The 72089-nt window shown below is 33.9% G+C and overlaps 1 protein-coding gene and 1 long non-coding RNA gene across 3 annotated transcripts in view; both read right to left on the bottom strand.

Moving 5' to 3' along the window:
* Nucleotides 1–7062, bottom strand: part of LOC146995816 (uncharacterized) — an 11056-nt gene extending 3994 nt beyond the window's left edge. Inside the window, exon 1 of one of the 2 annotated variants that reach the window (XR_015042840.1) lies at nucleotides 6969–7062. This is a non-coding gene — a long non-coding RNA (uncharacterized LOC146995816). Of the gene's footprint in view, nucleotides 1–495; nucleotides 653–6968 lie in introns of those variants that run through there. The other variant, XR_015042839.1, reaches the window with a different exon arrangement.
* Nucleotides 7063–23482: 16420 nt separating this feature from the next.
* On the bottom strand, nucleotides 23483–58145 carry LOC118197877 (uncharacterized). The gene is made up of 3 exons (XM_085822933.1): nucleotides 58128–58145; nucleotides 26548–26918; nucleotides 23483–23816 (listed from the first exon to the last, which is right to left on the bottom strand). Exons 2-3 carry the CDS (start codon nucleotides 26825–26827, stop codon nucleotides 23764–23766), a joined length of 333 nt encoding a protein of 110 aa, XP_085679059.1. The 5' UTR covers nucleotides 26828–26918; nucleotides 58128–58145; the 3' UTR covers nucleotides 23483–23763.
* Between the last annotated feature and the right edge of the window lie 13944 nt (nucleotides 58146–72089).

The following is a 72089-nucleotide window of genomic DNA, read 5'->3' on the forward strand; positions in this document are numbered from 1 at the left end:
TTCATGATGTCCATTTTCAGCGCCGTGATAAGTAGAAAAATTTCCAACTGTTTTTAAGGATCTGTGAATTTTTTCATGACCGAAATTTTGGACTGCGCTCGATAACGAATTATAATTATCTCCATTCCAACTTAATGCAAAAGAAGAAGCTTGCCACTTAATAAACGCCGTTTTGGAATTATAATATGTTCGTTATGCGAGACACCACTGAGAGTTTTCATTGTCTATGTTGTTAATAAATGCTGTGCAATTATAGACAGTAATGGTTATTTAGAATTTACACGAAAAGTAATGCAATTACTTTAAATAACACAGAGGAAAGGAAAAATAAAAATAAAATATTTGTTTTTAGAAAAAATTTATCGGTTTTCGGGGTGGTAATTTTGGCCGAAACAGTCTTGGTTCTTGTCATCTCCTTTATTACACCACATTCCTTAGGCTTATCATAAATTTTAGTTTTCGTCGTCTCCTTTACAGTATGACGAACTTGCATACTTTCATTTCCCTTCGTCGTTGACACACTTTTCAGCAAAGATCCTGGAGTTTTGCAAATCTCTCTAGTATAGCTTTTGGAACCTTGTACCGTACTTCTGTGAGTTTCTTTTGCATAACTTTGGCATGATTTTTGCCCCTTCTTGTCCATATTGTATGCCTGCTGAATATAATCGAAAATCAATAAAACTAGTGAAGGAGCTGAAGATAAGAACGAATCTTTTTTTGCTACTAAAATGGAAAAAGAAATTATAATGTATGGAAAAGAAATTAATGCAGCATGGTAGTATTCAAGGTATATATTAAAATGGTATAAATTTAATATCCTCAAAAGGAACCTAGGAAAATTACCTTTCACTACTCCCCCTGTCAGTTACTGCTGTTACTGTTCTTCTGTCTATTACGCTAGTTAGTTTCTTTGTTCAGAGCCGTTCGTACGTTCAGAGCCGTTTGACACCCTGTATAATAAGCTAGAACGAAAGCTGTCGAGCGAAACATATATGGATTTAGGACCAATAAATGAATAATCTAATTTAACAGCCAATCACACTTTTACGTTTTTCGTAATTTTCATAAAATTGATTTCTTTAAATTTAAAAAATCCAAAATATAAATATTTGCATTATTTAAAACAGTTTTGTACCTGGAAGTAACGTTTCCGCCACCAACTATTGCAAAAATAAAAGCCGGGTAAGAACTTTTTATGCTGTATACTCGCCATTGTACATCGAGTTTTCGATAAAATTAACCTGTGAGAATACAAGCATCTACAGGCTTTTACAGATTAACGGCCTAACGCTAAAAAAGGTTTCCGACGAATGCATTCCCACTTGAGCAGATAGTTCTCGCGAGCTTTGCCATAATCAAATAAACAAAGCCAGTAATTTCAAAATGCTTCGCTCCATGGCTCCCCACCTATGCCAGCAACTGAACAAATTCTTAAAGTTTTCGTTCTTCGGTGCATATATCTTATAAGCGTTCACCTAAGAGCGGTATTACTTTCAGCAATTAACAAAAGATAATTTCATTCCAGTTGTCGATCCAGTTTCCCATCCTAACTCAGTATCATTCCCACTGTTTAAAAAACATTTTGGCGTGAGGTATTATTTTCGTGCGTTTTTCATAGGCATGCTTCTATTTATTATATCAATCAAATATCAAAAGAAATTGATTTATATCAAACAATCGGCAACAGAAATAAGACACTGTTGTTCAAAACAGAATAAATTAACAACAACACAGTTACATCCTCATTATTTTTTTTACATAGTCACTTGTTGAAAGATGTCGGTCATTTTCTTCTTAAGGAAAGTAACTTCACTAAACTTGGGAAGAAATTAATAATATGATCCATAATCTTAATGTTAGCTACATCTGATACATTGAAACTTTCAGCTGCATTGGAAACGTCATTTATAACATTTGACTATAAGAATGATCAAATGCGGACTTGTTACTTTTTCTGAATGGTTCTTTTTTGCCAATAACTAAAGCAGATGAATTGGCTGATATTTGAGAACTTGTAGAAGCAATATCGAATACAGTAACTTTTCCGGGAGATATTTATTAGTTCTCATAGATTTCTTTCTCATTTTAGATAGCTTTTCTTTTTTATCCTTTCTTTCGCAGTTCTCAGACCTATTTTATTATTCTAGTACTTTCCGCCATTAGAAAGTATGTGCCAAAGACTAAAACAGAAACATGCTTTAAAAATTAACGAATGAGTTGTTTGAAATTCACTTTTATTTTACTTATGGACATATGGATATGGATGTGGTGAAGTGTGGTGGACACCCATTGTTTAACCATTTAACTTATGGACATAGTATAAAATAAATAAAAAAAAGATTAAAAAAAATTTAACCTGACTAACTCCAACGTAACCAAACTGTGTTATTATTGTTACGTGCGTGCGATGATAGCTTGATTAAATTTATTTTTCCAAAAGAAACACTTTACAGTTCTGGAACTTTCCATAAAAGTACTCGTACTACTTTTATCAGTACAATAGAGCACAATCAGTAGTTACCACTTTACACTACTAATAATATTAAACACAATACAGTGCAAAGCGCATTCAAACAACGAAGCTTGCACAATCTCTCACTGCTCCGAAATCAGCTCTGAACTGAAAACCGGGAACCGATCCTCTCTCCGGTTTTATACAGTTTCCTCGGCTGGCGGGAAATCTCTAGTACCTTCCATTTCTCGAACGTATACAATTGTAGTTACATAAAATGGCCGGATACGGTTACAGTTAATATATAGGGATCAATTACAGTAAAAATTACACCAGGGACAGGACCCAAATGGCTGCCGAGTTTATGTATTTTAAGCAAATGCTCACCAAATTTGGCGACAGAAATTAATCGCCCAAACAATCGCCAGCTTGGCAATATCTCCCCAATTTTTCGAAATAGCCATTTACCTCAATGTTAAATACGCTTGCCCCAATAGGCTTACTTTTCTGAGAAAGCTTCGCTTTCTTAAGGCATTTTGTGTTACAATATACAAGAGATACCACAGTATCTTATATATATGCGTCTCTAGTGTGTGTTGCTTGCGTAACTGTAAATTGTTTTATTCCCCGTGCAGTGCAGCGCGTGACGAATAGTATGAGAAAGCTAAGTCGGAAAAATTAAAAATGAAAGAGCATGTGCATTTAACATAAAATAAATTTAACATTTTTTCTTTATATATATAAGCGCCTTAAGTGTTTGTCGCCGATAGTTTATTATTGCCACTCGGAAAAAATGAACCCGGAAATTAACGTTTCCGCAGTTTTTAATTAATATCTCGACCGATTAAAGTCGCTTGTTGAAAGATGTCGGTTGAAAGATGAGAAGGGTATCGATGGATTCGGAGAATTTTTTGGAACCCACGCGTCTCGAATACGCGTTTCCCATACGCGTCTCGAATTTCAACTCGGCGCCGTTGCGTAAATATTTGAAAAAAAATAATTTGGTACATAGCCAAATCCCACTAATATGAAAAACCCAAGAAAGAAAGTGGAAAATGTTAGGGAAAATTAGTTTTAATTAATATCTTGGCTAATTAAAGCCCCACGAAGACGCGAATGGTCAAAATGACGTGCCAAGGACCTGCGGAATCCAACGGTGTGCTTCGCTAAGCCCGGGAGCCAGCCGTTTCGGAGGAGATAATGTTACTTCACCCCATATACATATATATGCGGCTTAAGTGTCTGTTTGTCGCCGATAGTTTATTGGTTGCTTGCTTAACTGTACTAGCCAATGGGGTGAAGTTGCCACGTCACAGGGTTGCCGTTTCAATTGAGACGTAGACAATTTCCTGTAAAATTTGCCTTTTGCTATGATCATCAATAAGTCTTAGGGGCCAAACACTTAAGCGTGTTGGCATTTTTTTACATGAGCCTGCATTTGGACACGGTCAACTTTATGTTTCCTGTTCAAGACTTCGTGAATGGACGTAAAATTAAAAATAATTGATGGTCCTCTGCAAGGCAAGCAAAAATGATGAAAAGATCTACACAAGAAATGCTGTGTACAAAGAGATCTTTGACATGTGAATTAACATTTTATTATTTAAATCACCTTTATTTAATGAGCTAGCGGTGGCTCTTAAGAAATGCACCGCCAGTGGTTTCCTTTATTGCACTCTACTTTAAGCAATTAAGCAAGTAGAAGGGGGAAACCCCGTGGGGCAGTAAGCAAAGAGGCGTCTTCGCCGCCTGCCCTGGGTTTGAATTAGCAGACACCTTTGCACAAATAATTTTAATTACAATTTATAATATCTAGAACAGCGGTCATTTCGTATGACCGCCGGGCTTTCTAGTTAAATATAATCTCGCTAAAATTATTCACATATATTGAAAATCGTAATAACATTTTTTTGGACTTTAAAAAATGGAAAAAAGCACACTGACTTTTCAGTCATCATTCCTATAAGCAATTAGAAATTTTTACTGAAATGAACACCTATCGATCATTCAATCAGCGTTCATAGTAGTAAGAAATTACTTTTTGGTCACTTTATTACACTTTTTTAGTAAAGTTGAGTACGGTATATGAATTAACAAAGTCGAACAAACAAAAATAACTAACTATGCTCCAAAAATTATTTCGCATCCAGGGAGAATATTACCAATTTACTTCGACAATAAACTGCAAAAAAGTTCTACATCCTGAGTAACTGAGCAAAGCTTGCATATATTGAAAATGCATTAATAATGTATATGTTTAGAAACAAATAATTCAAAATCTAAGACCAGTTTTTAATATCAGTGATCAAAGTTTTAAATGACATTGAGAAGAATAACGGATTTTCTAGCACCCAAGTATCACTTGTCTATGGCAAGGGAAAATGGTGCGACAGTTATGTCACCGAAGATTATACATAGAAACTATGTTGGTACGATTATTCAGCCTAAAAAATAACTAAATACATATCTATATAAGATATAAAATATAAAAAAATTACCAACTTTAGCAATTGTCCTTTTAAATCCTGTTTTTTAATTTGGTCGAGTCTCCTTTCTGTCCTAGAATCTAAAGTGCGTCATCTGAAAATCGATCCTTTTATGTAATCATGCCTGAAATGCGATGAAATATCAGCCAATCTGATTAAATAAATTTTTATTATAAATACTATTGTTACGAACTGCGCATTTCGTTTTTTCCTGCTTACTCAAAATTTCGAAAACAGAAATTTTTCTCTTCATAAGCAACCTAAACCCAAACCTTTTCTTGTTAAGACTTCATATTGGATAGCTGCGCACTTTAGCTTCTACCTCTCTTCCTGTTAACAGGTTATTTCGCTCTGCTCTCTTCCTATCGCAAAGTATCAAAAATGTAATTGTTCTCGAGCAGGCATGATTAGAGTGCCAAATAAATGTGCCCACAAATGTAAGTTGAAATAAAAATGAATATTTAATCTTACTGGGCTGCCATGTTTCTTCTTCAATATGGATCTACGTCCTACGCCATCAAAATTACTACTTTTTTCATTATATAAATAAGCTAAGATCTTCAATAATTTTCAACGTCGTGACTTTTCCCAAAAATTATGCTCAGGCTTTAAATAACAAGAAAATGAAAAGAATGTCCCATGAAGAAAATAACATTACTTGCGACTCTACACACAACTAACTGCAACTTAAAATACGTTTTTCCAACCTTTCATTAAATTTACGGGATTAAAATGCTATAAAATACCATGCTTTCGCAATGTTCATAAACTGAATCTTCCGCCGTTAGAACACAACGAGAAAAAGTTAGTTTTAATTCAACACTTTTTGGCATAAGAGAAGAAAAAAAATTTCTTCAGTCTTCCCTGAGAAACAATTAAAGAATATGCAAAATTTTCATAAAAAAGGAAGATTTCTAGAAAAATTTAGAAACAAATAAAATTGTTCCTAGTATCTAATTATTCAGATTCCAGCTAGATACTTGTGAAGTGTCCCATACGACAGTCAGAAATAAGTTAAAAAAATAGTCACTTGCGCATATCCATGAGATTTAAGTTGAAATAATCGAAAGAGAATGAAATATTCATCATATGAAACATCATATGAAATATTTATTCATATAGAAGCGGTGTGACGAAGCTATACAGATTCCATAGTCCACTCGATCCGTATTTAAATAAGATATACACCGAGAGAAAACATTTAAATATAATTTTATATAAAAATAATGCTCACTCTCGATACTGAATTAAACTAAGTTTTAACCAATAAAATAAAAACTGTATAACAAATATACGACGATTTCTACCTACATGTTCTTTCCCGAATTTGTGTCATTTATCATTAATTTTACATCTAAAGATGATGTTTGCGTACATTTATTAAAAGAGAGTTAAAGAGAATTATACAATCGAAGCGTGTAATTTTTTTATATTAATACACAATATATTATTATTATTATTTGTAAGCTGAAACAATATTTCACACCATGTAAAACATATTTTGTTTTTATCCATGAATGCATTAAAGGCAGGAAAAAAGCGAATAAAGATAAATCTCCATATTTAGAAAATAGCAAGAATAGAAAACAATAATTTTCCGATCCAACTCCGATGAAACAAAATTCATAACGAAATCTGATATATAATCGTTACGAATAGATCAAGAAATACCACTATAAATTTGGGATGAGATAAACTTTGCAATCATTCCATGGAATGATTGCAAAGTTTGTTGCAACAAAAATGAACAATTCGACCAATTGCGATAAAACTAGTGATTTGTTGGTTGGTGAACTGAAATTAGGATTAACATAATTTGGTTTCATGAAATTAGTGCATTTAATAGCAGGTGGTTTTATATTACTTTCTTAATATTGTAAAACAAATGACGCATAATCATAACAAATGTTTATTATATGTTTCCTATTTAAAAAATCTGTTTAATATGCCGAAAAGAAGAGAAAATATGTACGTAAAAGGGAAATTAAATTTTAGCATCCTTTAGATCAATACATAGTGAAATTACTTACCTGGAAACAATTCTGCGTTTCCAATAGGTTCTAATATTGCGAGTTATGGGAAAGTCAAACCTAGTTTCTTTCAGGATCACTATCTTATCTTTAGACACTGATAATGCTAAGGCATTTCTGTGAAATAAATTTGAGATAAACTTCTAGGATACGGAGAAATGAAGATAAAAATAAACTTCTGCGCTTGGTTTAATTTAAGTACAAACAAATAGTTGTGGTATAGTAAACATCATAAAGAAAGTAATGCTCATTTATGATAATGCAAGTCAGTGTAAATGTTTGTTTCGTGGCTCGTGCTATTATACATTTGTGTTATAGTTTTCCTCTGAACTATGCGAGAACTAGTTAACATTGTTGGGGAAAATTCCGCATCTAATACAAAATTTGGCTATCAGATATGAAATTTATTAACAATCTGATTTTAACCGAATATCTCAGCAATAAAGGCAATTGTTAATTTTACACAAGATTTTTAAAAAAAGCTCGCTATTAATAGAAAATCATAAAGAAAAGATACCAAACGGAGGAATGATTACGTGGTCAACTTTCTGGGAAAACCTGACTCGTACTATCGTTACACACGGTGAAAAACAATTAAACCAACAATGCAGCCAGCCCGCTCTCCTGTGTTCGAACTCTAACCACGTCGAATTGCGTATTGGCTATCTTAACCACTCGACCACTAGCGGCGTTCTAAGACGTTGTTTATTTTAGTATTCTGTAAATCAGGGAATTATTGTATACGGATCTGTATATGGAACAGGGAATTATTGTATATGCAGTGTATATGGATCAGGGAATTATTGTATTGTATATGGTACATCAGGGAATTATTGTATATGGAAATCTTGAAGAATTCATTCTTAAGCATCAAAATGCACAATTTGCTATGCCTTTCAATAATATAAACTCCGCGGATATAAAAATCAAATCTGGACCACCAAAATGTAGTGATAGAAAAAAAGAGCTTCTCTCCAACTTGTTTTGTTCCGTAGAATGTATAAAAATCTAAGAACTTTGATTATTTAAAAATGTCTACAGCCACTGTGCTTAAAACGATTTTTAAAAATACCGCTTTCCGTTAATAGGAAATATTTATTTTTAATTTTAAAATCAACTAAAATCAGTCCCAAATCATCATTAATTACGTAATTCACCATTCTAAATTTTAATATAGTCTGTTCCACATCAAAAACTATGTTATAATTTGTAACTCGAATTCTGCATTTGTCTTTAAATCAAATCTAATAATGTTGGGTCCTTTAAAGTAGGGTCGCCGCGTAACGCAAAAAACTTGCAATTCTTCGTAGTTTAAAGTTGGCAGCTCTTCTAACAATTATAAGTAATATAATCTTTAACAGCTCTTCTAACAGTTATAAGCCTCAGCACTTTTAGAAAGAACCCATCTACCACTTTGCAGTCTTAAGTGTCTCTCACGTTAACAAGAAAAGCAACTAAAATTTTATCAGTGGCTAAGTTCTTGAAGAGCATTATTGTTGTTTATAGCTTGTAGCACTACTATTTGTTAAGACAGTGTTTAATTAAAGAAAACATTCACTTAAATAAATAATTTACTATTCCTGTTACCTTATTTCTACATTTATTTTAAATTTTATTCTCAGTGCCTGAGTATCTTCTACAACTGTAAAATTAAGGAACAGTTAGAAAAATTAAAAAAGGATATGATTTAGTGCAATGTCTAGGACATCAAAAATAGGTCCCTAAAAACTGGACGTATACAGTCGAGTGTACAACAGTGTCTGAATACTGCGATGGCAGGAACAAAGGTATTTACTGGCTACAACTACCACTCAAAGCTGGAAGAATGGATGCAGCTTACTGGTAGGGATGAATACAACTGTTAACCAGGAAATCTGCCTTGACATGTTTGACAATTAGGCTTTTCAAGCTTTATGGTAATTCTGTAATGATGAGACCTACAGCCACAAAGCAGTAACAGTTGTGTGATGGCTTGAAGATGACCATTTAGCGGATTTTGTTTGGCATATTCAAGCTCCTGGCTTTAATCCCACAGAACACCACATGATCGAACTGTGTGCGAGCAGTTCGAATTATGAAAGTTAAAATGAAGGTATAGAAATTCCCTTTGTCAGGACTGCTATTCCTTCTAATTGTCTTGAGGGACATTTAGAAATCCTCAATGGGAGCAGGGAGCGTACTCAAGCTATGCTCGTGTGTGTGTGTAGGACAAACAACACAAATAAGAAGGTTTAACTTTACCCTTTATTTCTCACAGCGTATAGCCGCTTCCGCACTTCGGGATACAGAGACCAGCACATTTGGTCTAAAACGTGAGAAATAAGAAAAAAAACTAACTTAACTAACTAAGAACTTTGCTTTCCAGAGACTATTAACGCGAAGATTGACCTTTTGACACTATGTATATAGTGAGCGAAATGCAAATACTAAAATACGTCTTAGTAATATCAGCAAGAACTAAGTTCTGGCCTTAAAAGCAAACATGAACTGACTGAAGAGCACGCGCGTGGCAAGGCAGCTCTCTGTTCTCTTGGCTAAAAGCCACTTCTTAAATACCATTACAGTTTGCAACTCATTAATATAAAATTCCTACTCGCGCTTATTCTGGCCGGAAATGGAAAATCAGGATAGCAAAGTTTTAAAATAAAATAAACATTAGTAAAACTTAAAATTCTTACAACTTCACCACAAAAGTTGGAGGTGCTATTACAGATATAAATGAAAAAGAATTTCTATTATTATTTTGTAAAGTTTTGCTAAAGCATTCAAGAAAGAAACAGGTATACTTCGATCAACTGATTTATATTGGGTCAAACGACATGTTTGGTTTCCACTCTAAATGTCCAGTGGCTTGGCTGCATATTATGGAAACGTTTTTTAATGGAAGAATTATTCTTAATAATTAAAAAAATATTACGATTTCTTTAAAATATTTTACACTAATTAAAGCTTTCCTGCCAAAATCTCTGGGTAAGTATAACAGATGTAATACTATTCCCAAGCTTTCAAAAATTCAGCTCCTGCCCAAACTGCTTTTATTTTAAACTAAGCAATAATACACGAGTAAATACGCTATTATTTATACCACGTATACACGCGTCCACTTTAAAATTTACGGAACCTCGCTTTCTGAATGCATTTATGAAAGGAAAAAATTAAGTCAACATTTAAAAAATATGAAGAATCTTGTGGGAGGGCGAATACACGAGTAATACGCTATCATTTACAATAGTGTATATGTGTTTTATAACAAACATAAAATATCACCATTATTTATAGTATAACTTTTTTTAAATATAGACGATATTTCATTTTTAATCATCAATGTTTAAGTTCTTGCAGACCAAAATTCTTTTTGGTACTTCTCCGTTTTGCCGGCGCAGGTAATGGTAAGTCGCCAGTAATGGTACAATTGATGCCAAACAGAATATCCTCGCTGGTAACCCTTTACGCCTCACTTTCAAAATATGTCGCAGCCATTTCTTATCAGATTGATTGTTTCTTTCAATACTGGCATATAATTACATAGAAGTTTTACCAGATAGTTCAATTTTATGCCCTAAGGCCATTCGCGGTAATTAAGTCAATTAGGATGCAATCACACCGAAAATATAGAAGAGAATGCACTAACGAAGTAAAGCACTGAGGTTTTACATAATTTCTGATTAAGCTATTCGTACGAATTGAAATAATTCTTGCATTTAAACTTATATTCCAAATTAAGATTTAACTTGAAATTAATGTAGATAATTACTGAGAGAATTAGATTTTTGTAACGTAGTTTACGTGAGATGAGATCACTTGCAGTCAAGTGATACGAGCCGGCGAATCAGGATGTTGAACCATGAAAGTATAGTAAATTCTTAAATTAACGTCTTTTTACAAATTTATTGTCTTTATTTATTAGCTTTTTACAAAGTTATAAGCAATATTAAAATGTTTATGCCTTCAAAATAAAAATTCTTAGAACTAACATTCGTTAACATTTTTTATTTGTGTATATTATATATTGTCTCCAATAAAGTCTCCTTGGCGAGATTTGCGCCGGCGAAATGGAAAAGTACCTTCCTTTTTAATACAGTTAGTCGCACTATATAGTTAAAAGTATTGTTGCGAAATACCCATCTGCGGTGAGATAGCTTCCCGGCAAAGCAGACTTAGGGTTCCAGAAAGTGGCAGTTAAGGCAAGATTGCCAGATTTGTAGCGAAATCTCCCACTTGACGATATTTGGTGACAAAATTGGAGCTATGTCACAGACGGAGCGAGAACATTCTAGAACGCATTCTTAGGGGCTTCTTCGGGAATATTCTCAAAGGTAAGTTAAAACTATATATACCCCGCCTGCCTTGGGAGAGAGTAGTGTCTTGAGATTAGCTTGAAAGCGATCGATCTTATCAGGAACTGTAATTTAGTTCTTGACATTGAAGCTGTCCTTACGGTTGTAACCTAAAGACTTTTGTTGCTGATTGTTTCAGGGTGTTTATCGTAGTTTTTCGACGATTGTAAACGTGTCTTTGGAACTCTCCTGCGTAATGCTGGCGAATACATTGTGTTTTGGTTCTTCATCAAGTGGTTTCATCAATTACTCTAAACTCGCGAACCCGTGGAACGCAACAACTGGTGTTAGAAGTCGAATTTGTGAGTGAATGCCAATTACCCACCTACAGGAAGAAGTCATGGCGGAAAAAGTGAAGGCTTTGATGGACTTGTTAGCAGCTGTAAATGGCGGAGATGAAAGCCGGACAGGAAGAGATCAAGGCAGGAAAAGAAAAGTTAGAGAGAGAAATAAAATCGGATCAGGAAGAAATAAAAACTGCATAAGAAAAGCTAGAGAAACTCCACCTGATGGAAGTTGGGCAAAACAAGATTAGAAGCGACATCGTGGAGCTTAGAGAGGAATTGGAGCCAAAATAGAAGATGTGGCAATGACAGTAGTGGCCTCTGAAGAATCAGAGGATGAAAAAATGAAGGAAGTAGCTGGTGAAGTGTCTGAGAAAGATCAAGAAATGAAGGATGAAACATCTAACTAGACTGAAGAAATGAAATGAAAAGATGAAGAAACGAAAGACGGAAAAGAAGCTTTCTCAAGTGCCTGAAGTGGAAATGGAAGAAAGTGATAATACTATTTTTAAAGATGGAAGAAATAAAAGAAGCGGCTAGTAAAGCATCTGAAAAAGGTGAAGATGTAATTCATGAAAATAAAGTTCCTGAAGTAGAGATGGAATAAAGTGAAAATGTGACTGTTAAGTTGGTAGAAACAGAAGTGAAGTTACGAAATTGCAGTTAACAAGTACTGAACCATCTGAAAATTCATTTGATGCATAGATGGGAATAACTGGTGTACACCTTAAGCAGAGAGTTCCAGTATTGCAAGAAAATACACCCACTTCACAAACTAAGTGTGTGTCTCATAACAACAGTTGTACAGACACAAATTTGATTCTAACCCAGGATACTTCTCTTCGTAAAGAATAGGATACTATTCATAACCCTAATGCAAAAATCGGAACTGGTTTTCAGGAAATGGAGGAAATTACGGCCTGAACCAACTGCTAAAAATACCGAGGTTAACTGTACACATGATATGAATAAACTACAGATTGGTGAGCACATTCTTTCAGATCTTCCTGTGGACGAAATATAGAAGAGAAAAATCTGAAAAGACTCAATTTTCAGACTGTGATATGCAAAACAGAAATACATCTGAGAACTGCAGTAAAACAGTATTTAATCAGAGTATAATTTGATGAAGGGCCTGAAATTGAAATTCATTCTAAACGTTAATTTGTATATAACTTGTAAATAGTGTAAATATTTATCTTTATTTACCTTATTTGTTTGCCTTGTATGTGGCTTCTGACCAGGGATTGTAATACTAATTTTCATTAAATTGTTTTTTGCAAAAAATTGGGACGTTCAGTCCTTGGAAAGGGGCAGTGTTGCGGAATGGCAGCTGCGATGACACAGCTGCACCGCAAAGAGGGGTTTTGACACGAAATCGCCCATTTGGCGACAAAATCGGCGATATCGCATAGACGGAGAAATACATTCTAGAATGCATTCGAAAGGGTTTTCTCGGGAATATTCTCGAAGGTAGGTTAAAGCTATATATATCCTGCCTGTCCAGGGAGCGAATAGCATCTTCAGAGATTAGCTTGAGAGCGATCAACCGAGTCAGAAGCTGTACTTCAGTGCTTTGCCGTGAAGCTCTTTTCACCGCTGTAGCCTGAAGGCTGCCTTGCTAATTGTTTCAGCTTGTTTACTTTTTTTTTTTTTTTTTTTTTTTTTTTTTTTTTGAACGACTGTAAACGTGTTCTCCTATGTAAATACTGGCAAATAAATTGTGTTTGATTCTTCATCAAGTGTTGTCATCAATTACTCCAAATCTACAAACACGTACAGTATTATTTTTAAACCGCATTATTCACAGAACAAAACTGATTAACTTATAAAAGGTAGTAAGAGGAAAAATTCCTAATACTTTTATTTATCAGAGTACTTATTCTTCAGAGGTGATAAAAAGTTTAATAGTAATAGAAAATTCGGTACTTGCGAATTATACCAACTACGCTAGTAAAAGTCGCCAAACGCTGACAACCATAAGCATAACAGTTCTTCAGGTAAGCATATCCAATGCAAGTTGCAATTCGAAAATTCCCCAAATCACATTTTCCTTTTAAAAAAATTGCCAAATTCTGCCAAGGTGATTGCGCTAATACGTAAGTACCAAAATTTAATTTTAGAATCTTCAAATTTTCTTTAATCAATCTAAAATAATAATTTAAGTACTTCTTTTTTTTAAGAATGTCATATTTATGCTATTAAGCCACACAGTTATGCTCTTTATACTATGTATTTACTCTAATGCAAAAGAAAGAATTTTACGCCTCCATTTATAATTAGTATTGTATTTCAAAAAGGATTACAAAGCTGAAAATCTACCTTAATTTCCTCAAAAGAAAATACGACGCACAAGTTTCTTGGCAAACCTAAAAGCGAAATTATTTTTTTACTTGCCTAATAACAATCAATAATGCCTAATAACAATAATCAAAGTTTTCTACTAAAAACAATTTAATGAAAAGAATAGTGTAAAATCACAGTGAACATTAGATAACAGGCCCACCACTGGCCAAGCTGTAAAAACTACTGAATACTGGTAGTTCGAGTCATTCGGGTCAATTTCTCTTAAAATGTCCTCCACGGGAACTACCTTTCCCTGTAGCGGCTAATAGAAAAATAAATACTAATTTTTTTTTTTTTTTTTTTTAAATGGATAAAATGGATATACGCTGAAAAGATGTGTAATGCGTTTGTTTTGTTCCTTTTTCAACTAAAACGTCACACGGGAGAAAAAATACCTCGGAAATGACTGCAACCTTACCAAAAAGCTTAATTTAAGGCAATAAAATCAGCTGACAATTGATTCTCCTTAGTCTAACTTTAACCTTCGCATGACAATTACGAATTTTTCCATAAAATTTGACATACTTCAACATGCTGATTCATGTCAATATATGACAACTCATTCTTGAAGGTCAGGTGATTAGACCTCACAGATAAATCTTATTTCGTGTAGTCTGCTCGATATAATTCACGTCATTATGAGACATCTTTATATGATCTATTTTATTACTGCTACTTCATCATTTGTAGAGAAAATATACAGGGTCTTTGTGAACGCACTCTGTTGATAAATATTTATGCTCCTGCTAACTAAATTTATAAATAATCGTAAATTTGTTCTTTACAACCTAGAAGCTTAAGACACAATAATTAAGACACAATAACACGCCGAATAAATACTAATTCAGAAGTCAAACAACAAAAATCAGCGTTAATTTACAAAATTTTCACAGGACTAGTTTCGATGGTTTTACCGAACCATCATCTTCAGCTGTAAAACCGCAAATGAACAAGATAGGAAATAATGTTTAGATAAGATAAGAAAGCCTGGACAAGAAGAAGACTAGAAGCTTCCCAGAGGAAAACCCTAAGTTAAGTGAACTATAGTAACTCTTATTCGGTGTTTCTTATTCAGGATAATAAGATTTTGACAACAATAATAAATCCTGTCGGTAATGGAAATTCGTAAAATGTCACAGCTAAAGAGGAATAAACAAAAAAACTTCAGAGATCCTTTCAGCAGTTATACTGTTTGATAAACTGTACTTTTCATACTACGCGGGTATTGTTTAAAATTAATGTAATAAGAACATGGAATAACGCAACATTCGACAAAATAAATAAAATCACCATAAAAGAAACTATCATTCTTAATGGCAATTAAGAACAAGAACGAAGCCACTTCGCAAAGCAACACGTTTTGATACTTGTGGATATGTTGAGGAAGGGTCTGATAAATTTCACTAAAACGAGACAATTTATTCCATTTAACCACGCAAGTATCTACGATTAGAAATAGTTCTATTACAAAAATAATATACAAAGGCCAAAAAATGGTTCAACTTTAGAAAATTATTTCGAAAAAAAAGAAAGTTACCTACGTTGAAAAAATCATTTCGAACTACATGTACATGATTTATATTGTAAATTCCCAAGCCTGAAATCCAAAACTCAAAAGTAAAACTGTTGAAACTGCGGTAATGAGGACCAAGTACAAAAGAACTGCAGAACACCTCAAAACACAGAAAATAAGACCACTCTACATCAAGGATGGAGAAGTTTGAGAAATAATGAGAAGCCCCCATTTTAAAGCGCTTCTGATTTCTGCAGTGAGTGGCGGCAGTAATGAAATTGCACTATGGTACATATCAACTGAGTTATTTGCAACATGACTATCGATACTGGAGCCAATGTTACCATCATCCGGAAAGATTCAGTTCAACAGTTCTCATCTGGGCGCCGCCCTGGCGTTACCTCCAGACTGTGTCCGGTGATAAAATCGAAATTGTTGGGGAGTTAACATCACGTTTTCTTACATAATTGTTCTTGTATTAACATAATGAAAGTAATAATTATCATTGTCGCCTCTCCCCTCAAAATTCGCAGAATTTAGTATCCTAAAGACTCAAACTGCGAATGATCCATGACCTGTCAAGAATTGTGTTAGGCTAGCACGGTGGGTCTTTATTTCTATGTTAACTTCTGGCAAAAAGAGAAATGTCCTTCGTCCTACCTCTGCCTCTGACCATCTAACCTGTCAATTTTGTAGCAAGCTCGTTAAAGCAGTTCGTTTAAATGCGATACCAAGGAAGTTCAGTTGGTCGTTCTAGTAATTCTCTGCCATTAGCTGCCTGCTTGGCCAGAAAGTCAGTGGCTTCATTGCCTTGAAACCCTATATGAGAGTGAACCAATTTTAGAGTGGGTCTTTGTGAGACAGGCATTGCCAAAAGCTGTTTTTGAATTCGTATACCTAAGGACGGCTGTTTTGACCTGCGAAAGCCGCCAAACTTTATGCCGAATCGCTAATTATGGAGAATTTCTGCTGTTGACATGCGTTAGCATACCTAATTGCAGCGCTGGATAGCTGGAAGTTCTGCTTGGTATACCGAGTTGTTCAATCCTAGTTTCTATTCCACTTATGTTATAGTACCATTTTCCAGTCTACCGAAGGCGCTGCCTCTGCCGCTACCTATTTTGGAGCCATCTGTAAAAAGGTTATAATTGTTGCTTTCAATTGGTTTGTCGTTTATGTTGATACCATCGGTGAGATTAAAAGAAGCTGGGAACTATCCTGAACGTTCAACAAGAAACAGTTATAGGTTTCTCGCGTAAACCACTTTCTCAAATTACATACAAAAATACAGCACGGATGACAGAGAGCTACTCGCTATTTCTGCAGCAGTAAAATAATTGGCACACAACCCTGAAGATCAAAACTTAAGATATCTTCAATACTGACCTTTATACTTTTAATTCAAAAGTCGCATTATTTCGGCTTCGATAATGTTACAGAATACACATTGTCAAGCATTCAAACCACCGATACAGATGTTCTAATTGATTAGACTATTATTGCCCAGTTTCAAGCAAATGATAGCCATCCGCCAAAACTTAAAAGACAGATGCTTGAGATTTCAGGCACTGCACCTCACACTTAATTTGCATATCATATGCAATACGACTAAATCAAAAATTTGTGCTTTTCGAATTTCTACAAAAAACTTTTAGTAATTTCCACAACTGTCACAGCCAAAAATTTGTGGAATGAAAAAACTGATTCAGTATAAGCTTCTGTTTACACCTCAATGCTCATGGGCATTGTGATGTTCCTGTCTCTTCCATCAAAAGTTACGCAGCATATCCACAACTCCTTGCAGAAATCTGACAACTGAATATTACCTTTCATTCCAGTGCACGCCTGGACATTAACTTTATACAGTACAAAGTTCGAAATCCGGACGTCCATTATCCGGAATGATCTAAAATCCGGACCTCAAAGCTACAAACCTTTTTTTGGGCATGCTTTACGCATGCGCATTTGATTTTTCCTTTCATAACAAAACGTGGAGATTTTCGCTTAAAAATTCCGATTCTTAATTTCACTTAGGCATTAAATAAAATAACATCGTTATGAAAAAACAATCATGTAAGCATAAATTTGTCAGATTAATAATTTGGCTCCGCAGGTTAGTGTCTGTTTGGCATTACATCTCAAACCGAAACATTCATCTATTTTATACCCCTGACGACGATCTGGCGAGTCATTTTTTTATTATATTTCGCTTTCAGCACCGCATGTTTATCAATACATGACAGCTTCAGTAAATAACTCATGCAGTGATATCTAAACTTTTTTTTTATATACTAGTAATTGAATAACAAGAGTAAGGCAACTTTTTCTCCTAACATTACGCTTGGCGATGATTATAGATTTCTTAATGCTCTAAGACAGGGATGGGCAAACTACGGCCAGCGGGCCACCTCCGGCCCACGAACAGAATTTTAATTTGCTGATCCGAGGCAAATTAAAAGAAGTATATATTTATATATTATATATCCATCTCCTTTTCTGCTTTGTTTAAATAATTTTTTTTTTCTTCCTTTTTCCTAAAGGACTGATGACATTTTTACTTTCTCTATATTTTGTTCTACAAAACATAAATCGACGGAAATTGCAAGCACGAACAGCTTTCAATCGGTAAAGTGTTAAAAAGCGGAAGTTCTTTGTTAGTTATAGCTGTAGATTGGCGCCAATAAACGTTATCGCTTTCTCTAGCAGACATATGGGAATCTAATATAGGTGAATTAGACCTCTTAGGCTGTGTTCAGACGGCGGCGTACAGAGCATAGAGGCGTAGTCATAAGGGCATAAAATACGGGAATTGCGTTCACACTTGCGAGAACGGGGTGTAAGCCGTGGCCAATGAGAGAAGCTAAATTTGTGCATGCGTGGATTTGTCTACAACTTTCCCACGCTGTTCTCCTGCTCGATTGATTTCCCGTATTCGCTTGTTTTGTGACAGCCTCTGCTTGTTTTGTGACAGCCAAATCTTCTGTACAACGCCGCTTCGTTCTAGCCTCGCTCTGATTGGTCGACGCTTATCCCAAACTCGGCGTAAAGTTGAAAACTTTGAACCTTATGCCACGAGCCCTAAACCAGATTTTGTGACGTTGCCCAGATTGGTTGTCTTGGTAACGGAGCTCGGCTTTAACCACTTATGCTCTTTACGCTCTCGTCTGAACGAACGAACGTCTTTACGCCTCCGTCTGTTATTTGGAAAAAACTTAATCTTAACTAAATTATCTTAACTTAAAACGTAATAAAACTTAATCTGTTTGCTGGGCATCTAGCTAAGAACGACTTGTCTCATTGTCCGAGGTTAAATTCAATACCCTCAATAAATGAAGAGAAGCTTAAGAATTATGAAGATGGCTTGAAAAAACTGTATTTTGAGTTCGAACGCAGATTTCAGTGCCATTCAAACAGAAGTGGATACTTTTACCATGGCTTTCAACGTAAATTGTGAAGCAGTAAGGTCATATTTGCAGCTTGAATTAATTGATTTGCAATCTAACAATCATCTCAAGCAGTTGTTTCTAAATATGCCAAAGTTTGAGTTTTACAAATCATTATCGAAAGTGAGTTTTCCAAATTCAATGTGTCACGCCCCGAAAATCAGTGCTATGCTTGCTTCATCTTATATATGTGAACAAGTGTTTTCAACTATAAACTTTAGAACGACTGACAAATGAGCATTTAGCTTCGTTCCTTAGAATCAGTACATCTCTGGCCCGCTAAACTTTTTTCTTTCGATTTTTGGCCCTCGACCGAAAAAGTTTGCCCATCCCTGCTCTAAGAAATGTTGACGAGGAAAACTTCAACAAAAATTTCTTTTCATATGCTAAAAATAGATGTTGTTAATGAAACTCATTGGCCAAAAGAATACATTTAGTGCTATTTTAATTAAGAATAACTGATATGTTATTCACCATGAACTCAGAAGCGGGAAGAATTTAGGGAAGACACAATTTTTGGAATTTGAGGAAGCAAATCTGTTCTAGATAAAGCCTTAAGTATATGTGGGAGTTTATTCAAGACTCAGATTAGTTTTAAGGATGTGCAAGAAATAAACGTAGGTATAGTAAATAACTAATACAATTCAGGCTTAATTCAGTACGCAATAAGAGCAAGACAAAATTTAGCGGAACAACTTGGCTTTTGTCGCCAATCTTGTGATACACAGCCAATAATGTTAATGGACGCTATTAAACTAGACTAAAATTATCTTAACTAATTGTAAGGCATTTCAGTTAATGTAGCAGACTTCGCTGCTCTTTAATCCAGCTTATTGTTTTTTGCAGACTGTTATTATTACAGCAATTTTATAAAAATTAAGCTTGAACTTTCGATTATATCGCAAAGAGTTTCCAGTTCTGGAGCTGCCAAAGGATCTACGAAGCGAAACCATGTTTCGATGTCCATTAAACAAAAAGTGGAATTGCTGCAAAAAATGGATAAAGGCATACCTGTTTGAAAATTATGCGAGGAGTATGGCAATGGAAAGTCAACTGTATATAACATAAGAGAAGGGAACTTTTTGATTTTTTATGGAAGCAACTTAAACAACTTAGTACATTGAAAGAAATATTTAATAAAGCAAACAAATAAATATTAAGCTTTTTTTGTAAATTAATTTTGATACCCTTTAGAACATAATTTTTCTTTATTTTATAAATTACGATTTTAATTGTATAATTTCTGCATGCCATCTTACCAGATTTAAATTGATGATCTATTATCCAGAAAAATCCCAAATCCGGAATCGCCGAAGTCCCGATGAGTCGATTTCGGACTTTGTACTGTATATACTTGCATGGATATAAACTCGCTGAATGGAAGCCTTTCCCACGCATTGACTGGAAGCACGAATATACTGAATGCGTACTTCACCATATCATAGTTCTTCAAATATCATACTTCTTCACCAAGACTCTCTAAACGATTCTACTGAAGTCTCAAACAAGCCATCAAGTGCAGTAAAATTCGTTAAACTGAGTCTGCCTATTGTACGCCTGGGTTTAGCTGATCTTCAAAGTATACCGCGCGGAAAAAGAAAAAAAAAAGGGACAGTTCCATATCTCCCGTTCTACTGAGCCGTTTGACGAAATTCAAATTGCGTTTTTCGTGTCTCGAAAGCGCGAGTTACGATATGTATTACATTTATTGTATAACATTGTTCTAATCGAGGTATTTTGGCACAAAATCGGACTTATTCTCAAATGAAATGCCAATTGTTTTCGATATTTCGACTCTACGACTCAAATTATGCCAAACTGCCAAGTTTTGTAAAAACCGCACGAGTAGTTTATGAAAATTAGCTCTCAAAATTTTAGCTTCTCAATGTTAATTGAATTTGGTGTATATTTATTAATCTCTACTTTTTTATTAAACTTATTTGATTCTTCCTTTCACATTTTGAAATTTAGGTTCATTCCAAATAAAATTCGCCCATTTTTATGATTTATTTTAAAATAATTTTTATAAATTTTTCGAAAAATATTTTGAATTATAATCTATAAAAATTTTACCTTCATCTTCAAGTAGATGTATTTCTAAGCATACCTGCAAAAAATTAATAGTTTTTTTATTCAAAATTTCCGAAGATATACGAGTGAATTTATATACTGACGCGTTTTGAAATTTGGCATATTTGTTGATGTGATAACATCAAAGGTGGTTTTTTTTTTTTTTTTTTTTTTTTTTCCCCGCAGTGTACATATGCCGAAAGGGTGCTGGCATGACACTTCGGCTTCCCTCGGAGTTTTTTAATTCCTTTCCGTCACAGATGAACCACTAACTTTTGTTCAACATCAGTCGTAAGTCTACCATTACTAAACTGGTGTGCAAAACTTAAGCAACAATGTAAAAATTTAGCAGATAGCCATGAAATTGCAGAAAAGGAGATCGGTGCAATGAACACGTAAGTCAGTAGAAACGTCATGCGTATGCAAATATCAGGAACGAAACGTCAGAGGCGACGTGAGCGTACACAAAACACGTGATGTCGGAGCGCGCAGCTCAACAGTAGAATAAAAGGAAGGACGGAGACGCAATTCAACATATTCGCTGCAAGTACCAGTGAGTCAGTTCGTGAAATATGGCTAGAAGAAATCACCTGGACGACTTCACACGTGGAAGAATGATCGGAAAGCTGGAGGAGGGGCGTACTTTCACCAGTGTAGCTGCAGATTCGGAATCAACAAGTGTCGTTTCGCGCGCTTGAAAAGCGTTCCATACCACAGGTACAGCTGTTAGAAAGGTTGGTGGTGGCCGCCCGAGGACAACTGCAGGGGATGACCGCTATATCGTCCTGCAGGCGAAAAGATGCCGACAGCAGTCAGCAAGCGCCATTGCTCAGCAACTCTTCACAGCAACGGGGCGACAACTGTCGCGGTTTACTGTGGCCAGAGGCCTTCACAAATGGGGTCTCTATTCGCCCGCCTCTCGTTGAAAGTTTTCCACCGACGCCACCGTTTACAGTGGTGCAAAGAGCACAAAAGCTGGACAACTGATCAATGGAATCGTGTCCTCTTTACGGATGAGAGTCGGTTCAGTACCAGAAGCGATTCTCAACGCATTTTGATTTGGAGAGAGGTCGGGACTCGGTTTTATCCCAGTAACATCAAGGAGACACCGTAACGGTGGTCCTGGAGTTCTTGTCTGGGGAGGCATTATGCTGAACGTGCGAACTGAGCTCCACGTTTTCGACAGAGGATCTGTAACCGAGAATGGGTATTGTGAGGAGATATTCCTTCTCCATGTGCGTCTGTTCCGAGGTGCCATTGGCCCAGACATAATTTTTATGGATGACAATGCACGGCCACATCGTACTCTTGCTGTTAAGGAGCTACTGGAAAGTGAAGATATCATTCGAATGGATTGGCCAGCGTACTCCTCAGATTTAAATCCCATCGAACATGTGTGGATACGCAAACTGACCCGCAGCTGCGTTTGATATGCATTAAAGAAATGGATCATAACGTTTTCAGAAAATTACACTAACACACGCATATCAGTAAATTTTTTTATAAAAAATTGATTATCAAATAAAAAGCAAATGATATCAGATGACGAATTTTTAAGTCCAAAGGGGCTATGTCCCTGAAGGACTAGTTTTCGTTTTGATCGATTTCGATTTCATATTTTGTAAAACGTTAACGAAATTTTGATTAACTCAAGGATTTCAAAGTGAGCGATGGCAACGTTGTACATAAAAGAAGCATTTTTATCTCCAGTACCTGAGACTGCGTATTGGAAGTTCTAAAGATATGCGAAATTTAAAATTATTTTGCGATATTGCTGTTTGATATTTAATAAATAAAGGGAACACACAAAATGTTAAAAAAAAGCCCCTTTGGTTGTAATTTAAAATCTGAATTTTTTTTTTGGTGTGCGTGCGTGCGTGCGTGTGTGAAAATAAGTTAAGCAGATTAAAAAACGTGAATTTTAGAGTAATAAAATGCCAGGAAAAATACGTTGTAAATCATGCTGATAGCAGTGCCTAGAAAATCGGGAAAATAAATATGCAGGCGGAAAATCACATTAGTCAGCCTTACCGTATGCTGGAAACAAATAACAACGGGAATTAACAGTGTTTAATGGTTTTTTCCAACCTGCGTTGATGGACTCTTAACATAATTTAATTTTAATGCTGAGTACTTGTATATGAATCTATGATTCCAGAAAAATGTGCTGAGTATTATAACCGAAACGTCTACTTTAATGTCTTTATTAAATTATGCATACAAATGTATTACTGTATTTCAAAGAAAATGGAGATGCAAAGAAATCATTCCACTTATATTCTGCATCAAATACACTTGTCCTCTTTTTCTAAAACCAGAAGTGAAGTGTACATATTTTCTCTGCATCAATGTTTTAATCCCTTTCACTCAGAGAATTTTTGCTGAAATCCCGAGATGAAATGAATATTCTGAATCTCACGATCTCAATCAATTTCCTATGGATCAACTCGAAATTGAAGTAAAACAATAGTAATCAAAAATTACTTCTAATACTTATAAAACATTGAAAGAAAATCATAACTCTAGCTACGAATATACAAATTTATTTTTCAATGTGCGCTTATTACAGGTATTTTTAAAGTTAAAACTAAATGTAAAAAAACAATATCTAACAAATAAGCGTTCAGAATTTCTCATTTCTTTAAGGCATACTACACACTAGAATGAACACAGAACGCATTCAAATGCAATTAACTAATAGCAAAACAATGAATCTTTTCTAATTTTTTAAGAATCCTTTACTGAAATCAAAATGTATTCTAATTATTCTGATAGAGAAAAATATGTTTATTGCATCACTTATCAGCGATACATTCTGCTTGAAGCACTTCTACCACCAATAGCTTTTGAAGTACCTATAAGAAAAAAAATACTATTAATGCAAATAAATATGCTTTAAAAATTTATTACATCTTTACAAAAATTGTCAAAATTCATCTTTTATTCCATTACGACTTGAAATGAAAAGTGTTACACCTTTACAGAAATAAACCATACCATCTTTAATCCCTACCACTCATCAGTTCAATTACCTTAAATTATTTTAAAAGGTAGCAGCTTCTGCTAAAAAAAGGGAGGGACAATTATTTCGAATAACTTGAATTTGAACCAAATGGATTCTTCTTGTTTATCTCTCGAAATTCACCGAGGTATTTTGCCTGAAATAAGCCTTAAAAAAAACTTTCCACAACTAACTAATGTTCCGATTTGAGTAGATCTCTCATCTATACAGTTTCGAAAAGGATTCAAACACTACGTAAATATCAAAAATAAAGCGCGAAATTTCATAGTTACCATCTTTGTTTGGAAGAAAACCAAAAAAATTAAATAGAATGACCTACAGAAGACAGTTCATTTTAAAAAGGTGCGTGTGCATACTTATACAGAGACAGATCCACTGTTACCAGACTCCGTGTGATCAGCTTTTTTTTTTTTTTTTCCCCTCTCATAAAGTATTAGAGGGAATTTTTTTTAATTTCCTCTCATAAAGCTAACTTGTGGAATTTCTGCTTTAAAGTGTTCGAATTATATTGTTCTTATGCTCCATTTCGGGTTTTTTTGTCTTTAGTTAATCTGCCTGCAATTGTAGTAGAATTACCAAAAAAGTTGCGTACCTCTCACTGCATACTCTTTTTTCTCAAAATAGGTTCAAAAATTGCGTATTTTTTTATTACATACTTCAAATCTACATACATTATACAGTTATGGTATACAAAAATTTTTTGTAAAAGAGTTTAATTAGATCATAGAAAAAGAATACTGAAATTTCAGAATACTGAAATTTAAGAATAATGATATAAAAGGAAAATTTTGAAAATTAATATTGGTTAAATTATGATTTATTTTATAAAATACAAAGGTAAAACATATGTACTGATAAAAATATTTGCGTAATGTAATATTTTGCATAACAATTTTGCACCACTGTCGAACATTTTCAATACAAACTGAATTTTCAGATGCATCACAATCTGCAGAGAAATCCGAGAAATTCTCATCAGTTTCGCTATAACTTTCTTCAATAATAATTTCTTAAAATCAGAGTCAGAACTACTATCAGTGTTGGAAATATCTTCAGAAATATAGGTCATATCACTCACGAAACGCTTCCTCGAGCTCTGAAAAGCGCGCACATAATGCTACATTACGTATTCTTATATATTTGGCAGAAATGTGGACAATTAACGCCATCTGTTAGCCCACATCTAAATAAACAATTAAACATCACAGAAAAGCCGAAAGGAAACCTTGAACGGGGAAACAGCGGGTTGCACAGTTAAATAGACGGCAAAAATTCATCCCCGCGGAAATCGGGGGTTGCGCAAATTTTGCTACTTGTACGTTGCCCGTGGAAATCGTGGGATACGCAGCGAGAGGGTTAAGTGGCCCTAAGCCTAAGGAAGCCGCTATTTGTTTAAACTCGTAATTAGAATAGTGGATTAAGTCACTTCAGTGTCCTTTTTGCCAAGTGGGACCAAACACAAGCTTTCAATTTTGTGCACTGATTCCGCCTTCCTGCCCCGCTTGGCCGAACTGCTTGTTTTAGCATAGAAACTAATTCTAAAATTTTTTTTAAAGTATTTTAAATTGTATTTCGTGTCTTCTCTTTTTCTGTACTTTATGATTAATGAAACTCCAGGAAATAAGTTTAAATGAAATGCAGCAAAATAATATGTATAATTTAATATGCCGTACAAGGAAGTCATGTGGCGTCCATACAGACTTTTAGTCTTCCTACTAGAAATGTGTTCAAGATTTCGAGAAAAGAACATTGCGGAACACTACAAAACAGAACTACCATTACTATTAATGTCATTACTATCAGAACTGTTATTACAGTTAATTACTTTAGCTATTATTTTAATCTTAATTACTTCCGGTTTTTACACTTCTCTGAATATAGAGCCACAAAAGAAAATCTTTTAATCTTTTTACATAATTCTTTTTTACAGTTCCGTATTTTATTCTATGCTACTGATGGTTTATTGTCTCCTTTCACCTTATTCTCTAAATCTGCTTTCTTGACATCATCGTTCGAATATTTGTTTCGATATGAACAATTTTTAGCACGTTAGTATTTCAATTTTCTACTACAGCATATTCTATCCGTACATGGATCGTAAAGCTCTCGAAAGATTCGGCACCTTTTATTTTCATACAGACAGTTTTACTAACATATTTTTAATATTCAGAGCAATTCAACATCTTTCTATGAGTTCAAAGCAGATATCCTTCTTTTTAACATGGAAAATGCAAAACGATGGTCAAAATCTTATGCATTCGAGAGCTGCTGCTTCAACAATGAGGTTTTTCAAGCAATCCAGGTTTCCTACTTTCTCTGCAAAACAGTGGTTCGTCACTGAATGACAAATCAAGTTCTCGAGCTGTACTTCTGGACGGAAACCCTATACATATAAAATTAAGCTTGAATTTACTTCAAGAAGTGAATGTGCACCTAATTTACTTTAACCGGGAAATGTTAATTGAACAAAATTTATTTGAAAAAGAATGGAAATGCTTTAAGAGTTCATGTAACCAAAAAAAGAGAGAAATGAAACAATGTTTCCCTAACACTAATTTACTTACCCGCTTTAGGACCTGAAATTTTGGCAGACACAGTCTCTCTGACTGTGTGCTCTCTCACTTCCGTATATTGCTTAGCAGTAACAGTTACTTTCGTTTTCATAGTCTCCTTTACACTGTGCCGAACTTGCACGTTGTCATAACCTCTAGCAGATGGTGCACTCCTCTGCACGGGTCCTGAAGTCTTATAGGACTCCTTGGTATAGTTTTGGGATCCTGTCGGTGTACTTTTGTAGGATTCCCAGGTGTAACTTTGGTTTGCATTCTGTCGTCTTTGATTCATATCGTATTGTCTTCTGAATACTGTAACACAAGCGTGAAAAATGTCAGCTCCGATAAGGACAGACGAATATCTCTTCAAATCTCTGTTCAGCCTATGAAAGAATTTACGTAAAGTTAATATCAAACAAAATTAATGACAAGCAATAAAAATACTTCTTGCACTAAAATTATATTTTGCCTTGCAAATTTTAACACATTCCCGAAATATTTATTTTCAGAAATCTGCAAAGGAAAATGATGCCAAATTTACTACCTCATGCATTATAATTACATAGCAAATTTTCGATATAATAGAAGTTCCCTTCGTAAAATTCTCGACGCATTTTAAAATGTGATTGAGTTAGGCTATTTGAATATGAAAAAGCACATGAGAGCTATCTGCTTAAGGGAGGGGATGCCTTCATGAAGGACTTCCTAAGGGGAATTGGTTTATATATCTATAACTAACCCGTTTGCCTGGGATCGAATACAAGTCGACCGGTATTATTTATCGGTTTTAACCACTCGAGCACTAGCAGAGTCATTTTTAAAACGTTGAAAAACATATCCTATTTTTAATCGTGCATTCCTCCCCTCTTTTTTTATACAATTTTATCGCTCGAAATCGGCAGAGAAAATTATGCGAATAATTTAATTTATGAAGGTTGCGGTTATAGTAAGAACATAACAAATTAACAAAGTTCATGCATGAACAAATGGTAATTTTCAACGTATTAATTATACAAAAAAAAAACTTGCATCCTAATAAGAATATACAATATATTATTATTATAGTATTTTGTGCGAAATCGTCATTTCTACTTTGCTGTATCCTGAATTTCGGTCGCTGTTAAGAGTTGTCCCTAAGCAAATCATTTAATGCAGTGGGAACTGCAGTCAGTGTTATCTGCTATGGCATCTAATTCATCGCCATCATCACCGTCTTCACTTCAGTCAGTCTTCCCATATGCAATGATCTATTAGCAGCATCCGTTTTTTTAAAGCTCTTTACCATTATCGCTTCAGCATTCAAAGTCCATGCTTCTAAAGTCCACGAGTAAATCAATTTGTAAGGCGAAAAACAAATCACTGCGTGGAGGAATCCATTTTAAAATTTAGGTAAGCTCGCCTTTTTTTAACACCTTGTGAAGGAGAAAATTAAGTGAACATTTAAAAAATTTTTAGAAGTTCGTGCTAAAACGCTAGGTGTAAAAATACGCGACTAAATGTGGTATCCATAATCATTGACGTAAATTTATTACTGTGAGCGGGCAAAACTAAGACATTCATGAAGTACTCTCTAAGAAAAAAATGCTCATATCAAACATACCACGAACAAAAGCGCAAAATTACTCAAGCAAGTATGTTCGACCGTTAGAAACACAACGCAGAATGAATTATCAGAGTTAAATGATACATTTTCGTTCATTTGTGTGTCTTCAAACATTTAATCAAACCTACATGATGTTACGCTAGTAAGTAATATACCGTATGGAAGGTCCATTCCATAATGAGCTGTCTGCCTATCTTGCTAGGATTTCCGTCACATACGTAAAAATGTTTTTCAAATATTCATAATTAAATATTCACATGAATTGCCTTAACTTTTATCCCATTTTCTCTTTTCAGTAACAAAATTATCTAATTAAATAATTTAGTTTTTATTCGATCTCTCCTCTTATGAATAAAATTCATTGTGTTATTCTTTAAGAATAATACTAACATATAATCTCATATTTTTTGCTAACAAACTAACAAGCTCTAGAAAGACAGTAGAGAAATTATCTTTTGGCTCTATGATTACAAATTTAGAAGAAGGGTGTAAATGACCCTTTTATTGGATTACAAAGAGTCCACAGACGAAAACACTTGGGTTTACATAAGCCAAAACTTTTGGCTTTATTTAAATAAATAATGTTGAACTTAAAAATATTAATGTAACTATACTAGCCTAACAGCTCACAAGATAATTTAATAGCGCAGGATGGCTCTGGCTCGTAGAAGACGGCGGAACAAGCCTAATGGCTAAAAGCACTCATCGCCACTGAATCAAATCGCTCGTAAGTCAACAATGTGGCCTTTAAGCATTCAATAACACGCTCCAAAATCAAATTCCGAATCCTTTGCTTCTTTCTCCCTTCATCTGACACTGATTTATATTATAGCAGGATAATATATATGATTTATATTATCATCACGCACACCGATTTATATTATGGCAGGAATGCGTGGGTAAAAAGGAGAGTAGCAGTAAAGTTGCTTTAACTAAAAATTAAACTATTAGTCAAAATAAATAAATTCTTACAAACAAAGGCTTTGTGTCCGAATGTACACGAATTATACACCAGAATACGTATTAAATACCATAACTCAATAATGTGCAATATAATGATAATATATTCTGAAAAAACATTGTAGATGTTACAAAATTAATGAGACAAATTTAAAAGGCGTGTATGGCCGTGTACTTTCTAGCTCTTAGAGACGTGTTGGCTCAGGCCTTATTCTTCCAGACGGTGATGGTATGGCATACTGTAACAGATTTCTTCGTAAGGTGCACGGTTGCATATAAAGAGGGATGAGCGGTTAGCCTATGGAGTACGCTTTCTATTTCCCCACGCACGTCTTTTTTTTTTTTTTTTTTTTTTTTTTTTTTCCCGCATCGCAAAGACAGACAATGATATCCTTATTGATCTCATTCGTGTATCGATTCATTTCAACTTACTAATGATAGTGAACAATAACATTGACGATTTAGCCGCTAATATCGCCCACAGAGAGCGATGTGTTAGGCTCAGCAAACATACGACATTATTGAGTCTGGAGATGACGATTCTTCAGGATGGGAATCACGGAGATTTGGTTTGGTTTATGTGATTACAGCAAAGCCTCGAGGGCCTAAGGGAAGGGATGCCTTCGTGGAGTACTTTCCATGGCAAAATGGCTCGCATAGATGTTACACATGGGGAAAACCACGAAAACGCCTATGCAGCCAGACCGTTTGCAGGATTCGAGCCTTGGACTAAACTACCAGTGTCCGGCGACTTTACCGCTCAATCGCTGTTCTGCTGAAGGAGTGAAAAAAATTGTGTGGGATAGCACTAGTGATAGCAGATTTCACAGTGTTTAGGAATTGTTCTTATCCACAACAGAGAGGAATTTAATAATGTAATTTATGGTATATAAATATTTAAATAATTCATTAAAAATAAACTGCTTAATTGTTAAAATGAATGAAGTTACAGCCACTATCTTCCGTTTCTCAGCAACTTTAACTGAAATACAAAAGTAATATAAACAAAAGCACTGCTTCTGTTTTAAAGCTTTGACTTCATGTTGTGGACCCTGACTTAATTTAAATAACCAAATGAATTTACTCTCCAAATCAAACTCCTCGAAAATACAAGTAATTTCATAATAGTTTTTTCTGCTCAATTGTGTTATAGGATACTCCTCTCTCCTTTTAGGTTAAGCGGGAGTGTATCGTGTTAGTTTGGGGGTGCCAAAATTTATATTATTCTGCTCTGCACTTTTCAAGGACAACTATATTAGTAAATTTTGTTTTCAGGAGAGGAAAAGGAATGTAGTTCAAGTAGGTCACGTAGATTGTTTTTCCACATTGATACCAAGAAAAGGTTTACTTCTTATAGCCTTTCATAAAAATATTACTGATATGCAAAATAAATTATGCTTTACAAAACTTTCAGAAAATTTTATACCATCATAAACAACATCACAAGGTTCAAAGTTCTGTCGTCTTTGCATTTTGTTATTTTCTTTTCTATCAGTTACAAAAATGGCCGGCATCTCAAAAGTTCAATGACAAATTTTGACTCTTTTCTCTGTTTTATTAAAACTTGAGTTGAAACATTAAAGATCAATACATACTACGTCATTTCTCAAATAATAGGGAATTCATAAAGTTCCATACCATTACGATTTAACATATACTGACCGAGACAGCTTTCAAATTTCACTTTAAAAAACACGAATGTATCGACAGAAAATAAGCATCTAAGTCACTTATCTAAATCTGTTTAATCCTTAATCATTCTTTTATTTAAAATAAATTAATTTAAGGTAATAAACCTACTGTAGATGGTGAAAAGACATCGTTTAAATCTTCAACATTCCCCAAAATCTATCAGTTAAGTTACAGATTATAATTTCGCATCTAAAATTTTTTTAAGCTGTATCTAATTTTCTATATACTCAAACGTATCAATGTATAGCGTTTTTATTCCAGCGTGTCTTAAACTGTGGATGAGGCTAAAATGGGATAACAAAGCGGAATGTTGGAAAAAAGATATATATAGATTAATATAGATGAAATATCATCAAAATATTATTCATCATCATTAATATATCGCATTTCCTGTGCGGCAAATTTATAAAATCGCAGTACCCCCCAAGTTCAGCTGTAAATTATACTTAGATACTGAAGAGTACTACTAAGTATATCATAAAAGCGATGTCGCACTGCAATTTCAGCATATACTAGAAGCTATTTCAGAATCAAAATAAGCAGCAAATGCATAGTACGTAACATGCAGGCATAGTACTTGCAAATGCATAGTATGTAATACCGAGACTAAGAATAATATAATACCGAGAACTACATTGGCGCCATTGCGACCAATGTAGTCATAATCCAGCACTACAGTTACCTGTCTTATAGCCACATCGTGTGTAAAAATATTGGATTTTATAGGTTAAGGTTGGCATTCATTTGAATAATTATGAGATATTTTTACCTTTTAAAAATATTCTGTAAGCATGGATAAATTATTAAACTTGAGTAACAAATGTAATGACGCAGATGGCACTGCTAGAAAGTGTCTTGAAATAGGATCTAATAATTAGGAAGAGACATCTATTATGCAGAAAAGAAAGTCTCAAGAGACATTTCTCAGACTTGAATTTACTTTCGACAAGTGTGATGGTAATGAGCCTCTTTGCCATACTTCTTAAATCCAAGCATCATTCGTATGCCAATAAAAAAACAAGTAATATAAAAAAAAAAATTTAAGTCAATTCCTGCTTAGATCAAAGCAAAATTTTAAAAATACAAAAAAAAAAATTTAATATGTGAAAAATTGTTTTAGCATCAAGTGTTCATCCACAATGATATTTCCTTTTGCCGAACTTCAATTCAACAACTTCTACCATTTTATCTTTCCCTCCCATCTTCTCAGACACAGACGCGAATCAACGAGCTCCAGCGAAAGATTGTTCAACGTGAACAGGGTTGCCATAGAACACGCAATCGCGCCAAAAACCAGCGCAGAACACATGTCGCCACATTTGGTGAAATTAAGGCGTATATCAGAGTTGTACCTAAAAAACATTTTGAAAGTCAATTCTATTTAGGTTAAAGAAAAATTTTAAAAATACAAACAAAAATTTAATTAAACATTTTTAATACGTGAAAGAACTGTATTAACATCAAGTGTCATCCACTACAATTTTTAAAAAAATGTATTTGAACATCTTGAGTGGGTGAATAAAAAGTATTGCATTAACGATTGAAAATCTGAAGATGATAGTATGAGCTAATAGTAGGAATTTAAAAAAAAAAAAAGAAAATTATGACTATGGCAAAAAATATTTACTTGTGTCATACGAAGTTTCGTATCTGATAGATAAAAATAAAAAGCCATTCACCATTGGAGATCTTATATTACCTGCTGTTGTTAAAATCGTAAAAATACTTCCCAGAAGTAGATATAGCGATAGAATTCGTAAACTTCTTTTGTCAAACGACACTGCTAACAGAATGTCTGAAGTCAGCAACAATAAAATTATTACTAGACTTAAGAAAATTAAATTCCTAGTTTATTTTTCTAGGAAGCAACTGGTATTCCAAAAACAGCTCAGTTGTCAGTATATCAGATACATTAATAAAGAAAACATCGAAGAAGAATAGTTAGTTTGTCCTTTGGAAGAAGAACATACAAGAACAGAAAACATGCATAAAAAAATTGCATTTCTTTTTAACACTAAAAGGTTTAGAATCAACAAATAGCTTTCGAGTATACACTGATTGTCCAAAAACGGTGAGAAGCGGAGGCACTGATTTTAAATCATTTGTTAATACTGCTGGTAATGATCATGGAACCGTCTTTATACTGAAGCCCTTCCAAAAAAAATTAGCAACTGATTTGAAACGATGTGGTTTAAAAGCTATTATCAGAATTATAAATTATATTAAAACCTATGCCCCCCCCCCAAAAAAAAGGGAGTACAAATACAAAAATTTATTATATGCATAAGTAAAATGGATATCAAGAGGGCGAGATTTAATATTATTACTAGAAGACGAAATTAAATATGATCTTGCTACTGTTTCAAAATGACTTATGCCTATGAAATTTTATTTTGTCAGATATTTTTGAGAAATTAATCTCCAGGGAGAAATAGCAATATATTTACTTCGAATGATAAAATTGAAGGTTTTATTTTTAAAATATCCGCATTTGGAAGAACAGCTTAAAAAATGATTCATACGAAACGTTTTCGATTATCAACAATTTTATAAGTGAAAAAATAACAGATCACTTAAAAACTCTGGAAACGCATTTTTTGCAAAATATTCCATACTGAAATTTGAATTCAAAAGTTATCTTGAATTCTAAAACCCTTGATATTAACTAGCTTCAACACTTGCCATATCAAGCCCAAGAGGAATTTGCTGAGCTAGCAAATGACTTAAAAACTTACTATTCATTTATATTTATTTAAGATTTATTTTCACAAAAATACTTGACTGAATTCTGGATCGTGTCTAGAACTGAATTTCTCACAATTTCTGAAATGGCATTAAAAGTTTCTCGGCCATTCAGAACCACATACTTACGTGAAACTAGTACTTTCTCAGCTTTAACGCTTATTAAAATCAAATATCATTCAAAGCTAAAATAATGAAGATGCTTTACGTTGAGTAGTATCAAATATTGCACTATGATTTAATTTTGTTATGCAGCAAAAATCAATCACATCCGTCTCATTAAAACGTGATTTTCCTTCATTAATTTTTGTATAGCTGAAACATATCCTACTTATTTTCTTATGTATATACAGGCCCACCAGCGGCCGAGCGGTAAAGACGCTGAACACTGGTAGTTCGGTCCGAGGTTCGAATCCCGCGAACGGGCTGGCTGCATGGGCGTTTTCGTGGTTTTCCCCATGTGTAACGTGTATACGAGACAGTTTCCCTTAGAAAGTCTTCCACGAAGGCATCCCTCCTCTTAGGCAGATAGCCCTCGAGGCTTTGCCATAATCACACACACACACCTTATGTATATACTGTTTACCAAAGAAATATATACCAAAGAAATAATAATAAATATTTTTATATCTTCATTTTATGTTTAATATCAATGGTCGCGATAAAAATTCGATCATAAAAGTTTAAAATCACTAGTCCGCTCTATCATGCAGATATTTTTCGGATACGATAAATGTCAGTAACTACTAAAACACTGTGATGAAACGCAATATTAGTAGAATAAACCAATTTCACAGATTTGCACATTATACACTGACTACCAATAAGTATTTGGACACCTGTGAAAGAAATGAAAAACTAACTTTATTCAAAATCAATAGTTGGTAGAGCCTCCACGAGAGGTAATTACAGCGTGGACCCTCCGGGGCATACTTTCCACAAGTCTTTGTATGACAGCTAGTGGTATTTTCTTCCACTCGGCTTGGAGAAGACATAGAAGTTCCTTCACCGATTTTGCACGGGTAGTACACCCCTGAATTCGGCGATGCAACTCGTTCCAGAGGTTCTCGATAGGTTCAGGTCTGGACTCTGGGCAGGCCAGTCCATTCGATGAACTCCAATTGGCAGCATACCAAGCCTTGGTTAACGTCGAAACATGCCAACTAGCATTGTCGTCCTGAAAGTAACAGGGGTCCAACCCGTGAAACTGCAACAACGTAGAAAGCACATTGTCATCCAAAATAGTGCAGTAGGCATCGGAGTTGAGCTTACCATGAATGGGGACATGGGTCCCTGCCCATACCAGGGGAAACACCCCCAGACCATAATTCCACCTCCGCCGAACTTGACTGTTGGCACAATGCATTCTGGCAGGAGACGTTTTCCAGGTAAACGCCAGAACCAGACCCTGCCATCCGAACAGTAAACCTTGATTCGTCACTCCAAAGAACCCGTTTCCACTGATCTACGGTCCAATTTCGATGTGCTTTGCACCACATTAACCGAGTAGCGCGGTTGGACTTTGTGATCAAAGGCTTATGGGCAGCAGCACGACCATGAAAATAAAGCAGATGTGCTTCCTTACGGATGGTATTCATTGAAACAATACTCCCGGATGCCTGTTGAAACTCCTCGCGGATGAGGGCCATCGGTTGGGTGCGGTTCTTCCGAATTTCTCTGGACAGCACTTGTCGGTCTCTATCTCCCAGTTTCGTTGGTCTGCCGACTCGGGGCACATTCTGACAATCACCGCTCACCTTCCACTTCTTAATCACATAGACCACTGTCGATTTTGGGTAATTCAGATCGCTAGATATGTCCCTTAAGGATCGGCCACATTTGTGATATCCGATAATTATACCTTTCTCGAAATCAGAGAGCTCCGATCTGCGAGGCATCCTGCATGCGACTAAAGCCGATGCTGTTTCCTACACGATATATACCGGCGCAGTCCGTGACGTACCTTAGGACCGCAGATATCGTCATTTTCATAGGTGCCCAAATACATATTGGTAGTCAGTGTAATTGAAAATTCGTAGATACGCAGATTCATTTTTTTAACGTATTTAAATAATAATTAAAAATTGTTTTAACATTTGGATTTGAAAGCATTATTCTGTTTTATAACTAACGACAACTAATATTAATTGATTAGAAAAGTTTCAAGTGTCATTTCCTAATCTGAATACAAACATGCAAATTAATTTCTCTAAAAATTACTCAGATATTGTTCTAAGTGTTTCGTTTCATCTTCTTAATACTATAGTTCACCAAAATTCGAGTATATAAGATCGATGGACAACGGAAGATTGAATCGGGTTAAAATCTCTGTAAACGTTATGTTTTCCCACAGAAAGATCTCCGCGAAAAGCAACCCCCTGCAAGCACATAAATCTGTATGTGCTTTGCTAAAATCAAATAATTCAATCCCATCCAATTAATATTGCTTTCCTATTTGCTAAGACCTCAGGAAGCACACGAAAATCAGTCTGGCATAGCAGTTTGAATACTAAAAAACAGACAATCTAAAACTTGATTCAAAAACTGAATGCGAACAATGTAGTGGGGTGTAAAAGTTTGTTTCCTGTGTCAAACGTTTTTTTCGCGAATCCTCAAAACTATAAAACTTATTGTTCTACTATAAAAAATATTGCCTTAGTACATAATAATGAATTTTTTGCGTATCAGCTCCAATTTTTATTTTTGTTTTATTCAAAAAACATAAGCATCTAAAAATCTATTCATTGCCTTTTAATCTTTACAAACAAAGGGCCCTCCCTCACTTTTTTTTCTTTGTGTGTGTGTATTTTTACTTCAACTAGTTTCGTATTTTAAACTTGTTTTATTCTCCCATTAATCGATCATTTAAACATATAGGCCTGCATAAAATAGGATGAAGCTCTTATAATTAAAAAAATGAAGCATTTTTGACACAGCAAGAGCTGTCATACAAACTCGGTAAAACAATTATTGCTTCATCAATTCTGTGACAGTTCGTTATTTTGCAAAGTATTGCTTCTTTTTATTGGACGCCATAACAAAAACAGCAGTTAAAAATTTCTATTCTTCACTTACTCTTTTTATTGCTCTCGTTTAATATCTCTATTTTGCTATGAAATTTTAAATATAAAAATGAAAAGCATAGCGAAACAGAGCATTAAGCAAATATAATAGGAAAAAAGTGAAGCGTTTATGAATGTCTTATGAATTCATGAATGAATGTTTTATGAATGTCTTTTATGAGTGACTTAAATTCAAATTGCTCAAAATAACAAAAAACGCATTTCCAGAAAAATCACATTAAGCGTTCAGTTTTTTAAAACACCAAGTGTTAAAAAATTCGGAATTAGGAGTTAATCCGCTTCAATAAAATTCAGACTAGAATTACAATCGTTCTTCACGCGGGGGCAAGAATACTATTCCAACTTATTGAAATGAAGAATAGCGAAATAGAACCGTAGCTAGGATTTCGCACCCCTCTTCTGTCTGCCAAGAACGGAAAACATTTCATTCTAAAATTTCGTTACGCAAGTTTGGCACCCCCGGGTATTGCGCCCGGGAACATATGTCGCCTCTTCCCATCCCTAGCTACGCCACTGTACGGAACTGAAAACAAAGAACACAATTTTGATTTGGAAATGTTCAGAACAGATGAATTCACAGTTTATTAACTAGAGTGGAAAACTGCCAACAGATCCTATACCGAAGTGCTTACAGTTAGTCAATAAAGTCTGCGTACATCAAGAAAAGTAATATCAAATCCAAATTTTAAGGTACGAAAAGGGTAGTTTCTTAAAGTTTTATTTTTTTAATATTTAGTTTCAATAGGGAACTTTTTTAAATTTAAAATTTAGTCTGTACGCAGACTTTTGTGACTAACTGTATATGTCGCTTATTAGAAACACCTTTTATAAAATACAATGCTAATGTTCTAATTGCTAATGTTCATAAAATCTGTCAACTGGATGGATCAAAAATTTAATTTAAAATTATATACATTAGATATTTATTAAATTTTAATGACAAATTAAAAGTTGGGAACTGGCAGTTTTCGCAACCACGTAGAATATAACTTTATAATTTTATGTTTTTTGCAATGGCCATATTATTCACATCACTTTAATGATAAATGCACAATAGGATACTGTGTGAACAATTTTTGATAAGTTTGCATTAAAGATATTAACGAATACCAAAATTGTTTACAACATTTAAACACACCCTCTAAATATAGTTCCAGCGTGTGGTCTATATAAAAAGAATTCCGATTCTCAAAAGACTGTACAGATTTCCGGTTTTATACATAACAGACTGATTTTTAATTCATAAAAAATGGAATGATAAACATTAATATCGATGAAAACTCCATTAGAGATCTATTGGCATTCTGGAATCGGAATTCAGCGCTGTGGTAAAATCAGAATATATATATATTTTTCTTAGAATACTATTAATTTCAAAGGCGATGCTGACTAGGAAATTGTTAAACAGCTCACTTTGAAACTTCCCTTCAAACAAGGGAAGTTAGAATTTCTAGTAAACATATACCAACAATCACCTGCTGGTGTCCACTACAAACGTCCGAAATTACAACACTGAGAATACAAGTTACCAAGCTTCTCGGCGTCGTAATTCGTTTCACTGAATAACCGTTAAGTATGCAAATACTAGTAAATGACAAAGCGCTGTGTTTTAGCAAAGGAAGTAAAAGGAAAGAGGAAGTGTAATCTGCTCTTTCCACTATCCAGAAAATGGCTTATGTGCTGAATGTTATTAAGTTCAAAATACATCAGAAAAGGGGAGAAATGCGTTGACTTCGATAATGATGAGTAAACAGATTTATACATAATAGCCTAGTAAACTTATGAAAGACGTGGGAACTTTCATTTTGACGCTGTAAACGTGAATAGGATAGATATTACACACATGTTGTTACACTACACAATCGTTACATTACACAACCTCCTCGGCCAGGCAAATCAACATTGTTACCAATTCACGCAACATAAGATCGTTATCTTTTAAATTGTATTACGTATATGAACGGTTTGGGATACAGTTTAAGAAATCATTCATAAAAAATTATACTTGACTGAAAATTGAGCATGTATTTAGGCTCAAGAGTGATTATCCCCAAATAGCATCATTATTTTCATAATGATGCTTCAGGCATATTTGCAAATCTCGTTTTTCAAAAAGATGCAATTTATGAGAAACAAAACGGAACAGAAAAATGCATCTTCATTCATTTTGAAATTTCAAATTTTCTCTAGCAATCCTTTCTCGAATTATGCTAGATTTACCAGTATGCCTTATTTTATGGACTTTTTCAAATCTGATCTCTAATAGGCTAAATTCCAAGCGGATAAATAGCTTCGTATTTATGGATATTGTTTTATTTCATTGATAAATCCATGACACATAAAAATACTGTTTGATTCAAGAAGTTTGTGAAAGATTCATCCACGCTTTTTCAAAATTCTATGTACTGCAATATTTCTTGCAAAACTGAATTTAAGACCGACTTCCAGACAAATTCTTTTCTTGTGTCATGTAAATTTATTTTTAACAGTTTTAGTTAATTTTGATAACTGCTGGCAACATCAAAATAAAAGTGCCTGATAATCACGAAATAATGCAGTCTCCAAAACATATTAAGAATTAAATTTATTCCGCTTGTCACTTTTCAAGCTCCAACTGCCAACATATGGAAAAACATAAGCGAAAGTTACGAAAAATAAGAGATTGAACTATCGGGTTTTAACGAAAGCTTCCCGCCACCGCAAAATATCGTCTGCGCAAACCAGTTTGCTTTGGCGTCCTTAATCATATTTTGCCAAACAATTTTTGGCATTTTAAAGAAAGATACTTGCTTTAGAACCCCGTGTTGTGAAATTTGTATAATAATGTTATCATCAAGCAGAAGGTATCCGAAATGGAACTATCAGGCTACCAGATTAGAATTATCATTTATTTCCAGTTCTGTTGCAAAAAGTTAGCTACAGAATGTCACCAAATCATGCGTATAGCTTTAGATACTAATGTCGTATCATATGACACTGTGACGGTTTTGTACTAAAAGTTCAAAAAAAAAAAAAAGGATTATGACATAAAAGAAACACAGCGCTCTGGCCCGCCTGCGAGAACTTGTGGAAGATCAGTATGCAACCAGCGCTTTGCATCGCATAAACTTAACGTACAAGTTCAATCGCTGAGTGCCGCATGAGCTGACTCAAGCAGGTAACTGCAGACGTGTTCGGGCCTGTACTAATCTGCTCGAATATCAACTCAAGGACAAAATTCTCAACCGGATCGTCACTGATGAAAGGTGGATTTACTTCAACAACACAGGCCAAAACGGGGTTATAGCCTGAGCCTGGTAGGACCGTCGTCAGCGTCTCAAAGCACAATTTGAATAACGAAAAGATCATGCTTTGTATCTGGTAGGATTGCCGTGATATTTATCCACAAAGAGTATCTGTAAAAAGGTGAAACCGTCGACAGTAAGATGTACAGCGAGATGCTAGACCGTGTTGAGGCTGCTATCAAGGAAAAACATGATGTTCCATCAAGATAATGCAAGACTAAATGTGTCTGCGTTCACTGGCTGGACTCTGAACGGAATCGAATGCGATCTTTTACCATACCCACCATATAGACCCGGCATAGCTCCTTCGGACTTCTATCTTCCATTCTGCACAGGACGTCCCAACGTGACCGTGAGTCCGAAATGAGGATCTGTTTCCTGGGATAAAGTTTCTGGGCCGAAGGCTTTCTAAAATTACCAAAATGTTGACAGAAAATTATAGATTTGGGTGGTTGATTATTACCAGCACTAAAGATACTGCTTTCATGTTTTTTTTTTTTTCTAACTTTATTGAGAATGCTTTTTCGCGGAAAATTTTCTTTAAAATCAGACATTTTCGATATTAAGAAATATGAACGGCAGAAAGGAAAGACTATGTTACAGCAGAAATAAAGAACTGCAAACCCTCAAACAATAAAACAAAATTATTAATTAATATGACAAAGTTATAAACCAGGAAAATATTATTTTATGCATCCTAACATTATTAAAAATTAGGAACGAAGGTGTTTTGAAATAAATTTTTCATCCTGTCAAAACATTTTAGCAGCAAAGATACTAAAAAATAGTGAAATGTTATATTACAAAAAATGTTTTTATCATGGTTTTCAGATTCATATTTCCTCTACAAGATCCAAACTAAAAAATTATCATAAAGAAGATAGAAGAAGGTAAGTACGCCGTAGAATCCCACAAAAATGTTTTCAAACATCCCCACCACCTACAAATATATGTCAAAGGTCAGAATACTTATTAAAGCCGCAATATAAATTACCTTAATACTGTGTCTAATAAAAGTAATTTTTAAAATACTTCCGTGTGTAACGTTAATGCAAGACAGTTTCTCTTTTAAAAAGCTTCTTTCCCTTAGCAGACAGCCTTCATGTGTTAATTAAAATCAATCAACCAGCAACTGATACACATCCCTTATCAGAAAAGTTCCAGGACAAAGGTCGTAACAAAATAGGAAATTGCATTTACCAAGTAATGATCCTATCTGCTATCATAGGAGTCCCCTTTGCTATCTATACACAACTGCCAACGTTTCTGGAGGTCTTGGAAACAAGCGGAGAAATCTTCAACTGTGATGCTTGCAAGCTCATATGTCGCAGTCCCCTGGATGTCTGCAATAATCTTGATGAAGCTTTCCTTTCAGTCAACTTCTCACTCACGGAAATAAGAAAAAAAAACACAATAATCTTTGACACACATGTGGGATCACGTCTGGCTCTATCCAATAGTTTAGCAGAAATTCTTCGTCTTTCCTCTTCTGTTCATCTGTTAGTGAGTGAGGGACGATTCTTGCATAAGTGTCCGTTTCCCTAAATCTTCGGGTGAAGTCTTATGACACATCACGATTCAAATTCAGTTCTTCTGATATCATACGCACAGTTACACGACGGTCTTCTTTCAATAACTGCCTTACACGCTCCACATTTACATCGGTATATGCTACAGACAGGCGACCTGCTCTGGGATCGTCTTGCACTGAATCTGCATTCACGAAACCTTTTGTGCCACTCGAAAACACAACTTGAAAGTATCTCGCCTACATATGCTTGCTTAATCATGTTCCACGTTTCAATAGGAGTTTCTCCGAGCTGAACACAGAACTTAACGTTCACTATTTGCTCACAATTAGCATCCATTGTGTCACCTTAACGAATGCGACAACAATCCAAACAGTGCGTTGCTAAGCACAGCCCTACCACTTTAAATTTGCATGCAAATATGTCCAAGGTCATGTCAAGTAAGAGTACATACCAGGAAACATTTTTTTCTTCTTTACTACTCCAAACTCGGGAATAAAAAAAATTGCCCTGGAGCTTTTCTGACAAAAGATGTAATTAGATTTAATTTTTAACCCAGGCTATTTATTATGAAAATTAATATAAAACATTTTAATGAGCAGATTAAGGTCGTGCGTTTTGAAATCTTAACTACACCTACATATAGTCTAAGAGATGCAGTACCGATTGCGAGAATTACATTTAAGAAGTTAGCATTGTTACGTTCATTTTACTTTCTGTATGCTTCAAATGGGAAAAACAATGCTGGAATATACTATGCTTTCGAAAAGAAATGTCACGAATAGGTGCGAACAAACATGACATGTTGAGTCATATACACTCTCTACCAGTAAGTATTTGTACATCCATGCAAATGTCCATATCTGCGGCTCTGATATACGTCACGCCTCCACCAATAAATACCATGTAGGAAACTACATTAACAACATGGCATATGCCCCAAAGTGCAGTTATCTGATTTCGAGAAAGTATAATCGTCGGATATGACAAAAATTGCCGATACTTAAAGGGCATGAATAGTGAGATAAATTACCAAAATTTGACAGTAGCCTATGAGATTCAGAAGTGAAAGGTGATTATCGGAATGTGTTTCGAGTCGGCCTTGCCTCGTGACATCTATGGGTCAAAATTAGAAGTGCGGTACAACAGACCATGTTGGCCATAAACCTGGGTCTATTTGAAGTGAGCAGAACTCTCCACCACTAGCCACAAAGACCTCCTGTGCACTCACAATGACAAAACTTCATTGTATGCGGTCCCCCACAGGTCGCAGCGTTCGAGCTGTTACAAGCTCGAACACTATTTCGTACACTTGCCAATTCAAGAATCATAACTGCAAGGCCAGTGTCATAGGATTTTAGTGATCTTTTAGCGTACAATGTCTGTCACCAAAGTGAGTCGATGTCAGGAAGCATGAAGAACCAATTATCATGTTTCTCGTCTGATATCGTTTCAACAATAACGAATCAGAAGACGTAAAATACAACCAAAAAATTTAGACGGTTTGACTGATTCAGTCTGCAAATTGTTTTAGACAAGGCAAGAACTCGGAATGTTTTAAACCTCTAGATTACATAGGCTTTTGCTGCTCCTAAGATACCCACATAATAAGGATTCTTATCTTACCTATGTATTGAATATTGATGGTTGTCATTATTGTACAATTAATAGGGCTTCTCATTATTGAATACAATTAATAGGGCTTCTCGTACATTTATAATAAATTTGTGGTTAGTTCTGCGTTGAATAACACGCAACCTAAACAAATCGCATACCAGTCATTTTACGAATCCTTACATGGAGGCACTAAGTCAGTGCAGCGTACCGTCCTCAGCGCAAATTTTTAGAGAGCTATAGACAGGCAATTTAAAAAGTCTTGTTCTGCGTTAATTTTTCATTTGTTAGGGTAAGACAGGTGGTTATTTGTCAAATCCAAGCGCTGCTCACTTCAAAAATTAGAGCAATATACATTTATTTCCTTCTAAATATTTTTCCAGAACTACAAATTGCATGCGACTTGCCTGAATATCACTCAGTATGGATTTATCTGATAAGAGCAAAGCACACTACGGTTATTTGCCAGAAAGTAGGGAGAGCTTTTTAAGGAACACTAGCTCATATTCAAGTCCTACGTGGAGAAAAAACTATGAAATCGCTATTTGGCTAGTCCGTTCTTCAACAGAACTCAGCAGTTACTCGCAACCCAAAACAAATTAATTCGCCTTCTGTAAATAAATGCATAGTCATTTCGAAAGTTGAATAAAATTTTAGCTCCATCATTTTGAAATGAACTTTTTTTAATATTAAAAATATTCAAAAAATGTACTACTTCAGTGCTTTTTACTTTAAGTTGAAAATCGTTTAAAAAAATGAACAGTCAAGTTTTGTTGTGTTACGAAACCGTTCGATGGTGAAAGTTTCAGAAAAAAAAAAACAGTAATTCCCCCCCCCTATGATTTTAGTCGATAAATAAGAAAAATGTCGATGGTCAGAAACAAGTAACGATCATTTTATCGATAAGCAATTTATCACTACTGAGCAACAGCGAATCTTTTTACATATATCTAAATTCCATTAATGAGATTTACTCTAACAACAAAAGCAGGTGATTTAAAACGAATGCATATTTTACATCTGAAGGTTCAATGTGGCTAATGGTGTAGAAATTTCTCCTCAAATAACAACAAAATTTAACAATTGTGGACATATTAAGAAGCTCGGCTTTCCTGCTACAGACTACTGCAGCCTTTAGCCCAATGGAGCGGAAATTATATAACACTCCCCGTCTAAGCTCACTTGAGTTCACTTACCAACGATATCCAACAAAGTTACATTCAGGAATTAACTATTTCGAGTTACATAAAGAAAACGCAAATAGCAAACTACATCAAAATACAAGGAATATACGCAATTTTAATGTTCTAAATAAAATTATTCAAATATCAGGCTTTAAAAATATAAGCACAACTATCATAAATGCAAAGAAACAAAATTTCCAGATTTACACTTCAAATTAAACTAACATAATGAAGGATTAATTTTCAAATTCACACAAATTGTACTGAGCCTTTTATATTTCCTTTAGTTTTAATAAGAAAGAGAATTTTGCCGTCTCGTCCTGGTTTACTGCTGTTAAAATCTTTCCCACCATCCACATGAGAGGTAAAGTCGCTGAACGCTGGTAGTTCGGTCCGAATCCCGCGAACGGGCTGGCTGCATGGGCGTTTTCGTGGTTTTCCCCACGTGTAACATGTATACGAGCCAGTGTCCCTTAGAAAGTCCTCCACGGAGGCATCCCTACCCTTAGGCAGATAGCCCTAATGTGCTTTGCCGTAATTAAATAAACGAAACGAAACCCACCATCCACAAATTTATAGGATACCGCTAATTATTAATCAAAACAATATCATTCACCCTAAACGACATTATTTTACGTGATTACGGAGAAATATCGGCTGATCTCAGATTAAGTACTTCCTCTTTTCCCCCCACCTGTTTCAAAAGAGTTCATCTTTTCATCAGATAACACGACACTCGTATTTCAACTGGTGTACATTGATGACTATGCTAATCAATAATTTTTATTATTATAAAATGTTGAATATGACGCGTAGAGATTGATAGGCTCAGAGCTACGACACTTTTCTTCGGACAATGAAGGTAAGCACCTCAAAGAAATATTTTCGAAATGTTTTCGAAAAGGTCCCGACGAGTCCGGATTTCGGACTTTGTTATTAGGACATATTTGCTGACAAGATTACAGTGTCTATTTTGGTTCCTAGTTTAATCAACATTTAAATGTGAAAATGTTATAAACTTGGTATTCTCCCAATACCTCAGCTATAAAATATTTTCAACAGAAAGATTTTTCTTCAAGAAATACATCTGATCTATTTTGTTACGGATACGGGTATGCAAACCGATTTCGAATGGATTATGTCCACATCCCCCATGTGGTCAGTTTTTGGTTTGCTGTCAGGAATACGTCAGTCGGATTTTCTTCGCTTTAATACATGATTCATTGTTTTTCGAAGACCAATAGGCATTTAGCATCTACAACTTTTTTCAACTTATCTTTTAACTCCGGCCTTTTTATTTTTCAATATTTAAAGTTTTTCTTTTTATTCACGTTTCTCGATAGACCGCGGTTTTATATTTTACTCGCAGGTTGCTTCGATTACAGTATTTCCTCACGTATTTTTCGCCATACATTTTTAGCGGCAGGTTCTGAAAATTTTAAAATATTCGCGCAATCTTCTTTTTCTCAATGCGTTTAGAGAACGAACTCGCCTAATACAGACAAGAATAAAAACTGGCGCATTCAAGTTAGGGGAATACGGAAGTGAAGATATCTTATTATATACTGTACCGTTAATATTAATGTGCATCCTTAATGGAATGCAAGTTCCTTTTTTAAAAAAATTGTGATAGTTACTGGTACGTTCTCTTACTGCAACTGCGTCCTTCGGAAATTAAATTATTCGCATAATTTTTTACTCTCTATTTTCTAACGATTAGTTAATTTAAAAAAAAGGGGAGGAATGTGCGAGGAAATACAGTAAATTGCTTCCTTGTAATCACCGTTAGGACTTTCGTTCTAGATCTAAAACGTTTTAGTGTTCTATGTTTTCTAATGTAAAATTTTCTAAATGGATTTAGATTATGGTAAAGCAGTCGCGACCTATATCTAAAGGGAAAGGTGCCTTCGCGGAGCTAACCAGTGGCTACGTTGCTGCAATTATAGTTCATATCTCGGGGCAGGTTCAAATCCAGGCGAAAGGGCTGGCTGTGCGATTGGTTTTCCAAAGTTGGTTACATTGGTACGTGGATACGAATCGGTTTTCTTTAGAAAGCCCTCCACGATGAAATTCTTTCCCTTTAGCAGACAGTTCGCGTGCTTTGCCATAATTAAACAAACTAGCCTTCGTGTGGTACATTCTCAAGAAACTTGTTACACGAAGAAAAAACATTAAAACATGCATGAAATCGGCCTGTTCACCAGGATCTGAAATCAGGTCATGTATGTCATTGAACTTATGTACGCTCACTTGGCCACTAATAGGTCATAGGTTGCCTAAGACCACCTAAAAACTTTCTCGGGGTACACGATCTGTAATTATAATGCATTTTAGCCGACTGTAGTCCGAACACCTTCAAAAGATACTTTAATATCCGACAACTTCCGCACTATTCGCGATCAAAAGATTAATTCTGCGAAAAATATAAGATTACAACACAACACCAAAAATATATTTAGAAAGTCTATAACAAATAATCACGTCCCACGCGCAATAAGTAAATAAACGTACATACAAAAATGCATGATGCCGATTAATAAATGTCAAAATATTCTCGGACTTCCTCCACTTTTTGTATGCGTTTTACTTTGCTTCTGTATTTTTATTTCTTATTTTGAGCTTTGTTTTTGCTTTTTATTTGCATAATTTGTAATTTCAGCACATAAAAATAATTTTCACAGTTTGCCACTGAATACAGATACACGTATTTCTTGCTTCAAGTTCGCAAATACTCGATTTATTTCATTTGAAATCCATCTACCTTGCAACAGGTTTATTTCTGGCGGCACAAAATTCGTGTTATGATCGAGGCAGCACTGCAAGTGCAAAATCGTGAATTTCTATTAAGCATTTCGAGAAAGATCTCACAACCGTAGGACACGTTCTAATTTTAAAATTTTACAATAAATACCAAATACTAGATTCTAAATAACTTAAAACCATCACTAATATCAACAAAAAAAAAAATGTCAAAGGAATTTTAAGAATAATTAGTGTTTCAACTGGAAATGTTACTTTTTTCCTCTTTAATCTATAAATCGCAAAGAAACTTTAAAAAAATGTCTGGCAAATCAAGGACAGACTCCAATCCTAGATGAAAATACTAGTAGCCTTAGCTATTTTCGGAAGGTGCATCCGAGTTGTTGTTCTCAAGCCAAAACTAAACACGCGTTTTCGCTTGGACAGTTAATCTGCCCGGAGCACAGCAAATGCTGTAGCCGGTCCTGGACAACTACCATGAATTACAAAAATAATACATTAACTACCTAGTCAGACATCATGAATTACAAAATCTTGAAATAAGAATTAAATATATACATAATCTTCAAATTAATATGTTATCTGAGATATACATCTGTCGTTAACGTCAACAAAGTTACATGTTTATAATAATATCCTTCAAGGAAACCGAATAAATTATTGGTTAATCTTTGGATTACGGTAACTCGGCGATTTTTTTGGCGAAAGTTTGGCGACCAACCCTGTTACAGCAACCTGCTAGTTTTGTTTTAGACGTCATTTTATTTTCACGAAGTAGAGGCTTTTTTTTTTTTACTCAACATTTTTTTCCAACAATCTGCTAGCCGAATTACGCTTATGCTAGAACTTTTATGGAACAAAAGTGCTTAATCATGGCGACATTTTGGTAAGGAGATAAAGGTTACTAGCTAGGACTTTAGCAGTGTACATGGATAAAGTCAAGAGTGTGCGCAATGCCATATAAAGGTTACTAGCTAGGACTTTAGCAGTGCACATAGTCAAGTCAAGAGTGTGCGCAATGCCATTTTTGTGCAATTCTGGGTTTTTAAGTGAAAATAGGTCGAAGTGTACATGGATAACGTGTATGTGCAATTCTTAAAAACGCGGCAAGCAGTTTGCGATTCTGCACTTTCTCCCAATTTCGCACCTAATCTTTGTCATGATTAAGCACTTTTGTTCCATAAAAGTTCTAGCATAAGCCTAATTCGGCTAGCTGATTGTTGAGAAAACATGTTGAGTTAAAAAAAAGCCTTTACTTCGTGAAAACAAAATGGCGTCCAAACAAAAACTAGCAGGTTGCTGTAGCAGGGTTGGTCGCCAAATTTTCGCCAAAAAATCGCCAAGTTACCATAATCCAAAGATTTTCTGATTTCGCTGAAAATAGTTCTAAAGGCCTAAAATATTTTTTAGCCCAGCAAGTCCCATTGTAATGCTTGAAGTAGATTAACTACTGTATCATTACATATAGAAAAATAAGTATGAGTGATAAATTTTTGAAATTTCAAACTGAACACTGTCATATACTGATAAAAATACTGGTAAAATCCTAGTATACGGTACATACAGCTTTGGTCCAAGTTTGAAAATTGATGCAATTTACCGCTCATCATAAAGTCGCCCAAAGTAGCCAAATGCCGTACATACCGTACACTAGGTTTAAAACTGTCAACTAGATAATATTTGTTTTATTATTAACTACTACAAGTTACTTAACACACTATTTTTTAAAACGAAATTAAATAAGGTGGGAATTTTCTTTTACAAAACGAAACATTTTTTTAATTAATTTCGGTAAAGCTAAAACGTTTAGTAATCACTCACATTATGAGGCTTCTTTATATCTTGTTTTAAGCACTTCTTTCAATATAATTATGCAGCCGAATTAAATAATCAGCTGTTACTAAATCTGACCTTTTCAAGAGCTTCAAATTTATTCGCATACATTATTATTAAGGCTTGGATTTAATTTAACATATGTACATATTTCTAGTTTCCCAAACACAAACTAAAAGTTCTGAAACGTGAGAGAAACAATATAAATTAAAAGACTATTACAATTCCCTTTTCATCTGTACCTTAGACATAATGAATTTTTTTTAATAATAAGAATTAAATTAGAATGCTGTAAAAATGAAGAAAACTAAAGTTTCAATAAAAAAGCTCACCTCTCCCTCTACGGTACAAGCTACGACGTAGCAATTAAACGCAATTCCTCAATTGAGCCAAAAGACGCCTTACAATACGATTACGATTAAAGTCACAATTATAGCTTGGCGCCAATTGCAGAAATAAATTCAATATCCGTCAAATGGCAGTTCTGAAGCAAGTATGCAGGCATCTATTCGATAAATAAATTAAAGTTGTTTATCTTTATGATAAAATTAAATCATAAAGATTGATTTTTTTGTACAACTTAGATATAGTATTAATGTGACGAACCAACTTAATCAGAACTACCGCTTTCTTTATGTCTTAGATTTTCAAACGTTTAACTTCTATTACACTGAGTGAAGAAATATTTCAACAAAGTGTTGAGAATTTTCCAACAGATACTTAACTTATTACATAAATTCCGAAACGAAATAAACAAAAGCAAAAAGCAAAATCTTTTTTTTTTTTTTTTAACTAATAGTTGTGTGTTGATGTAGACATGCTTAAACAGAGGTTTAAGTATTTCGCTATAAAAATTGGATGAGTATAGTTTCAGATGCTACTATCAATAAATATTAACAGAATCAAATTATTCTTTGGTCGAGCTGATCGCGTACTACGTTTTTATTTTACGAATGTAATAGAAAAAGCAATTTTTTATTTTTCAGTTTTCTAATGATATCAATTTCAACTTCTTTCATAACACATAAACAGTATATCATTATCAGTTCCGTAGAAGAGTAAAAATTATTAAAATCTGCGCAGCAGGGATTTCTTGAGCATCCATTGCGATTTTGTCATTATTATATCTACAATTTGATTTCCTTCTTCTTACATCATGGAAATCGAGAAAGACAAACTTTTAATATATGCAAGTATCATGAAATTGCTGCTTAGAAAAAAAACTTTTCAGGTGAGAGATATTTTGTTTAAAATCTTCCTTCCACTGAAAAATACTCAAATACTACTATGTGCTCTAAACGATAATAAATGTTTAAGAAATTTGAATTCTAATACATTTGCTAATCACGGCAGGTAAAAAAACTTTATTACACAAGCTTTTTAAGTGCATTTATGCCTATGGCGTTTCAAATTGAAATCATAAATTTCAGAGGCATTGACAATGGAATTCAATGGCTTTTCATTTGATTTATCACAGTCAAAAGTCAACATTATGCAGACCTGTAACGGAAAAACAATATTCCGACTGAAAGAAAAACACAGCGCTTTGTGATATTCATGTAGTATGGACCATCACTCAAGATGCTTGTTTCTTACTCTGAAATTTTGAAGAAAATCGAGTAATTAGCCATTACTCTCAACATAAATGATGGGTCTCCCGACTTGAAATGCTGTAATTTTTTTTATTATGGGTTACCTGAATCCTCCATTGTCTCTGGCAGTGTGAAAAGAGAATATGCCAGAACACTGCTTATTGATTCCTACAAAAATGCTACTTCTGTTTCCGTATGTTTTAACTCATTTTCGGGAAGTGCCCAATAATGAAGTGTGCTTTATTGAGCATTTATCAAAATTCATTTTGTATCATTCACAGTCAAACGAAAGTAGTTTTAGTTGAAAAATTTACGTAATAAAATACGTTGAGGAAACGGTGATTTTACATAGTTCTGCTTAATTTTGCGACTGTAATTTGAAAACTTATAGCAACAAAACTTTTTTAAGGTTACTGATTTTTGAATTAATGTTTGTTATTAAGAAACGTACTGCTCTCTATTACGCTGATGAGCAATATGCTGGTACAGTTTTAAAGATATGTTAAAGATAACATGTTATTCATCAAAATCTATTGCCATTCTATTATTTTTTAATTTCTTCGGTATCAGAAAAAAGAAAAATGACGCTTTTACTAAGCATTTTATACAGAAAGAATAGATTTACATTCAGCCTGAAAATGATTCCATTTCAGTAACAAATAAAAGAGTAAAGCTAAAATTCGTTATACAAACAAGACTTCGTACTTTTAATTACTGCACAGAATAAAGCTATAAATGCTTTCAAACTTCAAACTTCCTTGCCTGTTATTATTCGAAATTTTCCGAAATGTACGCAAAACTTATCCTCGAATTTTTCGAAATTTATTTTAAAGTCGATGATATTCTTCCTCCCGAGTTAAGACAATAACCTTCGGACAAATATCTGCCTGTTCTTGAGGAAGTAATTTTCCACGGAATCCTAAAATTTCATTTTACCTTTTAAATAAATAGTCTGAAGATAAATATCTATGACATGAAACCTTTGTTGGCTTTCCCGGAATCAATGACTTTTGGAAGATGATGGATTCTGAATTCTTTTTTGAGGGAGAAAAAATTCGTAAGCTGGGGTAGAAAGCGTGAGATAATTTAATGGTTAATTCTTAGATTGTGGAGAAGATTAAAGGAAAATATTTTCATAGAGTTACCTACATCATTTCTGTTTGCAGTGCCTTTGGATTTCATTCAAACGTTAAAATCTGGTTCAATAGTAAAGTTATCGCCGTGTCCTTTACAAAGGGAGGCCCACCAGCAGCCGAGCGGTAAAGTCGCTGAACACTGGTAGTTCGGTCCGAGGTTCGAATCCCGCGAACGGGCTGGCTGCATGGGTGTTTTCGTGGTTTTCCCCATGTGTAACGTGTATACGAGCCAGTTTCCCTTAGAAAGTCCTCCACGAAGGCATCCCTCCCCTTAGGCAGATAGCCCTAGTGTGCTTTGCCATAATTAAATACACCAACACACCTTTACAACGGTTCGCTCAAGTTCTTTGGATCATTCCAAAGTATAATAGGGTTATCTGCCTAAGATCAAGCTGCCTTCGTGGAGGGCTTTTTATAGGAATTAATTCATATTTATGTTACAGATGGAGAAAACCATGAAAACTTCCTTGAAACCAGCCGTTCGTTTGGATTTGAACTCGAGTCGAACTACCAGTATTTAGAAAACTTAGTGCTATCTTTTCTTACACAGGCCAATTTTTTTATCATCAAGGAAAGAAAATGAACTGACCAAATGGATTCTTAATAAGCATAGCGTATTCATATTAAGTCTTTACTCCTAATAATCGGTAAATTGAAGTACAGCGTCTGTTATAAAATATCATATGGTAAAATTGATTTTAAGTTTTTTTTTTTTTTTTTTTTTTTTTTTTTTTTTACTGACGTTAGAAATGATAAGTTGAACTATAATGTCTGTAGTTCTGTAATAGACATTCATCTGTATGCCTGCTATAAAATATAGTATGGTAAAAAGGATCCTACTTTTTTTATTTGTAAGGTTTTTATATTTATTTACACATAAATAAATATAATGGTAAGGTGGAAATTGTTGTCTTAATATTTCTATTTTAAATATTTATTTTCGTCGGTTCCCATCAGGATGAAAACCAGTTAACATATATAAGAAGAGAGTTTTCGAAGTTCCAGAATATCTTTTTTGACAGAGACCGCTGACCTCCGATTTTCGTTTAGCTCTTTGATTTACTTAAATTGGATTTATCCATTTGCAAGCCATGTTTGCTCGCGTGAGTAGAAGGTCTGAGCCAAAGCTTATAACAAAACTTCACCATGTGAATTGCATTTTTCTTTTCTCTTTCGATTTCTCTTTTTTTATATTAGCTTAAATCCAGTAAGCCGCGGTGAACTGTTTTGCAATATGCAAGCTGTGTGGCTTGTCTCTTAAAACAAAGTTACAGTAGAAAGGCTTATTTCTAACGTCGTCTGAGTTTTGTAGTTATTGCTCTGAAAATCTAAAACAAAAAAATTTCCCTCATTATCTACATGGAGCCAGACGTTAGCTTGAAATACTACCGGTCATGTACACATTGCTCACACCAGTGGCTGAATGGTTACGACAACTAAATGCTGGTAGTTCTTCCTGGTTTCGAATCCATGCTTGAACTGGCTGCATGGTGGATTTTTGTGACCTTCCCCATGCGTAACAGGAATACCAGGTATTTTCTCTTAGAACGTCTTGCACGAAGGCATCTCTTCACTTAGATGAATAGCCTCCTTGAGCTTTGCCATATTTCCATAACCAAGGCTAGAACTATGTGTACTGACGTTAGAAACGACAAGTTGAACTAGAGGGCCGGGATTAGGCAATTCGTAGTCATTTGCGAATTTGAAAAATACGGCCTGCAAGATGAATTTTTTTATTTTCATTTCTTTTCACGGCAAAAGAGAATTTAGAAAAAGAAGTGAAACAATAAAAATAATTAGTTTTAAAGAATTAATTAAAAATTTTTAAAAATCAATCCATATACACAAAAAGTTTATTTTTCCACATTTTTTATATGAACGACGGTAAAAATAATTTATTTTATATCTCATTCATCCCACACATCATTTTTAATTATTATTAAGAAAGATTAGGATATATGTTTTGTGAGATACTCGTACATAAATATATCTTAACCAACTTTAGTTTGGAAAATGCTCTTTTACCTCTTGCGATACAAACAGATTAAGTTAATAATGCATTTAATGGAATGGACAAGTTAATAAAATATGAATTCATTCATGCAATTAACCTATAAGGTATTTCTTCCGCCTTCTTAGCGAACCTTCATTCTCTAAAAATCCCAGTAGCCCTTTAAAAGGGTGAGTATATAAGGTATTTCTCCCACCTTCTTAGCGAGCCTTCGTGGTGTAGTGGTCTGCACGCTCAGCGCGTAATTGAGAAGTCCGCGGTTGTATTCCCGGCGAAAACGTTGCTAATTCTTCATCTTGCTGCTTTCAAAAATACCTAATGACTCTAGAGTGGCGCCCGAACTAAAATAGTGTTGGATGATGATTCTTCTCACCCAGGATTTGGCGACTGCGTCCCCTAAAAAGCCCAGTCGCCTTTTAAAAGGGGGAGTATGTAAGGTATTTCTTCCCGCCTTCTTAGCGAGCCTTCGTGGTGTAGTGATCTGCACGCTCAGCGCGTAATTGAGAGGTCCGCGGTTCGATTCCCGGCGAAGATGTTGCTAATTTTTCATCTTACCTGCTTCCAAAAATACCTAATGACTCTACAAACCACAGAATGTGAAAAGGATTCTGAGTTTTCAACCTATCCTCATAAATATCTTTAGAAAGACACTTCTCGCGGCAGAGACAATAACACTGATATCCTTTCTGTCATCATCCTTATAGATTTTTCAAACAGTTGCACTTTTCCCGTAGATCATCTTTATCAGTTTCTGGCAAATTAAATAGGAAACTAAAAAATTGCCCGTGTGCATTTTTAGTTGTTCCAAGCGTTTATTTAACAGTATTCACGCTGTAACCAATAACGTATACAACATATTAACTCTGTCTGAATGAGATTTTTACCTTCATCGAATTTTGAAAATACTGTTCATGGAATCAATTCTTACTGTCGAAAGACGAACAAGTTAAAAGAAGATAAAATATTTTCATGCAGTTAACTCCAGATTATCAAAAGGTATATCTAAATTTCCAAATTAAGTGATACAAGATGATTGTTAAATGAATTTTTGAAATAAGTAAAAAAGAACGACTTTATAAGAATTTTAATACTGAACCAAATTTATATTAGAACAGAAATGGGGAATAATGTTTCCAAACTCTCATTAGCAGGTTTTGTTATTTAATACAAAAACATTAAAATGTTTGCCTGTTGTTTTATTTTACTTTAAAAAAAATTAAATACTGAGGAAATAAGCCGTTAGAAAGTCAAAAATAAATATTTCACACAGACTGCAACAAATATTAAAAATCCTATTTTAAACAGTGATAAAGCTTTTATTTTTTATCATAAATTATTGCGAAACAAAAAATGAAAAATGAACATAATAGGGATTTTTAATCCTGATTACAATTAGTATGTATGAAAAAGCAATTGGTTTTATTTAAAATGTATAACTAAAATAAAAACTATTCAAATGCGTTAATTGCCTGCATAATTAGAACTTAACCTACAACTTACAAACTCTTATAGGAAGCAACGTTTTCTGAAAAAAAAAAAAAAAAAAAAAAAAAAATTTATTGATTGTTTGCTTGGTTATCTGTAATGGTGTAAATACTTTCGTCAGGTCTTTTCTGCAGACTATACTTTTTTCAATAACGAAGACCGCACGGAAAATTGGAACGATTTCTTGTACTGCTAGATCTCACAGATGACTTCCAAGTAGTTTAATGCAACTTCTTTCGCAACTAGAGGCTACAATGGCGCTAGCAATGCTAGTGACGGTTGCCAACTAGCTTTGTCAATATAAAAAACAGTTTTAGATAGAGCCTTAATTTGCAACTACACTTAAGAGATTATTCGCTTTTATTTATTGCCTAATTTTGAAAGAAATACAGTTTTCAAATATTAAACTATTTACAAATTTAAATTCACAAAATAGTTACTTCAAATTGAATTGCCTTGCTAGGATACTTAAAGTTTTAATTTAACTTAAAATAATAAATTTCATATTTAAAATTCAGATGCGAAAATTATTAAGCCACTGAAAAAGTACTTTGCAAGATACCTTTTATATTCGGTTGTACCTATATTTTTTGTGACGTAATGCAAATATTCTTTTTTTTACGTTTTTCTCTTCTAAATGAGAAAAAGGTGCAGCAAAAGTATTGAAATGCCACTTTCGGGGCAATCATTTAAGTAGAAATGATTATAATTACAGCTGTGAAGAAGATAGGGCATACACTGTTAGATTTTAATCTGATAAACAAGTTTTCGATCTAGAAACTTGGCTGAATCTCTTTTGAGCTCTTCTTCCCTAATATTTTTATTTTTTATATTTTCAATTTATTATTATTAGCCCAAACAGGCTATTTTTCTCAGAAAGACTATTAATTTCGTTTTGGCATTTTGATTTGCTTCACCATAAACGGCGAATCACTTTTTAAATTGTTGCCACCAAATATTAGAGCCCTGTATTAAATTTAAAGAAATTCAATAATGAAGAATCTGCACAAATGTATGTATGCTTCTCACATTGTGATAAAACAACGGTACCTAGAGCCATTAATTTTTGAATAACGTACGTGTCCACCCGAATATGGGCATCAGGGAGCCCAAATTTGGAAGTTGTTTTATTATCTATTTCATATTTTGTAAATTATTTGTAAACGCAACGCATTGATTTTATTTTAGATATATTTTCCCCGAGTGGCAACAGAGAGTATTTTGATGGAAGCCGATTTGAACGGTATTTTTTTTTTTTTTTTTTTTTTTTTTTTTTTTAAGTGCGCATAATAATTTTGTATTGCCAGTTGTATCGTCTCAGTGATACGTAAAGTAATGCGAAAATAAAGATTTTATTAGCATAAGTAAAGACTATTTATTAAAGAAAGTAAATTAAGCTAACACATTTATGAGTTTTTGATTAAGAAACTTGTACAGACATTAGGTTATTTCGAAGCATGAGAGATGAAAAAAAAGCAATGCCCTCGCCGGGACTCGAACCTCGGACCTCTCGAATACGCGTCGAATGTGCTGGCCATTACGGTACGAAGGCATGCTAATTTGTTTCTGTATCACACTTGAAAAAGACGAAATTCTAACTTGCAAGTTTTTAGGAGTTAGGGTTACTTAACAATATGCATAATCAAACCGTTTAAATTAAAACTAGCTATTACGCTATTAGGTTTTCTATTACTGTGCATTACTGTTCGTCATTATACGTCAACAGTTGCAGTAAAACCTAACGTAACCAAAACTCGGTTTAAGTGGGAAAATAACGCTGACACAAAGCCACATCTAACATTTCTTTTTACACTGCTGTTTCATACTTTAAAGAGGAATGTGTTTAAAAATGAAAACGCGTCACCGTAATATAGTGTATGAGTAAACAATAAGCTATGAATTGGATTTATTGAAGAAATAATTCCTTAAATTTCGCTTTCATTAATTCCAATTATTCTGATCATGCTAGCAATTCCAATTTCGCAAATCGAAAAATTCACTTATACTAACTGAAAAACTATCAGCTTGAAGAAAAGGAAAATAACTGAATTTTTTTTCCCAAAATTATTGAAATTATACGCACATTTTATTATTATTTTAAACGAATTCTGAACAGTATGTCGTGTATTTAATACTGAATTATGTATACCGCGTGCTATATTCTTAACACCTCAGAAACGCATGCGTTTTACGATTGCATGTTTTAAACTCAGTTTTAACAAAGTTTTTTAGTTTTCTAAAGCCTTCACACATGTTATTAAACATCTTTACGCATGTTTCACATGTTATGTAACTATATTGATTTTTCCTATTATGATCTCGGGTAATCGATGAGTATATTTCAAGACAGTATTTCTAAAACTAAAAAAGTACTATACTTATGGCATATTATGAGCTTTCTAAATTTATTTATTTCATGTTTTTTATAAGTTCGTATGTATTTTTTAATATTCACGTGTTTGAACTACAGCACTTGTCAGTTTTACTATCAATTTTTCCAGTTTCGTCTCAGTAATTTAAAAGTGTAAAAGAAGCAAAAATGAAAACATTAAAACATAACTGAAATAACATAACTGAAACAGAAATAAAAATTTAGAGTTTTCTCTTTTTATTACTGTCTACATTTAGGGGGGGGGTTAAATAAGAATGAAGATTGAAAAGAAAAATCTTGAAGTTCATTTTATACAAAGTGCATTCAAAAATAGCAATTCTGCTTAAAATGTTATACACGAAAATGTTCAATTTTCATTTCTTACGAAAACTTAGAGAAACAAGTACATCAAGACACAGCATATGCTGTCAAAGGACGAAATACAATTTAAAAAAAAAATAGGAAGAAAGAAAAAAAGTACTATCAATTACCTGGTTAACACAGACATTTACATCTATTGAGATATATACGCTTAATTGACATTATCAGTTGTTGTAGCCCGCTATTGGCAAGGAAAACTGTTATCTCTTACGACACTTAACGCGGTTCTACCGTAGTTACGCTCTAATTTTAAAAATGCTTTCTTAGTTCAGAAAATAAATAAGTAATCATTCGCTTCACTAAATGAAAAAAAATACAAAAATACAACTTACCTCTTCTGAGAACGTAAAGCTCTTACTGAAAAAGGCTTTCCTTCAATAATTCTTGTAAGTTCTGCTGGTCTTGGTCATCGAAAATGGACTGACCCTATGGGAAGTTAGAAGCCTCACCCTACCCAACAGAAACGTTTCTTCTGTTTTCAGAAATTCTTTCTTTGCATGGCGTCATGCAGCCCCCCACCCCACCCCAAAACGGTGTGTGGACCTCTCAGATTTCGAAGGGAACACGATTTTCCTTAGTTAACACTTCTGATACCATCTGTGGCTTGCAGTCTAATACCCCCACTACACGTTCCACCAAACAAGTCTCATAAATTGCATCGTTTCAACCTAGCAGTGGGGATTTAACACATTCTCCCACGTCATGACGTATAGTTCGAGCACATCTGCATGGATTTATCTTTGTTTTAATAGCAGTTTGGGCAAATTTATTTTACGGGTCCAGAACTCAGCGAATGAATTCAAAAGCGAAACGATAGCTGAATTCTCAGATTGTTTAATCATACCTAAAACTGTTGTAATAGTACATGTTTTAAGAATATATGTACCTGCAATACAAATTTCACTCAAAAATATTATTTCCATGAAATATTTATTAGCTCGAACTAACTTTATCTACATATTCTGATTCTATGTTTTTTCCATCGTAAGTGTTTCGAGAACTATATTTTCTAAAAACCGTTAATATATTCAATACCTCTTTGTATAGCAAAATGTGAGGATGAATGCACTGCCATCAATGCAAATTATTAAAGTTTTATAATTATCGTTAAAGCACTAGCATTATATATTTCAGTTGTTATTTTAATAAGGTTCCATCGCATGACAGACTGGGGTGTGGCACATCACAATTCGATAATTCATTACGACACGGTGCATAAAACTCAAAACTATTAATTTTCAACATCTCTCAATGAAATACCCTCATATGCGGTCAGGTCGTAAATTTAGAACCCCTTTTTTCACAGGGGGGGCTGAAAAGTAGGGGATAATCTTGCTCGTGGTCTTGAGAAAATGTGGGGGTCGTTTAAACATCTAACCTCTCTACATTCAATTTTATACAGAGGAAAATACAAATTGAATTCTTCGAATGAATGCAATTTTATAGAATGAAAATGCATTACTTACAATAAACTGTAAGATAAATAACATCTTTTTTTAAAGCCATAGGTGTAGAAAGACAGATATTTGTTACACGAATGAATTTGTAGTAAATATTGAGTTTTTCATTTCGAATGCTATGTTCCATGTATGCGAAGTAGCTGAGTATGTGAGATAATAGTCGTAACCGAATGGCTTTCAACCTTTTCACGGCTAAGGACTGTTTCTCAATTATATTGTGGTCGCTGCTTTTTGGTTAATTTTCTAATGACATATAAACAATAGTTGTTTTTATTTGAGACTGAATAAAATAACGCAAACTAGACTACAGAAAATTCTTAAGAATGAAGTTAAATAATACTGAAAAATACATTATTGATGCACTTTTGGGTTTTATATGTAGTAGTATTACCTATTACTATAATCCTTAAATGGAATCCTTAAATTATATATATCTATGTATAGGTATATATAAATGGAACCAAATATAGAACAAGGTATAAAATATCTTTATTATACAATGTTCATTACCATACGTATATTTACGTAATATCAATATAGATAGTTAGTTAGGTTTCATACATATATAATTTATTTTTATATTTTGTATTTTTTCTATTAGATTCAGTATTGTATACGTATCTAAAGTTTAATTTGTTCTCTTTTTGGGTTACGACTTTAAGTGAGAAAGAATTGTTAGGGCCTTCACAGGGATTACATTATAAACAATCAGTTAGGATCCGACTTTTCCTTTCTTTTAATCATTATATATATTGAAATACTACTTGATAAGTATACATAAAATATAGCAGTTTTTTAAGCTACTTGTTTATAGCAAAGCATTCGACGGTTATTTGCCTAAGGGTAAGGGTGCCTCGTGGAGAACTTTCTAAGCAAAACTGACTCTTATGCACGTTACACGTGGCGGAAACCTCGAAAACGCCAATACAGCCATCCCCGTCGATCCGGATTCGAACCCCGGATCGACCTGCCAGAGTTCAACGAGTTTACAGCTCAGCCGCTAGTGAGCCACACACACACATCCACACATATACATTAAATAGTATTTACATGTCGTTTATAAAGTATAATTGAGTGCAATTTAATCATAAAGAGTTAGAAAATATTCTACGAAATTACTTCACTTCGTAGAATTTTTGTTAAGCTTCACGATATTTCTTAAAGAGAATCTCAATGCTAGTTCCATTTCCAAGCCGTTTATGTACCTTATTTTTCATGCTTTGAATTATATTTAGAAAATTATTTCACTTGGTTATAGCTGAAAATGCAGTTTTTTTATTGAAGAATTTAAGGGTAAGAAGAGAATTATGCCCTTTTCTAATTATTCTTGAAGCATTTAAATTATTTTAAAAAAGCGCACACTAATACGGATCACTGAACTAAAGTGCTCGATACAGCACAGATTAATTAACTTCTAAACTTTGATTTTCGTTGAGTAAAAATGAATTCATCTGCATTCTATAAGAAAGTAAATATTCAAAAAATGTTTTCTTTCCTATTCTCGCAGTCATAATATTTTTCTTAAATATTCAGCTAATTCATATTCAAATATTCCAATCCATTATAATAAGTCATAAATCGATACAGTAAATAAATAATTAAAATCAATTAAATGGAATTTTAATTGATTTTAATTGCCATTTTCCCTCTGATAAACCCCTCTTTAGAGTTCAATAGCAGTCGATCAGCTTTTGTTGGGGGTTCATTTTTCTTTATGGTATGCTTATGTTATATATGTATGTATTATGCATTGCTCATACTCGTCAATTGCAGCTTTTAATATCTTTTGGAAAAAAATCAATATGAGAATCCAGAAAATGATTCTTAGCGACGCTAAAACTACTATTGCTAGGCACTCTCATGCCACAGTGTTTAAAATAATCCCATTGTTTAAAGGTAGATTCTATGTTCATATTTTAATCTAAAATGAAAAGCTTCGAGTCAAAATTAAGGGGGTTGCTCTTAGAAAGCCTCAATTAGAAGTTGTTATAGGAAATGTTAATCAATACTTATAATCTTACGGATTAAACACTTATTCCCTATTTGATCAAGTGTATGGCAAACAGATATTCGTCATTCATAAAGAAAAGAAAGGTGAATCAAAATGAGTTATATTCTTGTTTTTCCAACTGCAAAAACATCTTAAGATACTATGGGATTTAATCTTTAAATTATTCCAGTAATAATCAGAACAATGGGAGCCATTATTCTTAACTATAATTTACTAATGCAAATCCTATTTTGGTTTCAAATGGCTTTCATTAATTACGTTAATGATATACTGATACTGAATGAGACCTAAAAACACTTTTTTTTTAAATGTATCTCCCCTTATGATCCCTGACACAGCCGTTTACTTTCCCCTTCCGTAATTAACGTCAGTCTCCTGCTCTTGACCGCATTTGCCAAGCTACCCTCTCAATACCTGTCTTGCTTCCCCCCCCCACCGACTTGTTTAATTAGATACCAGCTAGCTGTTTATGAGTTTATTTTTCTTCCATTTCCTACTAGCTAACAGTTTATAGAGTTACTATAAATTCAGCTGTACGATAACTTCTTTTTTCCCTTTCCTTACCAGAAATGTAAATGAGTTAGAGAATACTTCAGCTGAGGTTTTTGAATTGTAAGATTCCGCCTCTCGAATCTGCGCTACTTAGTTTCACCAGCTGTGATAAGTTTGTAGTTATTCGGATCTGCGTTATTTGCTGCCGACATTTAAACTGATAGGCCGGTTAGAGTTTGAGCCAGCTTAGATTTGAATAAAATTGCTCAATCCATTGACTACTAGTCCACGTTTTAAATTTGAATTAACTGCTACTTTAATTTTATCGCCGCAATTGATGGTTGATTTTGTTAAGCACAAGACGTGCACTGTCCTCTAAGTTCTGTTAAATAAAGAGTTCGTTTTAAACCTTTTCAAGTTTCTGTGGTAGTTTTGGATACAGCGATAATTCGTTCTAAGTCTGTTAAGAGTTTGGAAATAGTTTTTTCTCCCAAAGAAAGTCAAACTCTATTTGTATCTAGTTTTTCGAGATTTCGAGAAACAATAAAATATTGCACTAACTTTGCAGTTTCTCATCATGTTTTCATCTACTACTTGTAGAATAATAATGATATTTTTAAGCTATAGGTTTCAAATATGGCGTAAAATTTCTTTGTTACTCCGACATTATTTTTATTAATGTTTCATACATTTATTCTTTTAAAATTCTTTTGGTACTTACGTATTATCGCAACCAGGCCAAAATTCGCATAAATTGCCAAATTTGGCTACCCTACTTACGGCACCCCTACGTGTTATGCATAGTTTTGTAAAAAGAGCATGTGGAAATTCACAAAATTTTCCTGCATTTTCGTGCAAATTTTTGTAATTTATGAGAAAATAGCAGTGTACCTGGATAAAGTCAACAGTGTGCGCAATGCCATTTTTGTGCAATTGTGGGATGCTTTTTTAAGTAAAAATAAGTCGACGTGTACATGGTTATGGCGAATACGGTTTTCAATCAGTGCTAAAAGCAATAGCCAAAAGATTTCCGCCGAAAAAATAATTCTGCAACTTATTCAAATTTGAAACCGGAAGGGTTTAATTGCTATTTTATATTTAAAAACAAAATAATATAAAAAACTGTATTAAAAATTATCTGTAATTAATAAATGTACATTTTCTTTCTAGTCATACTTTTTTACTCAAACTTACAAATAGCGCCAACCTGGTTGCGATAATACGTAAATACCATTCTTTTTATATTCTGTCTTCAGATGTTACTACTATACCCACGAAGGAAATTATTACAGAGCGAATATTGCAGAAGTTTTAGTTTCAAATAGACCAGGGCTCTCAACCGGTGGTACGCAAGAGAAAAATAGGTGGTACGCAAAGAAGCAAAGTATTTTTAACTATTAAATTCAAAAATTAAAACCCTAGCATCCTGATTGAGTTTTTTCTCTAACACTAGTGAATTTATGCGATGTGAGCTTTCTTCAATAGTGGTGGTGGTAGTTGTACTTTGTAGTGCTGGTATTAAATGTTTTCAATTTTTGTTTAGATGGTACGCATTAGTCAAAAGGTTGAGAACCGTTAAAATAGAACATTCAAATTCATCATTGCGTAGACAAGGGTTAATAATTAATAACAAGTATTATAACCCTTTTATTGGGACCATCTCCTTATGAGGACCACTTCTGAAACTGACGACGACATAAGCAAAATTACTATTTAAATGACTAATTGACACTATTAAGCAACACACTTTTTCAGGTATCAAAAGTAAGTAAAAGATCTTACATATTATTTCTCTGAAACAATGTCTATTTATCGTGATTATAATTACATATTATAACGTAAAATAATAATACCTTGAAGACCGATGGTTGATTAAAAAATTACATATGGAATAAATAAAGAATAATAGTCTTTTTGGGAATTTTTCATTAGATCTTGATTTCAAATACAGTTTCGAGATTTTGTATGCAGGAAATATAGCCGCATAAAGAAGTTTTTCTTTAGTGTCATTGGAAAAGAATGCTCCGAATAGTTTGCTTTATGAATTTTTATTTTCTTTTATGCTTCTACTAAAGTTTTAAGATATAAATCTAGAAACTTTCAGATGAATTGAACATAACAGTAATAAATGTTTTCCGTTTACTTTCAAACTCTAAATCATTTATTTATTTCGCACAAAAACCTATTTACAACAAGAAAATGCGTTACTGGAAAACAGAGAACTATTTCAGGTATGTTCTTTCGCTTTAAACGATTTCATATATTACTAGATGCAAGTATTATTTTAAAAAATATGACAAGAAATATTTTTCTTTGACATGTTTCTACAGTTCTCATAACTTGTCTCAGCTACGTTCACACATTAAGCATACGGGATTTGTTGAAAGGTAAGGTTTTTTCCTACATTTGATGTTAAATAAATATTTAGCATCAGTTTTTATTCTTTAAAGCTTTCATTATTCTATAAATTTTTCAGTTCTTTTAGACTGTGGGTAATATTTTTGCTACTTTTCTTAACTTTTTCTTATCAACCAATACGTTTATTATATATAAGGACTAGAATCATTACATTTAGCATTTAGTACTTATTAAAATGTTTAGTAAAAACCGAAAGGGGCCTTTATCGCTGAATGGTCTTAAGAAAATGATTAAGAAGTTCGAGGAAACGGGGTTACTGACCTTTTGCGCTGGGAGAGGACGTAAACCAGTATCAGAAAATGTAATAACTGATGTGGCAACTGCAAATTGTCGAAGGATCGCAGGGAGACATTGCTGGTACTAGCAGCGCCCGGGTGTAGCTCGACAATTGGACATGAATTATTCCACGGTATGGAGAGTTTTGCGGCGCGTTATTGGATTTTACCCCTACAAATTAAGCCGCTTGCACGAACTGAAACCAAGTGATTATGATAAGCGAGTGACATTCGCTCTATCATTTCTTGCCAGGGTAGAAATTGATGATGCTTTCCCATGGCACATTCTGTGGGAAGATGAGTGCCATTTTTATCTCAATGGGTCCGTAAGCACACAATATAGGCGAATTTGGGCTTCTGAGCAGCCCCACGCCGTGCACGAAATCCCATTAAATTCCCCAAAAGTCACTGTTTGGTGTGGTTTCACAGCCGAATTCGTAATTGGGCCATTCTTTTTTGAGACCATCACTCCGACAGGACCCCAAACGTGCACCATAAATGCAGGAAGGTACCACGAAATGCAGCAAACGTCGTTTGTTATTCCATAACTTCAGCAAAGAAACCGTCTCCAACAGACAATCTTTATGCAGGATGGTGCTCCGCCACACATTAGTAATGAGGTAAAGCAGCTGTTGCGCCAAAACTTCACTGATGATAGAGTCATAAAACGCAGTTTTCCAGTTGCATGGCCGCCTCGTTCCCCTGACCTCACGCCATGCGATTTTTGGCTCCGGGGTTATTTGAAATCTCAAGTTTATGTTGGTGGAGTATCAAATTTGTCTATTCTAAAGGACAACATAACAAAGACAGTGCGAAATATTCCCTGTGATATGTTACATACGGCTGTGGAGAACGTTGTGCACAGAAGGCACGGTGTTATTTCTTAGAACGGTGCTCACATTGAATGTGGTCTAATTCCTCACCGGAAGTTAATGTAGAAATAAACATTAATAATTTAACTGTACGATTGTATGTCTTGATGTCCCATGTTTTGATTAGTCTAAATACCAAGTTTGGTGCCATTTCGGCCATTAGATCGGCGCTCCAAACACTGTCACTTTAAAAAAGATCACTCTGTACATACATTCATGCAGATTCTTCATTATTTGATGTCTTTTATATAATGCAGCGCGATAATATTGGTGGCAACAATTTGCAAAGTGATACAGCGTTTATAGTGATTCGATATTAAATGCCGTTTCGAGACTAATAGCCCTTCTCGGATAACGCTCCTTTCGACTAATAATTTAAAGACATGTATGGTAACTTGATATTTAAAATGTGGTAAAATTCGTGCTTTCAAATGAAAAGTTCCATAAATTGCGAAGAGACGAAAAAAACCTAAAATTTCAAAACTCTGAGAAAAATCTTACAAAGATGTTACAAATCAGCTATTAGTAAAATAATTTTCAGTGGACTGTGAGTGAAGTGTAAGGTATTTAGTCGAGTCTTCATTACAAAACTAAACTCCGGCTTTTTATCCACAGTTTCGAGAGGATACAGAAAATTTCAGATTTCAGCTCCCATCAAAGTCTTGATTAGTTTTCGGAAGTGCCCGAACTTTCGAGATTTTCTCAATATCAACCTGGAGAGCGCACATTTAAGACATAAGGAAGTTTAGAATATTATTTCGAATTCATATTATTTTCTTAACACTTATTTCAAATTGTTCTATTTATCTATTGCTTAGATCTGTTATTAATATTTATTTATTTTTTCATTATCTGAAGTTAATTTTTCATCTGTCTACTTCAGCAACATAATACAAATTATATTTCGTCGCATATAAATATTTGAAAGATAAAAGGAATGAAACCTATAACCGCCGTAATAAGTAACATTACACGAAAAAAAGACTCCCTAGAACAGGCCTTCTCAGCCGTTGACGCCCCATGCACCCCTTTCATCACTGTTAGTCGATTATTACCTCCTCCCTTTCCAAAACTCGAAGAATACTTATACATTTATTTAAATTTGTACTCTTTTTTAATATGCTTTATAAATTAAACGAGGAAAAATACAGAAAGCATTGATAAATACCAAAACTTGAATAAAAGTAGTTTTTTATATTAATAAACTAAAAGTAATTACTTAACAAGTAAATAAAAGTTTGGCTGCATTCCTCCCTGAAACTATAAAATGAGAACAGCTGTCCTAGAATATAAAAACACTTTAGTATAAATTTTAAGAAATTAAAAAAAAAAAAAAAAAAAAAAAAAAAAAAAATTGAAAGGTTCCAGATTTTAAATTACGTCCAAAGGAGCGTTTTGTGTGTTACCTTTATTTATTAAATATCATGTTCTTTGCACTTAAACCATAAAATTCAGTTCAACAGCAATGTAGCAAAATAATTTTAAAAATGAGCATATCTTTAGAATTTCCGATACACAGCTCCGTGCGCTGGAGATAAATAGGTTTTTTGCCCCCCCCCTAGAGTGTTGCCATTGCTCGCTTTTAAATCGTTAAGTTTGTTAATCAAAAATTCGTTAATTAAAAAAAATGGAATCGACAATAAAACAAATTCCAAATTTCAAATTTGGGCTTTCGGATGCCCATATTCGCAGTAGGATTACGTCATTCAAAATTGGATGGCTCTAGGTACCGTTGTTTTATCACAATGCGAGAAGCATACATACATTTATGCAGATTCTTCATTGTTTAATTTCTTCTATTATAATACAGGGCGATAGTATTTGATGGCAACGATTTGAAAAGTGATGCAGCCTTTTAACATTTTCAACGCAAAATCGCAAAACGAAAACAATAGTCCTTCAGAAACAAAGCCTCTTTGGACTAAAAATATAGATGACTATTTGATTCTGACCAGCACTCATTTGTTTCTGATAAGAATGAAAGGCAAGCTACATCATTAAATACAATATTTTTTACTCTAGTATAGAAAGAAAAATTTCGCAAAATAAACGGTCTAATGAAATTATCTTTACCGAATCAATTACCAGTATAGTGGATGCAGGCCTAAATTGAAACTCCTCAAATAAACGTGTGTATTATTTTTGTTACAATTAGCGGTATTTATGCAGTTTATATGTACAGCAATCACCTGTGTGCTTTGTTTAGCATTAAATCCAGTGTAAACTATTCTATACAGTACTGTAATTGAACTCGTTCCACCTCATTCTTCAATTAAAATATCCGATTATGAGATCCTGTCGAATTTTAAAATAAAAATATAATAAAAAAGTAGGTTCTTATTTTTGAATAAATACGGGATACAATTTTAAGATTAAACATCATGATAAAATTGCTCCTGAGGAGAGTGTACATTAGCCCACAAATTACTTAAAACACTTTTCCAGTTTTAATCCATAGGCGTCTCTTTCTAAGATATATAACACCAGGTTTTTTTTTTTTTGGTCTATTTTAAAACAAGAATTATATAAAAAAAGTAATTAAGAGATTTTCTATAATTTCTTTAATGTGCAGTATTAAGGCTATATTACGACTTTTTGGGACTTCGTGCTAAATAAATAGAGCATAACTCGTTCGCTAATAGCAAGGCCAACTTATAATGAGTATAAGTTGGCCTTGCTAATAGTAAAAACAGTTTTAAATAAAGTTTTCTTCTGAAAATTATTAGCAGTCTCTTGTTACGTGCAGTTTTTGTTGTACTCACCATAACGATTTTAAGCAAGATCTTCAAATTTAAGAAAAGTCGATAAATTCGGAAAGATAACCATAATCAATATTCAGAACAGCATGTGGGATTTCAGAAAAGTAACAACAGAATTCCCAAGCCTTTTAACGTCACCTTGATGTCGAGAAGTTTAATTGACTGTCAACTCTTCTTGAAGCTAATTCGATGGTAAATTTTATCGTTTGCAAAATATATTTGGAGCATTTTAAAAATTCATTAGAAGATAATTCAATTACTAGATTATTCGCAAACTTATTTTAATGTGCTAAAGAGATTATAAGCTCGAATATTCATTTACACCTGAATTAACTTTTATTTTCTTATCCTTGTTACATTAAAATATATCCAAACTTTTTGAAAAAAAAAAATTAGAATAACTGCATTTGCATTGTGCAGCACTTACCAAATTTAAATTAAGAAAAGGATCAAGTAAATTTAAGTTAAATGATAATTGTATAATATAATGTATAATAAGTTTATGCTTAATATGGTATAGGAACTTTAGTCATAAACAGTGCTTAAATTGCGCCGAGCCCACCGGAGCCGGGCTCAGGTGCTTCTCAATTTTTAAGATAAATTACAATTTTAGCCGGAGCGCACCGGAGCCCTAAATAAGATGGGGTCCAGTACTTCTTTTTATAAAACTGAACCACAATTCAAAGGGGAAAAGATTTAGAATTCCTAACGTTTAACAATAAGCAGACTTTGCAAAACTCTATTTCTCTAGAAATACGAACTCATGAGAACATAAGACGTTCAAGTAAAGTTCAGTCACTCACATGCGGAAACCTTTCCCTTTAAGAAAAGGAATAAATTTGGGGGAGTTTATTTAGGAACGCCTAAATTTCTCGCCATGCCATTGTAATCTAGTGTATTGTTATCGATGCTTACAGTTAGTTATCCTCGCAGGAAGGAAAATTTGTGTTCTTAAATGTGCGTTAAGTGACAGCGAATACAATAAGTGGGAAATACTGAGAGAAACTGCTCATGCACGTCTTATACATCATCTTTCCCACAGTATCCACTAATGGCGGGGGGAGGGGGGGGGGAAGCGTAACCAGCAAGTTTACATTTAGGAGTCCGATTCAGAACTCATTTACCCCTGACACCCATCTGCCTGATGGCTATAATTATATCAACAGAGAGCCGCGGTCAAAGAGAACTTTCTCCCTCATTTTTTTGTTTCCACCCACTCATACCCTCATTCTGGTTCGCCCTGAAATTTTCATCAGCCATACTTTAAGTATATTTAATTTTTGTGATGATAAAAGAACTCCCCCCCCCCGATCAGAACTTAAATTGGGCCGGAACCCACCGGATCTCGGCTCCGGTGCATCTTAGTTTTTGTAATAGATCATAATTCAAGTCGGAACGCACCGGAGCCCTGAATAAGAAGGCTGCGGCACTTCTTTTATGTAATTGAATAACAATTTCAGTAGAAATTTTATCTCGAAAATTTTATTTTAACAATAAAATTATATTAAAAATCGCGTATTAAATTTCAATTTATCTTTTTACATTTTATTTAATTTTAATTAGTTAATTACTTCAATCTTTAATTATTTCAATAAATAATAATTAATTATCTAATAATTATAAATTAAATTATAATTAATTAATTATATAATAATTATTGATTAAATAACAATTTATAAACATTAATTAAATATCTATTAATTAATTTGATAATAATTAACTATTTAATTTTAAAATAATTAATGAGTTTAATAGTCATTTTATTTATTTATTTGCTCTTGTTCCTTTCTGCTGACGGTCTTCCATAGGGCACCGGCACTTTTAATCTTAGAAATTAAGCCCTGGTTATAAAATCTTACTAGATATGAGTTATGACTGTATCTGAAAAAATACGGCAACGGATACGGCACTACGGATTCGAACCGGGCTCTTCGGTACGGCAGCTAGAATTGCTAACCACTTTCCCGTTTAGACGGCTTACTTGGTACTCTAATTGTGACTATTTCCAGCATATTTACATTTTTTATATTATTATGATAGGAAGAATACAGCGGTTCAGTGTCTCAAAGCGAAAGAAGCAGAAGCAAAGGGCGTAGTTACCCAATATGGCACGTTATTAAGATAAAAGTTTAGAGTTCACTTCCAAATTAGTCTTCACCATTATGCAAAAGCCATGTGATAAATTAAATAAATTAATCCAGAAATGACGCAGTCCATAAAAAGTTATTACTAATTTCGGAATAGAGAGGGAAAATATCTAAATTAAAATAAGGAATTAAGGGAGCTAATGCTAATTTAGGTTACAATTTTGATTGACATAATTTTTATTTTTATATATGTATATATATATGTGTGTGTGTGTGTGTGTATTTGTAATATAAAGATGAACACTAAATGCGAACATTACATATAAAATTAAAGGAAAAGAACATTAAATGCGAGCTTAAGTTTCCTTTTAGTGATTTATAGTTCATTTTCTTATTATAATTCTCATTTTGTTTCTTGCTATATTTTCTATATCTAATATGTACATATGTAGAAACTTAAGAATAAAATTAATAACAGATATGTATTAAAAACTGTGAACTATAAAGAATATTCCTTTACCATTTTAGCGTTAGTATTGCATTAAATTGCGATGAAAATACGACAGGAAAAACTTAGTATAAAAGCACTTATTCTTACAGAAGCATTTATTAGTACAAAAGCATAGTAAGAATTTTAGATTTTAAAAGAACATAAAGTTTCCATTTTATTTCAAAATCAAAGATAGAAGATAGATCAAAGACAGATGACATCAAAGATAAGAATTTTCGTTCGTGTTTCCAAGTTTAATTTTTAATTCTTTTATTTGCAAGGATATACAATACCACACATCATTACTGTACTATGTTTTATCTATATATTTGTGTGTTTTATCTATATATTTAAAATTCAGTCTTGTAGAGAGATTTTGTTTCAAAATCTGATAGAGATGTTTATTTATTTAAGTTTGATATTTTCATATATATCTTTTCTGAGCGGTCAAACTAATTACTGAAGAATTTTTTCTTAAGGCTCCGTTCAGACGGTGATTTAAATATCATATTCATAAGCCATAAAATGCGGAAGTTCTGTTCACACCTGCGAGACAGGGTCTGAGCCGTAGCCAATTAGAGAAACTAAATTTGAGAACATGCTTGGATGCGTCAAAAGCTTAAAGTAGAAAACTTAGAACTTTTAAGCCAAAACTCTTAAAAAAACCAGCTTTTGTGAAGTAGGAAGGTCTAGTTGCCTTGTAAGGGAACTCGGCTTGAACCACTTATCACATTTAAACAACCATCTATACGGAGCCTTACGCGACTGGATAGACTAAAAATTAAGTTTCCAAATGACATTTTTTTAAAAATCTTTAGCTAAATTTTCAAACTTCTGGCGATTCTTCAGAATTCTTGCCATTTTTATAACTATCGTGTGGTTACTAAAATTCATTTTTCACATTTTTTTTTTTTTCAAAATTTATTTTTCACATTTTTTTTTCAAAATTCATTTTTCGCATTTATTGAAATTAATTTCGCATTTTTTTATTAAAAATCCTTTTTCCTTTTTCATACTTTATGTGATAATGACATCATATTTCTAAATTTAAATGAATTGAATGCAATCTTACGGCATTGGATAGATCCAAAAACAGCCAAAGAAATGTGATAACATTACTTCATACGCTGATTAGTGTACGTATTTTTCCAGGATTCAATGCCAACAGTTTTCTTTGTCTCTTTCCTCCGCCCAAGTTATGGACTAAAATGCATAAAATAAAATATACATATAAAAAATTTTCAGTTGCGCAGTTTTAGTTAAATATACTAAAAAGTAAAAAAAAAATTATTTAGCACCGTATTCTTACTGTTATGTTGTAATGACATTAGGTAATTTTAAGCAGGAGATGTGAAAAATGAACATTTTCCTCGCCGGAACTCGAACTTGGACCTCTCGAATACACTATGGGTGTGCTAACCGTTACATCA

The sequence above is a fragment of the Stegodyphus dumicola genome, chromosome 8 (genome assembly GCF_044657685.1).
Source record: "Stegodyphus dumicola isolate Sdum_Otavi_A_Nest chromosome 8, ASM4465768v1".
Taxonomy (NCBI): domain Eukaryota; kingdom Metazoa; phylum Arthropoda; class Arachnida; order Araneae; family Eresidae; genus Stegodyphus; species Stegodyphus dumicola.

Bases quoted from the DNA above. Each gene is read 5' to 3' on its own strand.
- LOC118197877 (XM_085822933.1), bottom strand. From the start codon at position 26,827: ATGAATCAAAGACGACAGAATGCAAACCAAAGTTACACCTGGGAATCC. The intron at 23,817-26,547 runs GTAAGTAAATTA...TTTTTCTTATAG, and splicing joins AATTTCAGGTCCTAAAGCGG to GTACTTCAAAAGCTATTGGT.